The sequence below is a fragment of the Engystomops pustulosus genome, chromosome 5 (assembly GCF_040894005.1).
Source record: "Engystomops pustulosus chromosome 5, aEngPut4.maternal, whole genome shotgun sequence".
Lineage (NCBI taxonomy): Eukaryota > Metazoa > Chordata > Amphibia > Anura > Leptodactylidae > Engystomops > Engystomops pustulosus.
The window spans coordinates 104378447-104450535 of NC_092415.1; the positions used below are offsets into that span (position 1 = coordinate 104378447).

The following is a 72089-nucleotide window of genomic DNA, read 5'->3' on the forward strand; positions in this document are numbered from 1 at the left end:
ACATCAAACACTAAGATACATTTGAGCAGCTGAAAGGCAGGGGAAAAAAGCAGGCATACAATCCCAGAATAGTAATACCTGTGTCCCAATGAGTGATGTATGCACAGTGTGGTTATACAATGGCACAAGTAAATGCCATATGTCAGATATATACCTTAGTACATCCTCCAAAAGAATGCAGTACCTTTATTATTCACTAACATGTGCATTTTGGGGACAACAAGCAATGGGCAATGTGTTGTTGCTTGTGGCGAGTCTGACATCGGCAGGTTAGCCATAGTAAAGGACTACCATCTTTATTTCAACCATCTTGGCTGTAATCGTCATTCCCCAAGATGTCATGTGGGAGCAATGATCCTTCACGATGACACCCAAAAGTCCTTATGAGACTCCTTATGAGAACCCCTAGAGTTGAACTACTGAAGGGGATCTAAAAATCAATGAAAAAAAAATTATAAAAAAGTAAAAAATTGTAAATCTTAAAGCTATAGCTATTCCCCTGGCATCAATATTTACAACAAATGGATGACTTGTGGAAGACAATGAATGTTTTATATCATCTTTCACTGCAAAACTTGTGAGGGGGAGAACAATTTGAACAGTTGGAGTCTGCTGCATATCCTACAGCTGTTATGTAGAATTTTCTCAGAGATTAAAAGCGATTTTTTTGAGCTGCAGTATAAAATCGTGCTAAGAATATAGATATTCCAAAGAAGATGCTTCATAAGGGTACTGTGTACTGTGTATGTATCAGGGTATATAGGCTCCTGTGCACCTTTTTGCTTAAAATGATTTGAATGATCTCTCAATGATGGTTATGTTGTCTGTGCAGACAAAAGAAAAAGAGCATAACATTATATGTACTAAGAAAGATTTCAGTGTTGCAGCCTTTATTTTGTACTAACTAGTTTACACATGTACTCGCTTATAATAGGAGGCAGGGGTGTATTAGTGCATTAGACCACTTCTTACCAAATATGGTCTGATACTATTGCCTGATCTAAAACGCGTCTCTACCTATTGAATTGCTACAGCATCACTTCCTTAGCAACATTGGTTGTTTCCATAGTAACTCCAAAGAAGAAAAAAAGCATAGAAATCAACCTTTTACCCTCAAACTGCTGAATTAGCTGAGAGAATTTACACTTGTCTATAATAGGCAATTTCAAAACAAATACATGATAATATATTAATGAATATAATGTCTACGTTCACTCTCAGACATATATTCATTAGCGCAATACATGTGTTACTACATAAATATCAATAATAAAAATACCAGTATAGCCCCAGAGGGTTTGGGTTCTTGTATATTGCTAAGAATTGGGCCTAAAATTTGCAGTATCCATCATAACTCTTTAGATTAAAGTGTTTGGGAGTCTCATTCAGCTTGAAGTCACCTGTCAGCATAAAGGAGATTAATACTATATGCATTTTCCTTTCAATTTAATAAGGCTGCACACAGCTTTTCTGGTATGATTCCTGAAGAAATCTATATGCATTAAATATGTCTTTCAAGGAATAACAATGTTGTGCCCATCAAAGACAACAAACCTGAACTGTGGTGTGATATGAGCCTCGGAATTAGATGATAATCTGTATCAGCAAAATCATGTTACCAAATAAACATTTTATTGTAGAAAAGGTCACTAAACTGTCTTCTCATATTTTGGCATCTAGTATATAGCGACAATTTAGAAACGGATCAGACATGAAAATCTGGAAGAAACTGACCCATACAAAACATGCAAATTTGTACTATGCTGTCTCTTGTAAATGATCCACCATGGCTGTCAAAACAGTGAAGTGCCTGAGCTCCATTATGGGTAAAAAGGGTAAAACAGTGCCATCTAGTGGCTTTAAGTGAATGTTTTTCTTGATTTGTTTACATGAAGACGAATATTAACCCATTTATAATTAGTCTTGAAAATGATTGAGAATTTTTGACCTTGTTGCAGACCTAGTGGTTTAAAGGGGTTGTCCAACTATTAGAAAAAATTAACAGAAGCTGGGTAGGGCTTTAAAAAAAAATAAAGCTTAACTCAATTCCTTCGGTGCTCCCCGTGTCCTGCACTGCTGTACGTGGGAGAATGGCCTTTTTTGTGTAGAGGGGCACAGCAGCTCCGCTCTGGCAACTTCTGAGCGCCTGGCATGCTCACCCATCCCTATGTCCCAGCACTGTATCAGGCCCTTGTAGACAAATATGAGAACGACTTCGATGGACCATGGCACCAAAGGAAGTGAGTAAAAATGTAGTTTTTTTTTAAGAAGTCATCCAAGCACTTATTGCTATATTTTTCTAATAATCAGACCACTTCCTTTAAGGCTCACTCCTTTTTTCTTTTTTAGTAGACTACCGTACAACAATTTTTGTAGTTATATTTGGTATGTGAAAAGCATTTTTTAATGTCTAAAATGTGTTTTGTTATTATGCCAATACTCTGGCCCACATTTATCAACACTAGTGCAGTCTGTACTATGTGCAGATTGCCTGTGGAGTGTGGAGAGTGACCCAGATTCATTAAAACTGGAAACAGTCTTCATGAATCTGGTGCTCCTGCATTGCTTGGGAAGTGTGCACCATTTTTTTTAATTGCACTTTGTTTATGATGCAGAATTGTGGCGCTGATAGAATTGTGGTTCAAGTCAGTAATAAATGTGGCGCAAAATCTGACTAAGCAATAACACGCCCCATTATATGCACATTGGGGCAGATTTACTTACCCGGTCCATTTGCGATCCAGCGGCGCTTTCTCTGCGCTGGAATCGGGTCCGGCCGGGATTTATTGAGGTAGTTCCTGCGCTGAAGTTCCCTGGAACGCACTGGAATACACCGAGCCGTGCTGAGTGAAGGTAAGTGCAAGCTCCGCGACACATTTTCTTTTTTAAATGCGGCGGTTTTCCTGAATCCATCGGGTTTTCGTTCGGCCACGCCCCCTGATTTCTATCTGCCAGCGCCGATGCGCCACAATCCAATCGCGTGCACTAAAATCCCGGGCAATTCAGGGGAAATCGGCGCAAATCGGAAATATTCGGGTAGCGCGTCGGGAAAACGCAAAACGGGCCCTTAGTAAATGACCCCCATTGTTTCTGTCTGTGTTGGACACAGTGCAGTCGCGACACAATACTAGTGCAGACACTTTATAAGTACATGTACAAGCAGTTTGCATGTTCTTTTCGTTGCAAAATCAGAAAAAAAACTGGCGCAAACACTTTAACCCCTTAAGGACGCAGGGTTTTTTCGCTCGTTTCTTGCTCTCCACCTTCAAAAATCCATAAGTTTTTCATTTTTACGTGTACAGAGCTGTGTGAGGGCTTATTTTGTGCATAACAAATTTTACTTTCCCGAGATGTTATTTATTATTCCGTATCGTGTACTGGGAAGCAGGAAAAAAATTCCAAATGTGGAAAAATTGAAAAAAAAAAACGCATGTGCGTCACGTTCTTGTGGGCTCAGTTACACCTCTACTTTATTCTTTGGTTCGGTATGATCACGGTGATACCAAATTTATACAGGTTTTATTGCATTTTCATACATTTTCAAAATTTAAACGAATTTCCATCTTCTGACGCTAATAACTTTTTCATACTTCGGTGTACGGAGCTGTGTGATATTTTTGCAAATGAGCCAATGTTTTCATTGCTACCATTTTGAGGACTGTGCGACATTTTGATCACTTTTTATTACATTTTTTATGTCATGTAAAAAGGTTTAAAAGTCGCATTCCGGCCATTTGGGCGCCATTTTCCGTTTTGGAGGTCACCGCCGGTTATAACCGTTTTTTATATTTTGATAGATCGGGCATTTTGGGATGCGGCGATACCTAATGTGTCTGTGATTTTTACTGTTTATAATGTTTTAGATCAGTTCTAGGGAAATTAGAATTTTTAATATTTTATTAATTTTTTAAATTTTTTAAACTTTTTTTTTCTTTTTTCACAATTTCTTAGACCATCTAGGGTACATTAACCCTAGATAGTCAGATCGTTCCTACCATATACTGCAATACTACTGTATTGCAGTTTATGGAGTTTTTGCTCATGATTCATTACAATTAGCCACTGGCTCATTGTAACGAATCTCCTGAAACCATGAAACCTCGGGTCAAATGAAAGAAATGGTTACGACACTTCAAGGTAGCTTTAAACTTCTTTTTATTGTACAATTTGTCATAAAGTATAGCATCCATTTAATATGCAGGACGCGTTTTGGCTCTTCTGAGCTCAGGATAGTAAATGGATGCTATACTTTATGACAAATTGTACCTACAATAAAAAGAAGTTAAAAGCTACCTTGAAGTGCCAGGACCATTTCTTTCATTTGGATACACTTCTACTATCCACAAGCACGAGGTAAGAAGCAGTTTGGGTGCCGTCCATATTTGGAACAATAACTTATAAGTCATTGAAGTCTGCTTATGCCTATTAAATAAGAGATCCACACTGCTTACATGGTCTTAATAACCACGACAGCAGTGTAATCAGAGACATACTCTTATATATCAATAAACACCCAACTATATATACATCATGCAATTACAGTTTACACAAACATACACACACACACCTATCTATATACACTCACCGGCCACTTTATTAGGTACACCTGTCCAACTGCTCGTTAACACTTAATTTCTAATCAGCCAATCACATGGCGGCAACTCAGTGCATTTAGGCATGTAGACATGGTCAAGACAATGTCCTGCAGTTCAAACCAAGCATCAGTATGGGGAAGAAAGGTGATTTGAGTGCCTTTGAACGTGGCATGGTTGTTGGTGCCAGAAGGGCTGGTTTGAGTATTTCAGAAACTGCTGATCTACTGGGATTTTCACGCACAACCATCTCTAGGGTTTACAGAGAATGGTCCGAAAAAGAAAAAACATCCAGTGAGCGGCAGTTCTGTGGGCGGAAATGCCTTGTTGATGCCAGAGGTCAGAGGAGAATGGGCAGACTGGTTCGAGATGATAGAAAGGCAACAGTGACTCAAATCGCCACCCGTTACAACCAAGGTAGGCAGAAGAGCATCTCTGAACGCACAGTACGTTGAACGTTGAGGCAGATGGGCTACAGCAGCAGAAGACCACACCAGGTGCCACTCCTTTCAGCTAAGAACAGGAAACTGAGGCTACAATTTGCACAAGCTCATCGAAATTGGACAGTAGAAGATTGGAAAAACGTTGCCTGGTCTGATGAGTCTCGATTTCTGCTGCGACATTCAGATGGTAGGGTCAGAATTTGGCGTCAACAACATGAAAGCATGGATCCATCCTGCCTTGTATCAACGGTTCAGGCTGGTGGTGGTGGTGTCATGATGTGGAGAATATTTTCCTGGCACACTTTGGGCCCCTTCGTACCAATTGAGCATTGTTGCAACGCCACAGCCTACCTGAGTATTGTTGCTGACCATGTCCATCCCTTTACGACCACAATGTACCCAACTTCTGATGGCTACTTTCAGCAGGATAATGCGCCATGTCATAAAGCTGGAATCATCTCAGACTGGTTTCTTGAACATGACAATGAGTTCACTGTACTCAAATGGCCTCCACAGTCAACAGATCTCAATCCAATAGAGCATCTTTGGGATGTGGTGGAACAGGAGATTCGCATCATGGATGTGCAGCCGACAAATCTGCGGCAACTGTGTGAAGCCATCATATCAATATGGACCAAAATCTCTGAGGAATGCTTCCAGCACCTCGTTGAATCTATGCCACGAAGAATTGAGGCAGTTCTGAAGGCAAAAGGGGGTCCAACCCGTTACTAGCATGGTGTAATTAATAAAGTGGCCGGTGAGTGTATGTGCAACATCTCTCACCAGGGGCTAGCCTTTCTTCAGTGGTTGTAGACAGCCGGGGCCCAGAATACCGGAGTGGCTGGCTAGTGCAGCCTTGGACATGCTATGGTCATGGTGCTTGGTATTGGGACTGGAGGACGGGCTTACAGCCTGGCAGGTCTCCAGCAGGTGGTATGTGCAAGAATAATGGAGGGAGAGGCTGATGAAGGAAGTGGACCTCTGCTCTGGGGCTTAGTCTCCTGACTGGCTTTAGGTGTCAGACAGCAGGCCTAAGACACTTCTGCTTCCCAATACTGTAGTGTAACACTGGCTTCTGCAGCACAGGCAGGTGCTGCACTCTCCTTTGCCTCTGCTTAGACTGACACACAACAGGTTTTTATACGACACAAGTGAGGTGGCAGCACTCTCAGATCAGCTTCCAACTTGCTTTACAATATGTAAATGTCACCAGTTATAGAGAGTAGATAAGTTAACTGTTGCCCTCCCAGACAGTGGTCTCAGCTGCAATTAAAAAGTTCCCCACTTTTGGAGACCTCCTAGCAAGGTGATCAGTCTCCCTAGGCAGCTCTTAACATGGGCGATATTTGCAACAATTATGCATCGGCAGGGTTGTTGCATATACACGTAAATTCACATATGATAAGACATACAAATACTCAATAATAAACTAACATGCACATATAATACCACATGCATATACGTAAATAAATATATGCTTATATTACCACATACACACATTGGGGAAAATTTATCATACGCCAGTGCTCCTGCGAGGCCGACAGGCAAAAGTCATTCAGGTCTGTAGTTTTGCGTAAAACCCAACTAATAAAAGTTTGCAGATATCTCATAATTAAGCAGACATGGGACAGGAACGCCCCCTGCCCACCTACTCCGTGGGCCTTCACTCCCCTCTACTCCTCCTCCAGTCCCATATGGTGTGGAGTTGGCATAGTCATCCCCTTAATCACAAATTCTCAAACTGCACACGAATTTGGGAATTCTTTCACTGTTTCTATGCCACAAAACTGGCTTAAAGAATGATACATCTCCCCCATCATGCACATACACATACACATGAACTACCACCATACATAAAAATATGCACATGCTAACTCACCCAATCACACATCAAACACTTACAGATTGCAATATACAATTTACTAACACACCAAACACATATCATGCACAAGGAGATCATAAGCAGCACATATTAAAGGGATTGTCCGAGATTTTGAAAAAATCTCAAGACGGGCCGGGGGAGGCTGAACAAAAAAAGGTACCCTCTACTTATCTTTTCTATCGCTCCTGCTGTGTCAGGCAGGGGGGCAACACCTGTGCTGTGATTCCTACAGCCCCTCCAGAGTAACCCTTTGGCTCTTGGGTGCTTTTCCTTGTCTGGGCTTTCAGTTTTGTTGAACAGCCATGTCTTGATAGTTTGCCAGTCGTGCCACAATCATTAACAGATGTTGATTCATTTACAGATGATTAATAGAACAATTTTCTGCATGATGTTTGGAAATTGGGCCATTTTTTTTAAACCTAACCAAAATCTAATACACTTTGCCATGTCTCATGTTTTCCTTGGCTTTCATGATGCTGTTTGCTCACAAATGTTAGGTTCCAATTGGCTCACAGGTAGACCATTGATTCCATTTGTAAGACTGTAAGCCGTGTAACGGGATGGACTCCACAGGATACAGTGCAGTCACAAACAAGGAAAGAAACTCAAATGAACATAATCAATATTTTACTTAATTTTCATAATGCCTTTTTGAAAAAAGGAATACCCAATATATTTGCACACACTCAGCCAGGAAGCTGAGGCCCTTCTGGTGTGTGCTTTCAGTATATCTGCAGGCTGCACTAAACCAGCATCTTGTACCCTTTAATACCCTAATTCACAGAAACAAATCTGTGAGTGTAATATGGGCGCATTGTTGGTATAATACAAAAGCTTACAAACTTAACAAACTAACTCTATTCACCCAAAACAGAGTATAGCTGATAATTTGATATAATAAACTGGCTACCCTATTAGAGTTGCAACTCTATAGGATTCTATGGGTACCAGTCCTTAGATCAAGTAAGGGAACACTTTTGCATTAAAGGGGTTGTCAGAGGCTGTAAAAAATAATAATGGTGGCCGGGAGGGGGCTTAAAAAATTAAATATTTACTTACCTCCAGGTGCCCTTCTGGCGATACCATCTCTCTGGTCCGTGTCCTATGTAAACAAACAGAGCCACCTGTCCCATATATAACCCTGAGAATAGGGAGAATAGGAACAGCTCGGTGTGGGCAGCCACCTCGGACGGCCAGAAGCTGAGCGCAGTCTGTGCTGGTCAGATTGCACAGACTAAGTACAGTGCACTGGACAAAAGTCCTAACATTATAGTGATATACAACTAGCTGAACAGCAGCGCAGGTGATGTAAAAACCATGTGTTACTGTTTTCCAGCATGCAAAGACTCCTTGCATCATATTTCACTGTGATGCAAGGACTCCCATCCACTGCAATATTTGTATACTTAAACATTTATACACTTATGCACACACATTTATCCACTGATATATACATGTATACGCTTACACAGATCTGTGACCACATTAGGGAAGTACATGGCAGCAATGAGAGATTTTTTCTGCTGTCCCCTCTCTTTTCCCCGACGAATTATGCTGTGTACTGTGGAAGAAGTGCACTCTACAACGTGCAGCATAATATGTATATAATGGTGCGCATCTTCCATTCTTTAGTGTGTCAGGTCGGATGCCATGGCCCCCTGGCACTGCAGACCCCATAGCAGCTGCTATGGCTGCTACCACTGTACTTAAACCCCTATTGATAATTATTTTCACAACTGTAAAAAAAACTGATAGTTTGATACCAAAACACTTGGTTCCCCAGCAGCCACTGAGAAAAAAAGGAATGCATGTTAGTGTTTCTTTTTGCAGTGTTTCTTTGGGCGTTTTGGTGCTCAGTCCGACAGAAATGTGTTGCACGTAGAGATGAGCGAGCACTAAAATGCTCGGGTACTCGTTATTCGAGACAAACTTTTCCCGATGCTCGAGTGCTCGTCTCGAATAACGAGCCCCATTGAAGTCAATGGGAGACTCGAGCATTTTTCAAGGGGACCAAGGCTCTGCACAGGGAAGCTTGGCAAAACACCTGGGAACCTCAGAAAAGGATGGAAACACCACGGAAATGGACAGGAAACAGCAGGGGCAGCATGCATGGATGCCTCTGAGGCTGCTTAATCGCACCATTATGCCAAAATTATGGGCAACAGCATGGCCATGACAGAGTGACAGAATGAAGCTAGATAGCATCTAAAACATCCAATAATTGACCCTGACACTATAGGGGACGGCATGCAGAGGCAGCGGCAGCAGCGGCAGGCTAGAGAGTGGCATGGCGACATACCCTAAGTGGACTCAGGCTTCAAACCAATGGGTGGCAGAGAGGAACCAAAGGAGGTGAGCAAGAAGCGCTCAAATAATATCGGTACATGATAAAAGTTTGCCAGTATATTTTGTGGATTACACAGCAGGGTGGCGACAAAGTTAACATGGAAGCCATGAAAACAACCCAAAATTCTGCCTGACACAGCTCGTTTGATAAGGGGACCATGTATGGAGGCAGTGAACTAGTAGTAGATTAAAGGTGCTGCAGTTAAAACTATGTTAGTTGGATCTTGGCATGGAGCTGGCGCTCCGCTGCCAGGCGAGCTTTCGCCAATCCAAGCCCCTGTCTCTAGGCTACTCCCCAAACAGCACTTCTAAGAACCTTTTGTATAAGATCAAGTGTAGTAGCGTTCTTATAAGTTTAGGATATGGCGGGTGAGGGGAATGTAAACAGATGCGCAAGAAGCGCTGAAATAATATTGGTAAATGATAAAAGTTTGCCAGTATATTTTGTGGATTACACAGCAGGGTGGCGACAAAGTTAACAAGTTTGTTGTGGAAGCCATGAAAACAACCCAAAATTCTGCCTGACACAGCTCGTTTGATAAGGGGACCATGTATGGAGGCAGTGAACTAGTAGTAGATTAAAGGTGCTGCAGTTAAAACTATGTTAGTTGGATCTTGGCATGGAGCTGGCGCTCCGCTTCCAGGCGAGCTTTCGCCAATCCAAGCCCCTGTCTCTAGGCTACTCCCCAAACAGCACTTCTAAGAACCTTTTGTATAAGATCAAGTGTAGTAGCGTTCTTATAAGTTTGGGATATGGCGGGTGAGGGGAATGTAAACAGATGCGCAAGAAGCGCTGAAATAATATCGGTAAATGATAAAAGTTTGCCAGTATATTTTGTGGATTACACAGCAGGGTGGCGACAAAGTTAACAAGTTTGATGAGGAATGGCCTGTAATAGCTCTTGGGCGGTGTGCCTTTTATCGCCTAGGCTCAGCAGTTTGAGCACCGCCTGCTGTCGCTTAGCGACGGCACTGCTGCTGTGCCTAGAGCTACCGACTGATGGCGCCATGGCCACGGATGGTAATTCGGAGGAGGAGGAGGTGGAGGAGGGGTGGGAGGAGGAGGAGGTATAGTAGGCCTTTGAGACCTGGACCGAGGTAGGCCCCGCAATCCTCTGCGTCGGCAGTATATGACCAGCCCCAGGGTCAGACTCGGTCCCAGCCTGCACCAAGTTAAGTGTAGTAGCGTTCTTATAAGTTTGGGATATGGCGGGTGAGGGGAATGTAAACAGATGCGCAAGAAGCGCTGAAATAATATCCGTAAATGGTAAAAGTTTGCCAGTATATTTTGTGGATTACACAGCAGGGTGGCGACAAAGTTAACATGGAAGCCATGAAAACAACCCAAAATTCTGCCTGACACAGCTCGTTTGATAAGGGGACCATGTATGGAGGCAGTGAACTAGTAGTAGATTAAAGGTGCTGCAGTTAAAACTATGTTAGTTGGATCTTGGCATGGAGCTGGCGCTCCGCTGCCAGGCGAGCTTTCGCCAATCCAAGCCCCTGTCTCTAGGCTACTCCCCAAACAGCACTTCTAAGAACCTTTTGTATAAGATCAAGTGTAGTAGCGTTCTTATAAGTTTAGGATATGGCGGGTGAGGGGAATGTAAACAGATGCGCAAGAAGCGCTGAAATAATATTGGTAAATGATAAAAGTTTGCCAGTATATTTTGTGGATTACACAGCAGGGTGGCGACAAAGTTAACAAGTTTGTTGTGGAAGCCATGAAAACAACCCAAAATTCTGCCTGACACAGCTCGTTTGATAAGGGGACCATGTATGGAGGCAGTGAACTAGTAGTAGATTAAAGGTGCTGCAGTTAAAACTATGTTAGTTGGATCTTGGCATGGAGCTGGCGCTCCGCTTCCAGGCGAGCTTTCGCCAATCCAAGCCCCTGTCTCTAGGCTACTCCCCAAACAGCACTTCTAAGAACCTTTTGTATAAGATCAAGTGTAGTAGCGTTCTTATAAGTTTGGGATATGGCGGGTGAGGGGAATGTAAACAGATGCGCAAGAAGCGCTGAAATAATATCGGTAAATGATAAAAGTTTGCCAGTATATTTTGTGGATTACACAGCAGGGTGGCGACAAAGTTAACAAGTTTGATGTGGAATGGCCTGTAATAGCTCTTGGGCGGTGTGCCTTTTATCGCCTAGGCTCAGCAGTTTGAGCACCGCCTGCTGTCGCTTAGCGACGGCACTGCTGCTGTGCCTAGAGCTACCGACTGATGGTGCCATGGCCACGGATGGTAATTCGGAGGAGGTGGAGGAGGGGTGGGAGGAGGAGGAGGTATAGTAGGCCTTTGAGACCTGGACCGAGGTAGGCCCCGCAATCCTCTGCGTCGGCAGTATATGACCAGCCCCAGGGTCAGACTCGGTCCCAGCCTGCACCAAGTTAAGTGTAGTAGCGTTCTTATAAGTTTGGGATATGGCGGGTGAGGGGAATGTAAACAGATGCGCAAGAAGCGCTGAAATAATATCCGTAAATGGTAAAAGTTTGCCAGTATATTTTGTGGATTACACAGCAGGGTGGCGACAAAGTTAACATGGAAGCCATGAAAACAACCCAAAATTCTGCCTGACACAGCTCGTTTGATAAGGGGACCATGTATGGAGGCAGTGAACTAGTAGTAGATTAAAGGTGCTGCAGTTAAAACTATGTTAGTTGGATCTTGGCATGGAGCTGGCGCTCCGCTGCCAGGCGAGCTTTCGCCAATCCAAGCCCCTGTCTCTAGGCTACTCCCCAAACAGCACTTCTAAGAACCTTTTGTATAAGATCAAGTGTAGTAGCGTTCTTATAAGTTTAGGATATGGCGGGTGAGGGGAATGTAAACAAATGCGCAAGAAGCGCTGAAATAATATTGATAAATGATAAAAGTTTGCCAGTATATTTTGTGGATTACACAGCAGGGTGGCGACAAAGTTAACAAGTTTGTTGTGGAAGCCATGAAAACAACCCAAAATTCTGCCTGACACAGCTCGTTTGATAAGGGGACCATGTATGGAGGCAGTGAACTAGTAGTAGATTAAAGGTGCTGCAGTTAAAACTATGTTAGTTGGATCTTGGCATGGAGCTGGCGCTCCGCTTCCAGGCGAGCTTTCGCCAATCCAAGCCCCTGTCTCTAGGCTACTCCCCAAACAGCACTTCTAAGAACCTTTTGTATAAGATCAAGTGTAGTAGCGTTCTTATAAGTTTGGGATATGGCGGGTGAGGGGAATGTAAACAGATGCGCAAGAAGCGCTGAAATAATATCGGTAAATGATAAAAGTTTGCCAGTATATTTTGTGGATTACACAGCAGGGTGGCGACAAAGTTAACAAGTTTGATGTGGAATGGCCTGTAATAGCTCTTGGGCGGTTTGCCTTTTATCGCCTAGGCTCAGCAGTTTGAGCACTGCCTGCTGTCGCTTAGCGACGGCACTGCTGCTGTGCCTAGAGCTACCGACTGATGGCGCCATGGCCACGGATGGTAATTCGGAGGAGGAGGAGGTGGAGGAGGGGTGGGAGGAGGAGGAGGTATAGTAGGCCTTTGAGACCTGGACCGAGGTAGGCCCCGCAATCCTCTGCGTCGGCAGTATATGACCAGCCCCAGGGTCAGACTCGGTCCCAGCCTGCACCAAGTTAAGTGTAGTAGCGTTCTTATAAGTTTGGGATATGGCGGGTGAGGGGAATGTAAACAGATGCGCAAGAAGCGCTGAAATAATATCCGTGAATGGTAAAAGTTTGCCAGTATATTTTGTGGATAACACAGCAGGGTGGCGACAAAGTTAACAACTATGATGTGGAATCCATGAAAACAACCCAAATTTCTGCCTGACACACCTCGTTTGATAAGGGGACGATGTATGGAGGCAGCTATATGGACGACTTTTGGAGGTAGCAATGGAGACAACGTGTGGAGGCTGCTATGGAGACAATTTAATTTGAATAGTGCCTGTATGTGGCAGTCCAAAAAAGTTTTCAAACCAGAGGAGCAGGTAGGTGGCCCTCCAGAAAAATGAAATAGATTGAGTGCCTGTATGTGGCAGTCCAAAAAAGTTTTCAAACCAGAGGAGCAGGTAAGTGGCCCTCCAGAAAAATGAAATAGATTGAGTGCCTGTATGTGGCAGTCCAAAAAAGTTTTCAAACCAGAGGAGCAGGTAGGTGGCCCTCCAGAAAAATTGAATAGATTGAGTGCCTGTATGTGGCACTCCCAAAAATTGTTTAAAACAGAGGACCGGGTAGGTGGCCCTCCAGAAAAATTAAATGCATAAAGTACTACAGCTAGAGCCAGTGGGCCCTGTCAAAAAATAGCCAGTTTCCTCTGCTTTAGTGTACAAATCCAGGCTTTATTCATCTTAATAAGCGTCAGCCTGTCAGCGCTGTCAGTCGACAGGCGTGTACGCTTATCGGTGATGATGCCACCAGCTGCACTGAAAACCCGCTCGGACAACACGCTAGCGGCAGGGCAGGCAAGAACCTCCAAGGCGTACAGCGCCAGTTCGTGCCACATGTCCATCTTTGAAACCCAGTAGTTGTAGGGAGCTGTGTGATCATTTAGGACGATGGTATGGTCAGCTACGTACTCCCTCACCATCTTTCTGTAAAGATCAGCCCTACTCTGCCGAGACTGGGGACAGGTGACAGTGTCTTGCTGGGGTGACATAAAGCTGGCAAAAGCCTTGTAAAGCGTACCCTTGCCAGTGCTGGACAAGCTGCCTGCTCGCCTACTCTCCCTCGCTACTTGTCCCGCAGAACTACGCACTCTGCCGCTAGCGCTGTCAGAAGGGAAATACTGTTTCAGCTTGTGCACCAGGGCCTGCTGGTATTCATGCATTCTCACACTCCTTTCCTCTCCAGGGATGAGAGTGGAAAGATTTTGCTTGTACCGTGGGTCCAGGAGAGTGAATACCCAGTAATCGGTGCTGGAATAAATTCTTTGAACGCGAGGGTCACGGGATAGGCAGCCTAGCATGAAATCTGCCATATGCGCCAGAGTACCAACGCGTAAGAATTCACTCCCCTCACTGGCCTGACTGTCCATTTCCTCCTCCTCCAACTCCTCTTCTTCTGCCCATACACGCTCAACAGTGAAGGACTCAACAATGGTCCCCTCTTGTGTCTCGCCAACATTCTCCTCCTCTTCCTCCTCATCCTCCTCCACCTCCACCTCCTCCGATATGCGTTGAGAAACAGACCTAAGGGTGCTTTGGCTATCAACAAGGGAATCTTCTTCCCCCGTCTCTTGTGACGAGCGCAAAGCTTCCGACTTCATGCTGATCAGAGAGTTTTTCAACAGGCCAAGCAGCGGGATGGTGAGGCTGATGATGGCGGCATCGCCACTGACCATCTGTGTTGACTCCTCAAAGTTACTCAGCACCTGACAGATATCAGACATCCACGTCCACTCCTCATTGTAGACTTGAGGAAGCTGACTGACCTGACTACCAGTTCTGGTGGAAGTTGACATCTGGCAGTCTACAATCGCTCTGCGCTGCTGGTAAACTCTGGATAACATGGTTAATGTTGAATTCCACCTCGTGGGCACGTCACACAACAGTCGGTGAGCGGGCAGTTGGAGGCGGCGCTGCGCTGCCCTGAGAGTGGCAGCATCTGTGCTGGACTTCCTGAAATGCGCACAGATGCGGCGCACCTTCGTGAGCAAATCAGACAGATTGGGGTATGTCTTGAGGAAACGCTGAACTATCAGATTTAACACATGGGCCAGGCATGGCACATGTGTCAGTCTGCCGAGTTGCAGAGCCGCCACCAGGTTACGGCCGTTGTCACACACAACCATGCCTGGCTTCAGGTTCAGCGGTGCCAGCCACAGATCAGTCTGCGCCGTGGTGCCTTTTATCGCCTAGGCTCAGCAGTTTGAGCACCGCCTGCTGTCGCTTAGCGACGGCACTGCTGCTGTGCCTAGAGCTAACGACTGATGGCGCCATGCCCACGGATGGTAGTTCGGAGGAGGAGGTGGAGGAGGGGTGGGAGGAGGAGGAGGCATAGTAGGCCTGAAAGACCTGGACCGAGGTAGGCCCCGCAATCCTCGGTGTCGGCAGTATATGACCAGCTGCAGGGTCAGACTCGGTCCCAGCCTCCACCAAGTTAACCCAATGTGCCGTCAGCGATATATAGTGGCCCTGCCCGGCAGCGCTCGTCCACGTGTCCGTGGTCAGGTGGACCTTGTCAGAAACGGCGTTGGTCAGGGCACGGATGATGTTGTCTGACACGTGCTGGTGCAGGGCTGGGACGACACATCGGGAAAAGTAGTGGCGGCTGGGGACCGAATACCGAGGGGCGGCCGCCGCCATGAGGTTGCGAAAGGCCTCGGTCTCTACTAGCCTATAGGGCAGCATCTCCAGTCTAAGCAATCTGGAGATGTGGACATTAAGGGCTTGGGCGTGCGGGTGGGTTGCACTATATTTCCGTTTCCGCTCCAGCGTCTGGGGTATGGAGAGCTGAACGCTGGTGGATGCTGTGGAGGATCGTGGAGGCGACGATGGGATTTTTGTGCCAGGGTCCTGGGCAGGGGGCTGACTATCAGCTGACACAGGGGAAGGAGCAGTGGTGTGCACGGCCGGAGGTGAACGGGCTTGGTGCCACTGAGTGGGGTGTTTAGCATTCATATGCCTGCGCATACTGGTGGTAGTTAAGTTAGGAGTGGTGGAACCCCTGCTGATCCTGGTTTGGCAAAGGTTGCACACCACAGTCCGTCGGTCATCCGGTGTTTCCTTAAAGAACCTCCAGACTTCTGAAAATCTAGCCCTCGCCGCGGGAGCCCTCGCCACGGGAGCTTCACTACGTGACACATTTGGCGCTGATGCACCTGCTCTGGCCCTGCCTCTCCGTCTGGCCCCACCACTGCCTCTTCCGACCTGTTCTGGTCGAGGACTCTCCTCCGTCTCAGAAGCACTGTGTTCACCCGGCCTCTCAACCCAGCTTGGGTCTGTCACCTCATCATCCTCCGATCCCTCAGTCTGCTCCCCCCTCGGACTTCCTGCCCTGACAACAACTTCACCACTGTCTGACAACCGTGTCTCCTCATCGTCGGACACCTCTTTACACACTTCTTCCACTACGTCAAGAAGGTCATCATCACCCACAGACTGCGACTGGTGGAAAACCTGGGCATCGGAAAATTGCTCAGCAGCAACCGGACAAGTGGTTTGTGACTGTGGGAAGGGTCCAGAAAAAAAGTTCCTCAGAGTATGCCGGTTCAAATGCCAAATTTTCATGGGAGGGGGCAGACTGGGGGGGAGAAGGCTGAGGTGCAGGAGCTGGAGGAGTGCCGATTTCTGTGACATGGGTGGACTGCGTGGAAGACTGACTGGTGGACAAATTGCTCGAAGCATTGTCGGCAATCCACGACATCACCTGTTCGCACTGTTCTGGCCTCAACAGTGCTCTACCACGAGTCCCAGTAACTTCAGACATGAACCTAGGGAGTGTAGCTCTGCGGCGTTCCCCTGCTCCCTCATCAGCAGGTGGTGTCTCACCCCACCCAGGACCACGGCCTCTGACCCCTGCAGTAGTTGGACGCCCACGTCCCCGTCCTCGCCCTCTACCCCTAGCCCTCGGGTTAAACATTTTGAAAATGAAAGTTATAACTTTAATTTTTTTTTTAACTTTTTTTTGTGTTTTTTTGTGTTTTTTAGGTTTTTTTTGTGTTTTTTAGTTTTTAAAACCAAACAATGCTATCCTATTGCTATGGCTATTTTCTAGCCAAGTATGAAAGCACACTGCTATGCCAGATGAGATGACGCTGAGTTATGAAAAAATAAACGTAAAATAAAAAGGAAATGGCAGACTGTGCCTAATTGAAATCCAACCCCTAATAAATTTTCCCACTTCGGTCTTTGCGATGGATATGTGCATCACTAAGCGCTAAACACAGCGGTCGCAAGTCTCACTCCAAATTCCTCACAATTGGCTAGTATATGCACTGCAGCAAGGACAGCCACCAGCAGATCAACCAGAAATAAAATATATATAACGCTATTGTAGGCGTAAGTAAGCCGTTTGGATTCTCCTTTGGCTATTTTCTAGCCAAGTATGAAAGCACACTGATGAGATGACGCTGAGTTATGAAAAAATAAATGTAAAATAAAAAGAAACTGCCAGACTGTGCCTAATTGAAATCCAACCCCTAATAAATTTTCCCACTTCGGTCTTTGCGATGGATATGTGCGTCACTAAGCGCTAAACACAGCGGTCGCAAGTCTCACTCCAAATTCCTCACAATTGGCTAGTATATGCACTGCAGCAAGGACAGCCACCAGCAGATCAACCAGAAATAAAATATATATAACGCTATTGTAGGCGTAAGTAAGCCGTTTGGATTCTCCTTTGGCTATTTTCTAGCCAAGTATGAAAGCACACTGATAAGATGATGCTGAGTTATGAAAAAATAAACGTAATATAAAAAGAAACTGCCAGACTGTGCCTAATTGAAATCCAACCCCTAATAAATTTTCCCACTTCGGTCTTTGCGATGGATATGTGCGTCACTAAGCGCTAAACACAGCGGTCGCAAGTCTCACTCCAAATTCCTCACAATTGGCTAGTATATGCACTGCAGCAAGGACAGCCACCAGCAGATCAACCAGAAATAAAATATATATAACGCTATTGTAGGCGTAAGTAAGCCGTTTGGATTCTCCTTTGGCTATTTTCTAGCCAAGTATGAAAGCACACTGATGAGATGACGCTGAGTTATGAAAAAATAAACGTAAAATAAAAAGAAACTGCCAGACTGTGCCTAATTGAAATCAAACCCCTAATAAATTTTCCCACTTTGGTGTTTGAGGTGGATATGTGTGTCACTAAGAGCTAAACACAACGGTAGCAAGTCCCCCTGCAAATTCCTCACAATATGGTACTAGCTGCACTACTAGTGCCAGCAAGCCCAGCCACAAGCAAACAAAAAAAAAAAAAGTATAACGTTATTGTAGCCCTAAGAAGGGCTGTTGGGTTCTTGTTGAATCACTCCTGCCTAACACTATTCTAAAAGAACACCCTAACGCTTTCCCTGACCAGCAGCAGCTCTCTCCCTAGCGGCATCCAGACACAGAATGATCCGAGCAGCGCGGGCAGCGGCTAGTCTATCCCAGGGTCACCTGATCTGGCCAGCCAACTACTGCTATCGACGTGTAAGGGTACCACGTCATGCTGGGTGGAGTGCAGAGTCTCCTGGCTTGTGATTGGCTCTGTTTCTGGCCGCCAAAAAGCAAAACGGCGGGAGCTGCCATTTTCTCGAGCGGGCAAAGTATTCGTCCGAGCAACGAGCAGTTTCGAGTACGCTAATGCTCGAACGAGCATCAAGCTCGGACGAGTATGTTCGCTCATCTCTAGTTGCACGCCCTTTGTTAACCCCTTAAAGACGCAGTCAATTTATAGCTTAAGGCTCAGCCCCATTTTTTTTATTCTGACATGAGTCGCTTTATATGGTTGTGACTTTTGAACACTGTTACTTATGAAAGCAATTCTGAGAATGTTTTTTTCCCCACATGTTGTCTTTCATTTTAGTGGTAAATTTTGGCTTATATGTTTTGCATTTATTTACAAAAAAAAAGAAAAAAAGGATGAATTTTTGGAAAAATTTTCCAAATTCGAAATCATCGCATTTTCAGGCAGATAGATTTACCACTTAAATAAGTTGCTAAATAACATTTCCTATATGTGTACTTAACATTTTCATAATTTTGGAAATGTCTGGATAATTTATTTTGATGTCACATGGCTTACAAATCGAATATCGCTTTTATATATTTTCAGAATTGACTATTTTGGGATAAATACTGTTTTGAATGAAATTTTAAATATTTAGCTTTAAAACCACCTACATAATCCACCTATTTTCAAATCTGCACCCCTAAAACTATCAGAAACAGCTTTTAGGAAGATTGTTAACCCCTTGAGATCTTCATAGTAATTGAATCAAAATGGAGGTGAAATTTAGAATTGTCAAATTTTGTCAGTTATACGTTCATTTAGCCCTAAAATTTACACATTTCCAAAAGATAAAAAGAGAAAACCCCAACATGTGGCCGTTACTTATTTTATGGGCACACAGTGAGGCGCAGGAGGGAAGGAGCACCCTGCAGCTGCCAGGATTTTAGTTTTCTCATTGGCTCCTTTTGTAGGCTATAAAATTTTAGCTTTTTCGTTATTGGGGCCATTGGTATCCCCTATTGTTGGAAATGTGTGAACTTTTTTTTGAGGTCAGGAGTAGAAAAGCATCAATTCTGTACTGGATTTTTTTAAACTTTTTTTTGTGTTCCCCGTATAATAATTATGTTATGTTTATTCTGTGGGTCAATATGATTATGGGGATGCCATACTTGAATATTTTTTCTTATGTTTCTAAATTTGCAAATCCTAATATGGGAAAAAAAATCTATCATTATTGCATTGCTGTCTTCCAAATAGCACCCCAGGGCTGCCAAAGTAATGATTGGCATCCTCATAGATGACACCGGGGCAGAGACTCCTGGAAGGTCAGTTTAATTCCACGGCATTTAACAGGTTAAACACCCGCGATCGGAGCCCACCCCGGGAGATTACCGCTGACACCCTGCGACTCCCGATGCCGCATCGATTCAGCGCCGTACTAGTACAGCGCTGAGCGCTAATAGCATAAGCCAAGGAAGTACTAATAGAGATCTGAGCGCTAAGGGATTAAAGGTGCACAAAAATCAAAGAGGTGCACTCTTTTGGAACAGTGCCAGATTCATGCAAAACGTTTGCCAAAAATCCTGAATCTGGCGCACTCTCCACTATGCACAGGCAAACGGAACATAACACAGTTTGCACTGTTTATAGTAAATGTGGGCCACTGTCTTCTAAGGAAACTGATCTGAAACTGAGTACCTGTGGTCAGAAAATGAGCGAAAAATACTGCACACTGTGGGTCCATGAAAAAACTCACATGTGAATAGCCTCATTAGAAACAAATCTACGATGTTATGACTGAGGTTAAGGATGGTTGGAGAAGCATTTTCCCCATTTATGCTCATCTATTCCATGTCAATCCATTGCTGCCATCTACTGATCAAAGAGTGTTTACACAAGTTGTTGTGCTTTTATTAACCCCTTAGCGCTCTGTGCCGCAGCTGTACTGCGCTGAGTCCAGCGAATAGCGCTCAGCACAGTACAGCTACCGCGCAGAGACGATGCCGGTTCAGCTCTGCACAGCAGCCGCACCGGCATCGGGGGTCGCGGGATTTCAGCGATAATCTACCTCTGACATCCCGGCTAACACCCGCGGTCGGAGTGGGCTCCGATCGCGGGTGTTTAACCCGTTAAATGCCGCGGTCAACGTGACCGCAGCATTTAACATGCCTTCCGGGGGTCTTTACCCCACGATTGGCGCCCCCGCGCCGTTTTTGGGGGCGCCGATCGCTGCTATGGCACCTCTGGGGTCCGATCGGGACCCCAGAGAAGCCTGAAGGCAGTGCCTTTAAGATGGCATCTGTGACGTCACATGAGTATTGCAGAGTATTATCATAAACAAGCAAGAAGATGATTTCTTGTTCATATCCCATGGTGGATCAAGTAAAAAATGTAAAAAAAAAATGTTTTTCAATAAAAAATAACTTTATAAATCGCTAAAAATGCCCATAAGCCCCAAAACATATAAAGAGACATATAACGCTCAAAAAAGTTTAAATCATAACACAAACCCCACATATATAGTATCACCGCGTCCGTAACAATCCATAGAATAAAACTAAATAGGCAAATTTAGTAAAACATAAGAAAAAATATTCATGTCTCATATCTCCGTAATCGTATCGCCCCATAGAATAAAGATGACATGATTATTAGGCGGTGAACACGAAAAAAAAAAAATCCAGTACAGAATTGATGCTTTTCTACTCATGACCTCAAAAAAAGTTCCTAAATTTTCAACAATAGGTGATACCAACCCCAAAATGGTAACACTGGAAATAGCATCTCATCCCGCTAAAAAAATGCCATCACATGGCCCAAATAACAGAAAAGCAAACATTTTATAGCCTTCAAAAGGGGGCAACGAGAAAACTAAAATCCTGCTGCGGGGTGCTCCTTCCCTTCTGCACCTCGCTGTGCCCCCATAACACAAGTAACGGCGTGGGGGGTCTCTGTACTCAGGAGAAATTGTAGAACAAATTTTATGGTGGGTTTTCTCTTTTTATCTTTTGGAAATGTGTAAATTTTAGGGCCAAATGAACGTATAACCGACAAAATTTGACCATTCTAAATTTCACCGCCATTTTGATTCAATTACTATGAAGATCTCAAGGGGTTAAAAATCTTCGTAAATGCTGTTTCTGATAGCTTGAGGGGTGTAGATTTGAAAATGGGTTGGTTATATAGGGTGGTTTTAATGCTAAATATGTAAAATTTAATTTCAAACAGTATTTATCCCCAAAATAGTCAATTCTGAAAATACGGAAAATCGCTATTCGATTTGTAAGCCGTGTAACGTCAAAATAAATTATCCAGACATTTCAAAAATTATAAAAAAGTAAAGTAGACATATGGGAAATGTTATTTGGCAAGTTATTTAGGTGGTAAATCGATCTGCCTGAAAACGCGGTGATTTCGATTTACGAAAATGGCAAATTTTTCTAAAAATTCATCATTTTTTTCTTTCTTTTTGTAAATAAACGCAAAACTTATCAGCCAAAATTTACCACTAAAATGAAGTACAACATGTGGGGAAAAAACAATTTCAGAATCGCTTTGTTAGGTAACAGTGTTCAAAAGTTATAACCATATAAAGAGACGCAGGTCAGAATCCAAAAAATGGGACTGAGCCTTAAGCTACAAAATGGCTGCATCCTTAAGGGGTTAAAGAGAACTTGTCATCAGCAATTGGCCTAATAAACCACTACCACTACATTGTCAAACAGTGCAACAGCTTCTAGTTTTTATCTTTTCTTTTTATAGCCCCCATGGTGGTGGCATCAACCAGAAAATCAACTTTGAAGTGAGATGTAAAATGATTGTATGAAGTCAAGAAGGTGGAAAGTTCAATACTGAAGTCAAGGTGGGGAGCTCTGAACAACTCCTCTTCTGTGATTGACATCATGCATTGGACTTTATAACATCTGGTTAGTTATGTCTTTGAATGCAGAACCATCACTTACAATGAAAAGAGTTTTCTGAGGGAGAGCTTGACTTCAGTGTTTAAACCTCCACCTTTGTGACTTTATACAAACTATTTACATCTCACTTCAAAGTTGATTTTATGCATGATGGCACCACAATAGGTGATAAAAGAAAGTGATCTGGAAGGTGTTTAACTGCTTTGCAACATACTTCTAGTAGATTATTGGGTCAATTTCTGCTGACAGGTTTCCTTTAAGGGTTAAATTATTTTGTTTACCTTTTGTCTGAAGTTAACTTTTCTGAGGTAGGCAAGGCGGTGATTGGTTTACAGGCTACAAATATTTCAGTATGAATTGTGTTCTAAGTTGCACAAAGTACAGAAAGAAAAAAAGATACCAAGAAACTGACAGAAAGTCATTACTAAATGCCCCCCTATGAAACAAGGCTCTAGGTGGTAGAACCTAGTACAGGCAGTCCCCGGGTTACATACAAGATAGGTTCTGTAGGTTTGTTCTTAAGTTGAGTTTGTATGTAAGTCGGAACTGTATACTTTATTATTGTAACCCCGGTCAAAATTTTTTTGGTCTCTGTGACAATTGGATTTTAAAAATGTTGGGTTGTCATAAGAACCAGGATTAACAATAAAGATTAATTACAGACAACTTTGATAACTGCTATAGCTGTTTATTGTAGCATAGGACTAAAGTACAGCAAATTACTAAAATCCAGAGGTCCGTTTGTAACTAGGGGTCATATGTAAGTCAGGTGTTCTTAAGTAGGGGACTGCCTGTATACTGGTTGTATTATAAATATAATCTATTATTTAACATGTTAAGTAAGTGCTGCAAACAAAAACTCCTCAACAAATTATATATAAATCTTGTGTTTTGTTACATAGTTTAACAAAATATGTTACAAAAAAGTCACTTAAAATTTATCTTTATATAAAAATGTAGCACAGTTGGTATGACCCTAAATATGATACCTACTATTAAAATGAGTGTTAAGGGACATGTGAAATGTAATCTCCATGTATATAGAGAAATATAGGGCAACGGAAAGGCTTTTTGCAGCCCTGTGTAATTTTTTGGAGTGTTTTTTTTTAGATGATTTTGCAAGATCAACCAAAAGCTGAAACTGGGAGCCAGACCAAGGTAAGTATGCTTCTTTTTTTGTAATATTCTCAATTTAGCACAAATCTGTCCACTTACTTTAGTTCTTCAGCTTTGTTTGTCTGACTTTATATGCTTGCACTAGGCCAAAAAATTTGGTTTTAAGGTATTTAAGAGTATTTTTTTGAAAAAAGGGAAAAACAACAATACATTTTGCATATGTTTCATATATTTTAAAAGAAAATAATTTCTATAGATGTCATATATATACAAGCTAGTTACAGATGGACATTTCTGCCCACTGTGAAATCTGGTGAAGCTCTCTGGATACATTACTTTAGTCCCTGGCTGCAATTATCAGCTGTAAGGTGTCTGTAATGAGGTTTTATATATACTCCTTGGTCCCATTACAGCATAACATTTTGAAAATCCAATTGTCACTGGGTAACAAAAGAATTTTGTCTGAAACAACAATTATAAATTATGCAAATTGAACTTAAGTACAACCCTAAAGAACCTATTGTGTATGTCTTCTACTGCTGTGTATCTGCAACAACATGAGCTTAAAGGGTTGTACCAAGTTTCATCATCTGTCCACAAGAAAGGGGCAATCTATCTGATTAGTGGATCCCATGTTTACTAATGGATGAAGTGACAGGTCAAACCTGCACCCTGCCACTCCACTACTATATGTATACCATTCAACATCTATCAATAGGAATAACATTCTTGTATATAAGAACGTCAATCATATTATATATAGTCTTGATGTTACCTCTAAAAAGTGAAAAAATAACAATAAAAAATTGCAGTTATGTTGCACAATTTTATTAAGCAGTGTTATTTTTTTACAGTGACTTCCTACTGAAAACATCCATTTTATTGGTGTACAATCTGCTGTTTCAGTACAGATTTAAAAAGAAGAGTTGCTTGTCTTGGAAGTGTTTCTATTAATTGGAGCCATGCTAGAATATCTTTCAATGATTTTCTTCATTATCCAGTTTGATGGATTCAGCTAAAAATGTTCTTTAGACTTTGGATGGAGGGACTTTAGACTTTTGAATTAGAGATTCTGTAAAGTACCTTCTTTACTTACATCAGCAAACTGAAATGTTGCATTAATTGGGTTGTTTTTTTCTAACATACATGTTAACCTTAATTATGTTTAACTTTTTTACCATATAATTTTGTATAAAATTATATATGTATTTGTAATAATTATATTTCACAAAAGTCCATAAATTTACACTGCTGTGTTATTGGAAGTCAAATCAGCATCTACGAAACAGTAGACAAGTTTTCACATTACAGAAAAAGATTTGTTCCTGACTAAATCAAAAGTTTGCTCCATCATCAACCTCCAGCATTACCATTTCAATGCCCTTGCTACATAATTCGGTAGAGTTCTATTGGCCTTACAGAATCCATGCTAATATTTAATCTTTTTTAAGTTAAACATGGGGGTTTAGGCATATATTAGGACATAGTTATAAAGTATCTATTTTGTTAGAAGTTTTCTTGTGCACATTGGTATTAAGCGGTTAAACATTGAAAATGTGCACAACAATGTTGGACATGCATCATTTCAATTACTACTGAATTTTAAAAAAAGCTCATCATTTTAATAGTAGAGTTTAATATTTGAATAGATTAGAAAATATTAAAATATTTTGCTGCCTGATTGTTTATAGCGATTTAGTCACATTAATGTTCAGCTTTTGAGTTCATTTGTTTTTGTCAATGTTTCTAATCTGGTGTTTGCACTCATTGTAGAAAAAGCCTTTTAAACATAAAGGGTACTAAAACACTACAATTTATTAAACTTTATAAACATAATTTGCACTAACTTAAAGTTTGTTTTTTTATACAAAGAAGCCCATCTTGGATCATAGATGTCATACTACAATTGAAGTGTTCTAGTAGAATATATAAAATTATGTAACTGTAAACTGTAACTGGTTTATTTCTCACAGGTTATATTGTCTTTCAAGTGGCAGTTGACTTGAAGGTGCGTTATTTCACAATGACTGGTATATTATAGTATCGATTGTCGTCTGTCATTAAAGTAATCTCATGCCATTCTCGTTTGTGATCCGCAGGATAAATCATTTCAAAGTTTCTTGTGTTATATTTAGTCAAGTGCAACACTTTTATCTTCAGTTCTAGAGCATAACCCACTAAACAGAGCTCACCCTAAAATAAAAGAGAGTATTGTTACATGGAACATAGTATATAATACAGTTAAGAAAAAGGGGGGATCTTTTATTTTTACAATGCTTTTGTAATAAAATGCTTATATTTTAGATAAGAAATTTAATAATTGAAATAAGTAAGGAATGAAAATATACATTTTTAATTATGTTTTTTTACTTTTAATTATTTGCTTGTCACTAATCAAAATTATACAGGACTTTCCACTTTACCTTCTCCAGACCTATGGTATCACCAACCATGTTCAAATGGTTCATCATGTAGCTTAGAGGATCAGCACATGTGTCTTGTGAAAAGAGCAAGTGGAAGAAGCTGGGAATTTGTTCTTCATCCTTCAGGTTCTCATGAGCTTCAATCACTAAGTACAACATGATGAATTTTAAAGCTTCATACACTTTATTCTGTCTGGTGTCATCAGAAAAAAATGATCTGCACATTTTGTTTCGTTCCATTTGCTCTTTGGATGCACAAAAATAAACCCACTAGAACAGAGAAAAATATGGTTCTCTTATTTACAGTAGAAATGACATTGTAGCAAACAAGACATAGAAAGCATTGGTGTATATCATATTTTTGACTCTGTCATATAAACTGGAAAGTTTGGCAATTGCCAATTTGTGTATAAACCTCCACTTTGATGTGGACTCTGCGCTATGTTCCTCTTCTACTTGCATCTGTGTCTTAAAGAGACAGTAATATATATATAAAAGATACCGTATATACTCGAGTATAAGCCGACCAGAGTATAAGCCGAGACCCCTAATTTTACCAACAAAAACTGAGAAAAACTACTGACTCGAGTATAAGCCGAGGGTGGAAAATGCATTGGTCAACCCCCCCCCCAATAGTATGCAGCCTGCCAGTCCCCAGTAGTATACAGCCTGCCAGTCCCCAGTAGTATACAGCCTGCCAGTCCCCAGTAGTATACAGCCTGCCAGTCCCCAGTAGTATACAGCCTGCAAGTCCCCAGTAGTATACAGCCTGCCAGTCCCCAGTAGTATACAGCCTGCAAGTCCCCAGTAGTATACAGCAGCCCCTAGTAGTATACAGCAGCCCCTAGTAGTATACAGCAAGCCCCTAGTAGTATACAGCAAGCCCCTAGTATTATACATCAGCCACCAGTAGTATACAGCAGCCCCTAGTCGTATACAGCAAGCCCCTAGTAGTATACAGCAAGCCCCTAGTAGTATACAGCAAGTCCCTAGTAGTATACAGCAAGCCCCTAGTAGTATACAGCAGCCCCTAGTAGTATACAGCAGCCCCTAGTAGTATACAGCAAGCCCCTAGTAGTATACAGCAAGCCCCTAGTAGTATACAGCCTGCCCCTAGTAGTATACAACCTGCCCCTAGTAGTATACAGCAGCCCCTAGTAGTATACAGCAGCCCCTAGTAGTATACACCAGCCTGCCCCCACGAACCTTAAAAAAATAAACTTAAATACTCACCCTCCGATGTCAGCGCGGCTCCCCGATGTCAGCGAGGCTTACCGATGTCCCCGATGTCAGCGCGCCGTCTTCTCTCTTCTTTCTTCCGGCATGGGCGCGGCCATGTTTTCTTCTAGCATGCGCATACTATGACGCGGCCGCTGCTGGCGTCATAGTATGCGCGGCCGCGTCCATGCCGGAAGAAAGAAGAGAGAAGAGGAGCCGCGGAGAAGAAAGAAGACAGGACGCGCTTACATTGGGGACATCGGTAAGCCGCGCCGACATCGGAGAGCCGCGCTGACGTCGGAGGGTGTGTATTTAAGTTTATTTTTTTTTAACTGGGTAATTTTTTTTTATAATAGACTCGTGTATAAGCCGAGGGGACGTTTTTCAGCACATTTTTTGTGCTGAAAAACTCGGCTTATACACGAGTATATACGGTAAGTAATATTGCACGAAAAGTATGGATTTCCCAGCAGCAGGTTCGTATTTCCAGTGGATAATTTGGGAAGCTGCCCTAATCACCCACTTAATCAAATTTGAGGTTAGATGTAAGTTAGATAAAGTCAGGAAGGTGAAGAGTTTAACATTGAAGTCAACCCCTCCCTGCCTCTTAACACTTCCTATGATGTGATTCTGCTGGACTTCAGGAGATCTGATCAATGATGTCCCTGGACACAGCACCATCAATTACAGTGAAGGAGGCATTTTATGGCTGGGAAAGCTTGACTTCAGTGTTAAAGTCTTCATCTTCTTGACTTCATAAAACCAATTTACATCACACCTCAAAGTTGATTTTCTGGATGATGACACGACACCAGGCCATGAAAGAAACATCATTAGGAAGCTGCTCAGCTGCTTGACAACATACTGTTAGTGGTTTATTAGGCCAATTTCTGATGACAGGTTCCCTTTAAGCATATTCATGTGCCAACATATAATAAATCTCTCTATAAAGATCTCTCTCTATAATAGCATTATGGAGGATTTTCTAGACTTTAAATCCCTTGTATTAAAATATAAAGGAAGCCATGTGAAAAAGAGAAGAGGACAGATTCTGTTTGTCAAAAACAAATATATGACAAACCATTTTTGCTGTCTTATATTATGATTTCCTTTTTTCTTTGTATAAAAAGGAACTAAAAATACACAGTAAATCAGCCACAAGGCTCAGTTTAACACTGGAAAAAGCCCAAAACTCATCTCTTTATGGCTACCTTAGAGAATGGAGAGATATGTTTAGAATTCATAAATAGAAGGATGTCAGTTTTTATATTTTGCAGATAATATCAATTCCCGTATGGAAATTAGGATTATTTCCAAACCACATGCTAAGAAATCTACTATATTCCAAAGCAGTTTTTCTGTTTACAAATCTCTGGTGAGATTATAAAATCACATTGCAACCGAGCCACAGTGACCACGTGCAGACCACTGCCACTAACATCTGTACTTGCCACGTTTAATTGCCAAGTGGGATTCATGGCAAAAAGTGGATAACCAAGGCCTCTTTCACACTTGCGCTGCAGATCACAAAAAACTTTGCTTCCGTTTTGGGTCAGTTTTTGTTAGGAGCATTTTGCGTTTTTCAAGCATGTTTTTTGTGTTTTAAATTCATTTTCAATGTGTTTTTTCACGTGCATAAGGTGTTTTTCACAAGCATAAAGTGTTTTTCACAAGCATAAAATCGAGATCACTTCAGAGTCACTGACGTCTTGGCTGCAATTCTCATCAGTTTTTGATGAGATTTATTAACATTTTAATGCATTTTTTCACATACAGACAACCTTAATAAAACACATGTAAAAAAGACTCAGGCATAAAACTGGTGCAAACACACAAATGTGGGCCAATGTATATAATGGCCTACATTCATCAAAAACAGTGCAAATTGCAATATGTGAGGTTTGTCTGTGGAGTTTGTACAAGGCGCCAGATTCATGAATTGTGGCTCATGAATCTGGCACCCCCTGCACAAACTTTTTTTGGTGCACCTTTAACGTTGGACACTGCATGATAAACGGTCTGACCCTTTCAGTGCAGAATTTTGTGTCTCATCGGGAATAGTGCAGCCGCGACACATATGTGGACTAAAAATAATGTACAAAGTCTTGAGGAAAACTGGTACAAGGGCTTTAATAAATCTTGGCCAATGCATCAGAGTACAATGCAAAAACACGTGCAGTACTCACACGTGAAAAACACAAGCGCAAAAGGGTCCTTAATCCTATACACTTCTAAATTAATTTGCCTTGCTAGCTGGATAATACCATAAAAGAGAAGTTGTGCAACATATCAATATTTAAAAAAAGTAACTTTGTTAAAGTCTTTCAATTTAGCACTTAACATATTTTGATTATCATCACATGCTTTATACTGTAAATTGTCCAATAGCACAAATATTTCAATATTTAGGAATACTGTATTTATAATTATGTAGGCAATATCCTGTCACCCGAAATAGCCCCAAGTGGGCTTATATACTGTATCTGTCATGATGGCCATAAAATTGCTTGTCTATGTGTTGATGTCTTCTCTTAAAGGGTCTTCTTGATGTCTTCTCTGACTCTTTTCAAAATCCTGTAGGCGGGCTGGGCTAGTAATTTTAAAAAAACAAAGCAGTACTCACCTTCTCTGTCACTCATGATGTCCCACGCTGGACCATCTCACTGGACCGTGCCCCTGTTTGTTTACAGGGACACAGAAACTCCCCTGAGCTATCCAGCCATGCTCAACTGTCCCCATATATCAGCGCATAATACAGCGCTGGGAACAGGGATGGGTGGGCATGGCTGGCCACCTCGGCCGGCCAGAAGAAGAACTCAGCGGAGCTTCCGTGCCCCTATAAACAAACAGCGAGGTGGCCGTGTGACACCAGTAGCAACGGAGGTGAGTACAGCTTTTTTTTTTTTAAATACTTCTACAGCCAGCCTGCAAGATTTTGAAAAGAGTTGGACAACCCCTTTAAGTAACTTATATCTGTTTCTAATAAGCTATGATATTTTCTCCTATATTATTACCTCATTTTTAAAGAGCTCTAGGCAGCTACGTAATTTTTGATAGACTTTTGAACCTGCATATTTTTCTGGGCCAAAGCTGAATTGCTGTATCCAGTTACATCCTTGAGAATATAGAAGCTTTTCAGGAAGCTGTAAGAACAAAAGAGACATAAAGGGTACATACACCATGTATAAGCACTATAACAGGTGTGGAATTTCACTGTAAAAATATAGCATGGCCATAGGCATTAACAGAGGTGCCCTATTTGCAGATGATTTTTCAAGCTATATATGCTAATTTAGGAAGCCCAATTTAGCCCAACTTCTGGATAGAAAAGGGGGTTATAAAGTCATATAGTGAGAAATGAGCCATATGAGCTGCAAGACACCGGTAAGTTTCTCCTCAGGAAGAAACTATTGCAATCTGACACCAAGTGAAGCACAGCTCTCATTATAAGGCCCTCCTGTCCCATCACTAGTCACATGACTGCAAGGGTCCAGGAAGTGGTCCAGTGATACTGCAACACATAACTTGGACTAAAGTGACAATGTTTCATAAACACATGATAATAATATTTTTGTCAAAGATGAAAAGTAACCAATCTAGTTAACAAGAAAATAAACTGCAGCTGTAAGAAATTCTGACAGAGAGGACCCTTTATCAGATGCAGATCTTACTTCATCTACAGCATATGCAATAAATACATGCATGGCACCTTTAGGATATCTTTCTCTTTCATCCATCCAGGGAAAGGAATTGCTTGATTAAAAACCTGAAACATGACAGCCCTGAGCATGCAATAGTTATCTTCTTTTACAGCTTGTAAAGTCTTGATATTGTGTTTCCAGTACACATCTTCATAGGCCTGCCAAAATATGTACGGATGTATTGTTAGCTTTTGATGTAGCATTGATCTAATTAACCTACATCGCAAAGCACACATATAAGTTATTCACATACTCAGATATGTTCTTCCTTGTTGGAAGGTTTTTTTACACAGCGAGAACATCTTATATGTTGTTTTAAGGTTTTTTCTTAGTATGTTATAATAGTCTATTACATTTTTTAATGAGAAATTTCCTTAACCAAGTATACTGTATATTAAAACCCTAATGTCCCAGCTGGACATTCACATTTAATTTAATTCATCTGAAAAATATATATATATATATAAATTTCTTCAATTTGATATTATTAAAAAATTTACTTTTGTGAAGATAATTTCCCATAAATATGGTCATATTGTCCCTTAGAAATGGAGGACAGCTGTCCTTGGATACAACCACCACTGCTTTAGTGATTGCACAAAGAGACACATTTTTTGCATATGAAATGGTTGGAAGTTACTCCATGTCCCAGAGTCATCCTGTGATAATGACACTGATTCCAGGTGGTTGTGCTGGGCTCAATAGCTCATGGGTGGTCATAGCGTGGTGGTGGTCATTTCCATGGACAACTTGTCCCTACTGGAAAAACATAGCAACATTTATGAGAGATTATGTTCATACAGGGACATTTTAAATACAATCCAATTAAAGAAATGTATGTATATGACCATTGAATTCAATTAAATGTGTACATGTGCAGATGAGAATAGTGCTTATATTTAATGGTGTTTTCTGGGCTAAATATTAAATGTTAATGGGATATTTCAATGAGATTGATCTGCTCACTGCTACAATACCAGGCAGGGCAACTCAGAGTAGTTCAATCCAACCAAAATGTTTTTCATTTTGCAAATAATCTAGTTATACCTTGTATATCCTCTATGAGGCCACTAGTAGAAATGCTATTAAGAACAACCCAACCCAGTGAAATCTATGACCCAATCTGAAGCTCTATGATTAGATCAGGTACGACATTGATCCAGGGATCTATTTGGAGTCATAGGGAATCTTTTTCCCACCACTAATTGACATCAACTTTATGGTATTCTCTGCTTTACTTTTGACACTTTAGAATTACAGGTTGGACCTGATAGACCTGCATACTTTTTAAACAGTGTCTACTATAATATGTTATCTATCTTAAATGTATTTATGCTTGGCAACACAGTCATTGTGGCACATCTATGGACATTTTTCATCTACGTACAATTATAATTTTTGAAGTGGCTCAGCAGAGCAATTATCTGTGATGTAACAACCCTCACCCTATACCGTTATCAATCCCTTATCACCTATCCCATAAAAATGTCGAAAAGTGGGAACATTTGTATAAAAAAAACACACATACTCCCCGCACCAAAAGACCCCCTTAGTGCAAGCAGCAGCTCTCAGGACTTCATGCAGTCAGACATGATATACAATGTGCAAGTTACACCTATTGCAGGTCCCAAGGAACACATACTGTTCATCTCCAACACTGAACCCACACACCAATAAGAAAAAAAAACATTTATTAAAGGGCCAAAATCACTTTAGTGAATCTGATGAACAGCAGAGATCCAAAAACAGACATAGAACTGTTGCAAGGAGCCTGATTAATGATAAATAACCCCCATAGTATGTAGTCTGTAGCACTGTGTTAAGTTTAATCTGCACATGGACTACATGAGACCCTAAATATAGGTGAAGCATCTTGTAGGAGACCTAACTGTATGGGCAGCTATGCTTTTCTCCTGGGGGTTCTCCTTGGGGGGTAGGGGGGTGAAATTCATTAAATAAAGTTATTTTCCTTTTTCATGTAGATTAAGGCATTGCTCATATTACATATGTGCCATTCATTTTGTTCCTAACTAAAAACTATTATACAGTACTTTAATGGAGCTATGATGATGAGCTCCAGTAGCCGCATTCTGAAAGAGGTTGACTTTGACCATTTAAGAAATGTTCAGTGTTCTAATAGCTGCATACCAGTTATAGACCCAGTCGTGCAACTTCTAGCATGACTATTCGTGCATGAGAGAAGGTAGTTTTTAAATTTTAACTCCTTCATTTGCTCCTATTATACAAGAACAATGCAAGAAATTAAGAGAGTATGATGTTTACCTTCCTCATCTGCTTAGCATTAAGGGCTTCCCCTTTCCATTTTTTAGAACAATAAGAGAGCATGTCCACTTCTGCATTCACACTCAGGTTTCCTGAACACAGATGTAAACAAGAACAATAAGATTTGCCCTAACACACATTTCACCTTCATTCTTCCCTTAAGAAAATGGATGCTTACTTTTATTCTTAAAATGTCCTTGGCATGAAATACTACACCTGGAATTAAGCAGACAAATTATTGGAATGGATTGAGAAAAAAGAACATGTGGAAATAGGCTTGCTACAGGAAATAATATCATACCACAATGAAATGAAAGCTTTGAAGTGTTGCCACATCATGAACAGTCCAGCCACTGCTAGAAGAAGAAATTTCCTTACTTTTCTCCATGTGTTATTTAGAATCAAAGATGCCCTTGAATAAGCGGTCTCTAAAAAAAAATAAAAAAAAAATAATCTAATTTAAACTCTTTTCTAGATTAAATCCATATTCACACCTGTTGGAGAATGGAACTACATTATAAACAACTAATCTGCTGTAATGAATAACAGATTTTCTGGCCATTTCTTGTATTTTGACGTTTTTATGTTGAATCAATTTTATTGAACATCGTATAACAAAAAAAACACATAGTACATTAAGCCGATCTTACAATAGTCAGTACATAACATACAATGTATGATAAACGTATATCCAGGTCATACATTATGCCTTTAGTAAGGCCCTAGATGAGTATACTAGCCTTTCGGGTGGGGAAGAGAGCAAGCTCCACCGCAAAACTCTAAAGAGTGTATACCATCTGATTTTCTTATCCCTTCCCCTAGCGGCATGTGGCCCTTTCCTTACGAGATAGGATGCGGCTTAGATCCACGAGTCGCAGTGAAGTGTGCGCCTGTCAAGAGCATGTTAATAAAACAAGGACAAAATACATGACAAAACTGATATTTAGACAGATACAGTAAGGGTAGAATACAGAAGGAGGAAGAAGGAAGGAAGGGTCTGATGAAGTGTATTCGGCTAGAGAAGGACAGGTGGTGGACCGCCAGTGGCGTGGTATTACCGCCCTAGCCGCAATTAGACAGAAACGTAGAATATGTTTCTTTTGAGCTCTGATTTGGCCAGGAACAACTGAGTGAAGAGCTATGTCTGGGCATGCAGTCACGGTTTTGCCCGAAATGCGCTGATATATGTTGAACACCTGACTCCAAAAGGGTTTAAGGGCTTCACAGCTCCACCAGACATGCAGCATGTCTCCTCTATCGGTTCCACAGCGCCAATAGACGTCCGAAACCGAAGGGAAGGCTAGATGTAGCACCGTCGGCACCCAGTACCCTTGTAGCCCTTTTCCTGTGCTGAACAAGCAGAGGACATCTTGTGTGTGAAAAGGAAATAATAAAACAGAATCATTATTAGATCCGCAAAGTGAATTCCGTAAAAAACAACCTCAAAAAACTCTCTCTGAAAAAAAGATGATTTTTTATTAATGCCCTTTAAAAATGCTCTAACAAGTGATTTTAAAAAGTTACGCAATCTAAAATAAGACCACTAAAAAGAACAATCATTCTCACAAAAAATAAGCCCTTAAACAGATTTGTGAGGTGAAAAATAAAAAAGTTATGCATATGAAAGACGGTGATGCTAAAATTAACAACAATTTTGCCAAATTACTTTTTATTCAGTAAAAATGGGAAAAAATAAAAAATATATATACATGAAGTATGTTCGTAATCGTAATCGACCTATAGAATAAAAATAATATACTATTTTTATGGTATGGTTAATGGCCAAAAAAAAAACACATAAAAATTTTCCTAAAAATTGATGATTTTCATTTCCTCAACCAACAAAGAGTTAATTAAATCTCACCAATTAGCTATAGATGCCCCAAAATTAAGTACCAGAAAAGTGCATCTCATGTGGCAAAAGAAATAAGCCCCTATAGGTCCTCAATAAAAAAAAGAAAAAAAATTATAGCCTGTACAATGTGACATTGCAAATCTGATTTGGATGGCGCCTCCTTCCCTTCTATGCCCGGCCGTGCGCCCATACAGCAGGTTACCAGCACATATGGGGTATCCGTGTACTCGGGAGAAATTGGGTATCAAACTTTAAGGAGCCTTTTTTCATTTAATCCATTGTAAATGTTTAATTTTCAACCCAAAATGAGTGTATTGTGAAAAAATATTACAATTTGCAGATTGCACCTCCATTTTGTTTTAACCCCTTTAAAACACTTAAAGGGTTTACAAACTTCTTAAAAGTGGTTTTTCATACTTTGAGGTGTGTAGTTTCCATACTGGGGTAATTTATGAGTCTAGCTATTATTTAGGCCTCTCAGTGTCAATTAGAAGTTGAGCAGGTCCATCTAAATACGGGTTTTAGTGATTTTACAAAAAATTAGGGGGGCCTTCCATCACTTAGTCGGCCCGTGCTCCAGATTTTACATGTAAAGTCGTAACACCTATGTTAAAGGTGCACCACAAAAAAGTTGGTGAACTCTGTCGGGCCAGTACAAGGAATCGACAGATTCATTATTTCTGGCACACAATCTTAATGAATATGGCGCAATGAGCAATATACACAGGCAGAGCACTTTTATTGCAGTTTCCCACATTCTTAGTAAATGTGCCCCAATGTATATTGAAAAAAACTGGAGATTCCATTTTCATATTTATCAGTAGCTCAAAATCATGGTGGATGATGCTAACAAAGCACTCTGTTAAAGGTGCTTTTCACCACAAAGTTAACAATGGGGGATATTTATCAGGACCTCTGCGCACCGCCAGACTGGACAGCCGGACGGGAGCGGGCCAGCGCGGAGCGTTACTGTCCCCGCGCCTGTGCCCTCGCTGCTGCCGGTGACTTTTCATACGTGAAAAGTCGCCGGCTGCGTTCTTTTCTACGCCAGGCCCTGCCTGGCATAGGATAAACGCTGCGCTGCTGGCAGCCCGATACATCAAGAGGCAGAAGCCTCTTCATGTATCGGGCTGCGAATTTGCAGCGGCGGGGCGATCATACGCTGGCGCACGAGCGCCAGCATATGATAAATATCCCCCAGTATCTCCAGATGAGGTATAATATATCTTTTTGAGCATTCCCTCATTTATGCAAAATGTCACTAGTTGGTGAAAAAGGGGGTTCCAGAATCATATGTATGTAAATAAGCTAAAAAAAAGTAATTTATTGAGTTTCTTTTATTAGACTGTTATTGGGCTTGAACCATGGTGTAATTGTAAGTGTAAGTGTATAGGCCCACTTCCTCGCCGTCTGCTAGTTACTGCCCGCCTCCTCCCTCGCCATGCCAGCTAGAGACCCAATGAAGTCATCATTCGCAAACGACAGAAGAGGTTTTTGTGATGTTGTCAGGAGCCCTAAGGCTCATTTGTTTAACTTTAAAATATGATTTTCTTTAAAATGAAGATATTAGAAGATAAAGAAAAAACGGATCCTGCTTAAATCGACAAACACCAGCCTGTAAGTGTGCTTAGTGTACAATACTGCATCAATGTGGTAGATTTCCTTTATGGACAAATACATTTTTATTTCCTACTGTACTTTTAAATTGACACACTCAGATGTTCTGAAAATGTCCAAGCAGCATTAGTGTCTAGGGCAGTGGTTCTCAACCTGTTGGTCGGGACCCCAGCGGGGGTCGAACGACCAAAACCGGGGGTCGCCTAAAGCCATCGGAGCCGCAATTTTACTGTGACTTGCATGGTTTGGGGTCACCACAGCATGAGGAACTGTATTGCGGGGTCACAGCATTAGAAAGGTTGAGAACCACTGGTCTAGGGAAACATCTGACAACCACTTTTAAATGTATCCATACATTTCTAGAAGGAATAACAGAGAAAACCATTAAAAAGATGATCGTTAAAATATACAGTGGGGGTGAATTTACTAATTGTGCATAAAATAATGCATAAAACTTGACTATGGCTAACTTTGAATAGAGCTTGTATTAGGTTCAAAAAGGATTGCAAAAATGCACATCCATCGCAAAAAAAAGAAAAAAAAAGAAAAAGGCAAGAGAAGACAAAACAAAGATTTGTGCAGTACAAGAGGAAATGTAAAATAAAGGACACATTTTTGGTGGAGAGATACTATAACTCTTTTTCCTAATTTTTTTTCATCAACACCTTCTATGAGGTATAACTTTTATATTTTTCTGTCACTATAGCTTTATGACGTTTCATTTTTTTGGGATGAAATGTAGATTTTAATAATGCAATATTTGCACTACAAAGAATGCCTTTCGAGTATGCACATGTTTTAATGAAGTGTTTGCGCCACTTTTGTATCACGGCTGCACTTTGACCAACACTTCAGAAAACTGTGCACTAAAGGGGAGGGGAAGTGCTTGGTTGGAGTTTGGACCACATTTATTAGGCCCCTTCACACTTGCGTTTTTCATGCACGTGCTCTGCGCACGATTAGGACATTGCATTGCACTCAGACCAATTGTAATCAACAGGGTTTTTCAGACTTTTTTTTTCACGCACACATGCACGTTTCTTTTAACGCACGTTTAAATCTCAGCATGCTCTACTTTTGCAAGTCAGGCGCATTAAAAACGCACCATACAAGTCTATGGAGATTCATCAAAAACGCATCACACTTTGAGACACATGCAAGTCCAATGCAAGTGCAATGCATTTTTCACGCATCAATTGCCATAGAAAAGATAGTCTTGAGTCCTTTTGCCTGCGCGTTATCTGCACGTGAAAAACGCCTTGAAATTTAATTGAATGCTCCCTAAATGAAAGATTAGGTATATGGCTCGACAAACTCCTACAGCCATTGGTTTTCCGTTTACCTGGCTTCCTACAAGATTCGAAATCTGTTTTAAATGTTATGCATGACATGCAATGGGACAACTCATCTGGCTGGCTTACATGTGACGTAACCGCACTGTATACTTCAATACCACATGACATGGATAATATTGCCCTGAAATAAGTACAGTAATTATGATTTAACCCTACAGGATTTTATATTAACAGTGCTCAATTTCTTACTATCTAACAACTTTTTTATGTTTAATTCTAAATTTTACATACAAAAATTAGGGTGCCCCATGGGAGCCAGTTTCTCGCCATCTCTGGCCAATTTATACATGGCCTTGTGGGAAGAAGAATACTTGTTCAATACTTCTAATCCATACATGCAACACATCTCTTGGTATGGCAGATATATAGATGACTGTCTACTGGTCTGGAATTCGGACCAGGAGACAGTCACCAAGTTCATTGAATTCATTAATGTGAATCCTTACAATCTGAAATTTACATATGAGTACCAAAAGAAAGAGATCTCCTTTTTGGACATCTCATTGAAGGGGGACCTCAATACAAAGAAAGTTTACACTTCCCTTTTTCGGAAAAAAACGTCGGGAAACACCTTGTTGCATGCTTCAAACTGCCACGCTCCACATACGATAAAAAATCTCCCTATCGGCGAGTATATTAGGGCTAAAAGAACCTGTACAACTGATACTGATTTTAAACATGAGTGTAACATCATCACCCAAAGATTGAAGTCTAGAGGTTATACAAAAAACTCCTGTAAAAGAGCAATTAATATCGCAAACAAAAAAACCCTGGGCTGCTTAACTACAACCTAAACACCGGGAAAATCAACATAAAGCCAGTATAACATTCACCACACAATTTAGTGCCCAATTTTATGCCATTGTCTCAATAATAAAAAAAAACACCTCCCTATTTTACATCATGAGCCTACTCTCAAAAAAATTCTATCGGAAGGCATTGTGGTAGTAGTATTGTATTAGTTATAAGGAAAGAAGGGCGGGTAGCGGGGTTCCAGCATCCAATAGTACATGCACGTGTTAGGTTAAAACTTCATCCAAATTTTAATCTTCATCATTTAAAAGGTTCACACACATGGGTGAAAAACATGGACATGGTGATTGGAAGAAGGCTCTTCTATCTAGAGAAGCCTTCTGGATCCTGAGCCTCGACACCCGATACCCCAAAGGTCTCAACTATAAACAAGATCTACTCTATTTTTACTAAGATTAAAACACTTTATCTGTGTTATCCTCTCCCGTCATTCTACTTGTGGGTTAAATGTCATGTGATGCACTGTCACACCCCCTCTGAGGGCGTGTTTTCCACATGCCGGAAACTCGCAATGGGCCAGTTTACTATTTAAATGCAGAAGCGAGGTCATGCAGATTAGGTATGATTAAGGACTAAGATGTAGTAGTCCGAAACACGTTACCCTGCTTTTTTTTCGTTTTGTCTCGTGTTTTTTTGTTAAATTTTTTGTGTTACATTTTGTGTTACATTTTTGTTACATTTTCTGCTGCAAGTATTGAGAACACTGGAAATCCGGACCAGCGTCTTTCAGGGGATTCCGTGCACCTGACTGCTTGGCACCCACACTCCCACGGTGAGCCGTTCCCCTTGTTTTGCTTTTGCTTTCTTTTTCACTTGATAATTGTAGTAGTTATGTTCTTGTACATAGGGGGCACTTTTGTAGTAATTATATTCCTGTACATAGGGGGCAGTATTATAGTAGTTATATTCTTGTAAATAGTGGGCAGTATTATAGTAGTTACATTCTTGTTTATCGGAGCAGGTATTGTAGTAGTTTTTTTGTGTATATATAAGGCAGTTTTAAGTTCTGTTCTTTTGAAAAAAGAAGCTTTATTCCTGTACAAGAGAGGCAGTATGAGTCTCTTTCTCTGCACTGTACATGTAGATTAAATCAACAGTTTGTGTGGAGTTTAGTAACTTCACCCACATCACATGGTCACGCCTACTTGTTTTGACTCTGCCAACAAATAGGGCCACTTTTAAAGTTTTTTCCAGGGCCACTTTAAATTCCCAGTCCACCCCGAAACATGACAATTGTTCTATAGGTTAGTACATTTAAGAAGATACCAAACATGTACAGGTTTTCTTATATTTTACAACTTTAGCAAATAAAAACTCCCTTTTAAGGAAACCGAATTTGCCCTAGTGTCGCCCTATTCTGAGAACTATAACTTTTTTATTCCTCAATCAAAAGAGGGTTATTAGGGCTTCTTTATTATGGGAAAAGGTAACAGTTAGATTGGTGCAATTAAAGGGTACATCTGACTTTCTGATCGCTTTCTATAACATATTTTTTGGAGGTAGGTAGAACTAAAATTGCAATTTTTTAATTATTATTTTATTTTATATAACCCTGACAATACTGATAATACGGGTATAATAATGTAATAGTTTCTTGGCCAAGGTCACTACGGACAATTTTGTGTTATTTTATTTTATATATAAGTATATTTTGTGGTGGTTTATGTGGGTTTATTAAAATGTATTTATTTATTTTTTTACTTTATTTAGCTTTTTTTTTACCGTCCCACTAGGGAAGTTACACTGGAGATATCTTGATCCTATATACAATACATTGCAGTACTGCAATCTATTGTATCTCTCAGTGATTTACTGACATTTTGCTTATGAGACCCAGTCTTGGACTGGGCTTTATAGGCCACCATACATGGCAGACACTGAGGTCTTTATCAGAGCTCCGGCTGACATGGCAACCCCCTGGCAACCTGGGATTGCACTGCAGGGGGTTGAGGGAGTGACAGGGGGAACCCTGTTTGCACTCAATCTCGGCAGTTAAGGATTCTAACTACCAGACAAAGAGCGATGTCCTTGCTTGGCAGATGCAGGAGGGACCAGGCAGTATGAAACAGCCGGTCTTCTGCTGTAGATGGCAAGCACAATCCTAAAGATGATATAAATCGTCCTTATGTGGCAAAGTCCTGCTAATGAGGATGATCTATATCATCTTGTGGTGGCAACCAATTAAAGTTATCATTCCTTTGTAGGCATTGAGTTTACATTTCAGCTACAGCGACCAAGTTCTTACTACCCATTAAAAAGGAGAGCCCCAAACTAGAATGAGCTCTTTGTCTCAAGGTATTAAAGAATCCTTCAAGGCCTTTATGCCTTCAAGCTTCAGAGAACCCTTTAGCCAAGGTTACTTGATATTCCATCATCACTTTTTACAACACTTCTGACAAGTGTAAAACACAATAACACAAGAAAATTCACATGCATTAACACAATAACAGAAGAAAGTAAGCAGGACAGAAATAAGAAGTCAACTGAACATTGTATCATAATGTTTTAGTGTGACTATTCTACCATGCAAATTTATGGGCAGACAAGAATAACATGCAAACCTGCAAAAATATAACATGCAAATATCAGTATGTTTATAATAACTTTTATTCAAATGCACACCTTATATGACCTAATTCAGAAAATATTCTGGAAAACTGACCATAGGTATAAAGTATCACATCTTATCATTTGAAAACAAAAACATAATTTGGTAATGAAAATAGGGAACCACATTTCCCTATTTAATGGAAAGCAGCAGACAGAGAATAGCTTGGTAATATGATAAGCATCTTTTTTTAAATGAATGATATGCCTAAATATTCATTCAGATTGTTTTGACACAAATTATTACTATAATGTATCATGGTAAATAATTTAATCAAGAATGCATTGTCACGTTATTTATAATATTCACTTTGATCTTCTCCTATGAAAATAACCAGTGCCAAATGTATTTCTTTGTCTGGGATTTAAAAAAAGTTGATATATGGCTATGGGGTGTATTTAAACAATAAAAATCTTTTACACAACTCTTCCCATGCTCCTGTTTACCTGCAGTGCCACCCGTTTTGGGCCTTGAGGTATCAACAGCACATACACTGTTGATTTGACGTTACTGCTGGATCCTACCTGGCATAGAATTGTGTTGTAGACTCTGCTAGGGACGGCGGACGGCCCACTACACTCCTGCGGTGTAACAGGGGAAATGGTCACAATGTGCTGGAAATTATTACTTTATCAAGGCTTTTATGCCAGAAACAGCAACTATAAAAGCAATATAAAAATAGAGCATAATAAAACACATACAAAGGGTACAGAAAATATTCAGTATTTTTCACTATTTATTTAATTGCAGCCAATTGGTAAGATCAAAAAAGTCCTTTTTTTTGTTCATTAATGTACACTCAGCAACCCATCTTGGCTGATAAAAACAGAAATGTAGATATTTTTGCTAATTTATTAAACACTTGTCCATTTCCTTCTGATCCTTCTTCAGATGGTTTGACTCCTTCATTGGAGTCCAGCTGTGTTTAATTAAACTGATTGGACTTGATTAGGAAAGGCACACACCTATCTATATAAGACCTCACGGCTCACAGTGCATGTCAGAGCACATGAAAGTCATGAGGTTTAAGGAACAGCCCAAGGAGCTCAGAGACAGAATTGTGGCACAGAATATCTGAAGTACTCAATGTTCCTAAGAACACAGTATCCTCCATAATCCTTAAATGGAAGGCTTTTGGGATGATCACACCTCTTCCTCAACCTGGCTGTCTAGCCAAACCAAGCAATCATGAGAGGAGAGCCTAGGTGAGGGAGATAAAGAAGAACCCCAAGATCACTGTGGCTGAGCTCTAGAGATGCAATCGGGAGATGAAAGTTCCCCAAGCCAACTATCACTGCACCGCCCCCCCACCAGTCTCAGCTTTATGGCAAAATCCACCGACAGATGCCTCTCCTCGGTGCAAGACATATGAAAACCTGCAAACAGTTTGCAAAGAAACACATGAAGGACTACCAAACTATTAAGAAAAAGGTTCTTTGGTCTGATGAGTCAAAGATTGAACTTAATTTGTTAATTCTAAGTGGAATACGTGGAGAAAACTATGCACTGCTCATCATCTGCCATATCTCAACAGCGAAACATGGCGGTGGCAGCATCATGCTGTGGAGGTGTTTTTCAGTTGCCAGGACAGGATGACTGCTTTCAATTGTAGGAAAGATGAATGCTGCCAAGTTCAGAGGTTGGATGAAAACCATTTCCAGAGTGTTCTGGATCTCAGACTGGGCCAAAGGTTCCCCTTCCAACAAGACAAGGACCCTAAGCACACAGCTAAAATAACAAAACAGTGGCATCAGAACAACTCTGTGACTATTCTTAACTTGCCCAGCCAGAGCCCTAACCTTAACCCAATTGAGCATCTCTGGAGAGACTTGAAAATGGCTGTTGCAGACTTGTTGCATCATTCCCTAGATGGCTGTACTAGCTCAAAAGGTGCTTTTACTCAGTACTGAGCAAAGGGCTGAATTGAAAGAAAAAGTGAAAAATTTATAGGGCTCCGAATACTTTCTGTACCCACTGTGGATATGAAGCTAGATTAATCTCCCAGCTACATAGCAACCAGGAAAAAAATATCTCTAATCCGCCTTCACCCCACTAGAAATAAATTGACTAGTCAGCAGATGGTACTGCACCCTACTTGTTCTTCACCACTACAGCCCAAACATTTCTGAACCTCTGCTGGCATTGCTCTGACGCATTGCTCTGGCATTGCTCGACTGGTCTGCTGCCCCCCCTTCCCAGTTCCTACACACTCTCTCCCTTTGCTACTTATATCCCCTTAACCCTCCAGCTGTTATATAATTCTAATACATTCAAAGTATGGGTTGCTTATATTACTGTGTAATATTTCTCTAATGTTAATCCTTACCTGTGAACTTCGAAGAGAGGCACAGAATGAGCATTTGTACTTGATATATTACTTGATGGTTAATGCTAAAACTTTTTAAAAATTTTATATTATTTTATAATATATTAAAAAAAAAATTAAACTAGTTAGGATAGCTAATAGAATGCAATTTTTGATCAAACTGTAATTGGAAACAGTAACTAAAAGTTTTCTTTATTTACAGAGACTCACATCCTATCATATCTCTTATTGGCTAGTTAACCTTTGCTCTTGAAAAAAACATGAAACCAAATAGATCTTTATGAATTCTTTGTAAAAAAAATGTCTGACTGCGTTAAGTTGGTTTTATTCTTCCAGATGTTTGGAATCAGACATTTCTCATATCAGCTACTTTCACATGCAGAAAGTAAATCAAATCAATATATACATAAGAGTGCATTCCACACAATGAAAATCATATTTAGTATTGCAACTTTTAAATAGTGTAGCTGGCTTAACTAAATATTTGATCTATTATAAATGTAATTATCAGCTAAGTTCTTACTAGCTCTGCACTCATGTTGAAATAGTAATAGTAAATATTTTCTATCAAAGCCCTTTTGCGTTTGTACTCACTAGCTCCTAAAATAATAATAACTCTATAGGAATGGGGTTGAGGTGCCCCTATAGAAGAAATGTAGGATTGACAGTACCAGATGCAGAGAAGCATCAGACAGAATTGCTTTTCTTAGACTTCATGTAGAAAGATATGACTCACCAATGTGTGTTTTCCACTTTCAAAATACTGGCAGTAGTCAGTTTTATAAACTATGACAGAATATTACAAATATAACAGCTTAATGTGCTTACATACAAATTGTTGACATGTACTTATTTACCCACTGATGGTTGGAAGATTTGCAAGAAAAAAAGGGCTGCAAGTAAAGGTGACACAAATTAAATTGTATTACCAAAAGCAAGGGAATGGCACAGCAATAAATATGTAAGGTATATACCTAGGCCAAATGCACCAAAAAAGTACTATAAATACACAAAAGAGAAAGCGATGCAAATATGTGGCCAGTACAAAATATCTTTATTAGAAATAATTGATAAAAAAAAATACAAGAGATACATAGAAGATAAAATCAATAAAAATGTGTTGCAATCCAGCACAACATCCCCCAGTGGGACAAGGAACCAAGTCCCATGCCCAGGGACACCCCACAACCTTTACTCACCCTCCCTACAAAGACACAAAATAGAGGAAAAAGTCAGCTCACCTTCCTTATTCAGATTTTAAGACTATTAAGACTATGTTGAAATGCGCAGGCTTTATCTGTTGATTCAACATGTGTCATACAAGTTCTCTTTTTTGCCTGGCTGGATGTTTTAGAAATTTATAAATTTGAATAAGGTGAAGAAGATATTTTAATGGAGTCAGTCTGCAGCAGGATCTTTTTCTGTTTTCTGTTTGAACATAATTCTCCCTACAAAGAACCCCAGTCACTGCCAAAATACAAAAACATGCTTGTTAGGTATAAGAAAATTAATGTATACAATACCTCAGTAAGAAACGTATGAAAGGCAAGTAAACCTATAAGAGATCAATGGCAATAAGGCAGATCAGGTGTGGGAGGGAAGGTGAGTCAGATGTGGGTGAGGAACCCCACACGTTGCGTCACGTCATCGTGACTTCATCAGGGGTAATGATAGCCTTAAGTTCTGTCCAGCTTATATGGAAAAAATCCCCAGTTTACCTCAATTGCAGGTTTGAAAGGCGCGGTGTCCGGCCAATCATGTGAGAAGTACACGCATGGGCTGTAGGAGGTATGTCGAGCGTGATACCCCAGATGACATGATGCCGCATGCGCCAAGTAGAAACGATCCACTTAACAGGTATATTGTGCACAATCTGTCGAGTGGCATTATGGCGCGTGTGCCAAGTGGAGACGATCCACTGATGATTGAAGTTAGCTGGAATACGCGAGTGAACGATAATATGCGCACGCGCCAAAATTGCCATGGTGATCTGGAAGCATAAATCTGCACCTATGAGATACACCCAGTTAAATAAAAAAAAAAGGTGTGTCAATAGGTAAAAAGTGAAACCTCTACGAAACATTATTTAGCGATAAAAAAGTGTACAACCGAATAATAGAAATATGTATGGAAGAAGGTTATTTTTGGCATTCATGTGACATAGGTATTGTATACATTGGTTTTCTTATACGTAACAAGCACGTTTTTGTATTTTGGCAGTGACTGGGGTTCTCTGTAGGGAGGGTAAGTAAAGGTTGTAGGGTGTCCCTGGGCATGGGACTTGGTCCCTTGTCCCACTAGGGCAGGGGTCAGGAACCTTTTTGGCTGAGAGAGCCATAAGCGCCACATATTTTAAAATATAATTCTGCGAGAGCCGTACAATGGGGCTTATTTACTGAGGGTCCCGAGGCCACATTTTTGTCGGGGATCACGCCACCCCCCGCAGAACATTATAATACACACGCCACCCCCGCATAACATTATAATACACACGCCACCCCCCGCAGAACATTATAATACACACGCCACCCCCCGCAGAACATTATAACACACACGCCACCCCCCGCAGAACATTATAATACACACGCCATCCCCCGCAGAACATTATAATACACACGCCACCCCCCGCAGAACATTATAATACACACGCCACCCCCCGCAGAACATTATTATACACACGCCACCCCCCGCAGAACATTATTATACACACGCCACCCCCCGCAGAACATTATAATACACACGCCACCCCCCGCAGAACATTATAATACACACGCCATCCCCCGCAGAACATTATAATACACACGCCATCCCCCGCAGAACATTATAATACACACGCCACCCCCCGCAGAACATTATTATACACACGCCACCCCCCGCAGAACATTATTATACACACGCCACCCCCCGCAGAACATTATAATACACACGCCACCCCCCGCAGAACATTATAATACACACGCCACCCCCCGCAGAACATTATAATACACACGCCACCCCCCGCAGAACATTATTATACACACGCCACCCCCCGCAGAACATTATTATACACACGCCACCCCCCGCAGAACATTATAATACACACGCCATCCCCCGCAGAACATTATAATACACACGCCACTCGCCGTAGAACATTATTATACACACGCCACCCCCCGCAGAACATCCCAATACACATTTGTTAAAGTGTCTGCGCCAGTTTTATGTGGCGGCTGCTCTGTGTCCCACAACACTGCTAGACTGTTGTTACTGCTAAGCCAGACCATGTGCCACATTTATTACTGACGTGCACCACAATTTTGTCTTAGGTCCTAGCTATTTTGTATCTCAGTTGCTGCAGAACCTCACATTAATGTAGAAATGCAGTGGTGGGGGAAGATATGAGGGGATGATGCAGAGGGGTCTGTAAGGGACACTCAGGAGCTTCTTAGCTGCTCCTGCACACAGGACACTAAGGGGTTAGTGCAGAGTGTGACAGGACACTAAGGGGTTAGTGCAGAGTGTGACAGGACACTAAGGGGTTAGTGCAGAGTGTGACAGGACACTAAGGGGTTAGTGCAGAGTGTGAGGAGACACTGGGGGGAGGGAGGACTTATCTGTGGCTGATCCCCGGCTGCTGACTCCTTCTCCTCAGGTGCTGCATATCTCCCGAGTATGCAGCCCTGGTCTCCTCTGTCTGAATCTCCCGCGCTGCTACATCCAGCGCTGGGATTGGCTGCAGGCAGACAGTCTCCTCCCCTCCCTCTCTCACACACGGAGGAGACTGCTGCAGGGAGGGAGACGGAGGTGCCGCCCCAGAAGTAACCCCGCGGACCCCTGCGCTGCTCTGCCAAATACATCCAGGGGCATTACTACAGCCAGGGGCCAGATAAGGGCCCCTGGTCTTGACAGGCAGCGCAGCAGATGCCACGGCTGTAGTAATGCCCCTGGATAGGAACCCTGGCTGCGAGCCAGATGCGGCCATCAAAAGAGCCATATCTGGCTCGCGAGCCATAGGTTCCCGACCCCTGCACTAGGGGATGTTGTGCTGGATTGCAGCACATTTTTAATTGATTTTATCTTGTATGTGTCTCTTTTTTGTTATCAATTATTTCTAATAAAGATATTTTGTACTGGACACATATTTGCATTGCTTTCTCTTTTGTGTACAAATGAAATTGTGTTATTGTGGTATGTTTATAGTCTATTGTTTGCTAGTAAACAGCTGGCAGCAATCATAAACTATAAGGCCCCTTCAATTCTCGCGAGTGTGATGCGATGAACTTGCATCACACTTGTAACGCATGCTGCATGTCAGTTCAGTTCCGGTTTGCAGTGTTCGGGATGTGCGATCCGGACAGAACGCGTTGCGATTGTGATGCAAGTTCATCGAATAGAAGGGGCCTTAATTTGCTGATGAAGACCCTGTGGAGTTTTTTCAAGCTGTCTGCACCAGGGGGAAATAAGATAATTGACCACCATGGTCTAACTATGAACTATTTTCTGTGTAAACATTGCACCATATTTACTAAAAGCCCCTGCGCCAGTTTTCTGTCAGACTTTGCACATTCTTTTATGTGCAAAATGCTTGCAAGTGTATTTAAGAAGTGTCTGCGCCACATATATGTGGCACACGATTCTTTTGTGTCGCGGCTGCACTTTTCATGATGCAACATAAAGTTCTGCACTGAAAGGGGTGTTCTGGTGCTCAGACTGTCTGTGCACCACATTTATCATGCACAGCCTGAGAGAAGTGTGTTGCACATCCTATGTTAAGGGTGCACCAAAAAAAAAGTTGGTGCACATTGTCGGAGCAGTGCAGGGGGCGCCAGATTCATGAATAAAGTGGACCCTGCACAATTCACAGGCAAACGGTACATGTTGCAGTTTGCACTGTTTTTTAAAAATGTGGCCCATTGTGTTGACACTGTTGCTACTAATTGTGTGTTAAATAGTGTGGCACTGCCATCTGCAACAGTTTAGAGAAATATAGCCCTTTTTTCATGGGCAGAAGCTTCATACAAAAAAGAATAAATGCAAACATCCAAGTTAAAGGAAATCTACCATCCAAAAAAGCATGATAAACCAGAGACATTTACACAGAAATCCAGAGCCTGTGCTAATCTTCTTATATTTGTAATCTATGGTTTTATTTCTTCTAAAATTAACTTTTAATATGGATAATATAGAAATCTTCTTGACTTTGCCCATAAGTTATCTCAGTGTTCTTTCTTATGCTGATCATACACATTTGATGTTGATTCCTTGGTTCATAAGGGCCCAATAGCAATATATAGATGTGCTTCTCAGTCTCCTAGATAAGTTTGGTTAAAGATTACAACGTATTGTAAAAAGCAACATTCCCCAAATCAATTGACAAGGTGACACTCCTAAAACAACACTGGGAGACCACACATAGAGAAATGGGGGCATCAGGGACCAGCATATGATAAAAACCCTGCCCCACCGCTGGATAAATAAGCAGGATCCAGCCTGTTGCTATATCCAGCGGATGTTTGCACTGCCCTACCTGCCGTAGAATTGAGCTATAACTTTAAACAGAACAGGCACATGTTATAGCTGGTCCACAGACATGGGGAAGGAATTCCCAGTGCGCACAACTCACCATGTAGTATACAGTAGATTATGAATACGGCACATCACTGGTCTGATTCTGATATTGGACCCCTACCAATCTGCAACATCCCCCACCGGGGCCTAGCCCTTGAGGTGAGGCCTAGAGACAGTCGGGGGCCCGCGGTACCGGAGTGGCTGGCGGTTGCGGCCTAAGCACGCTATTGTCACGGTGCTTGGTACGGGGGAACCGGAGGGCTGTCCTACAGCCTGGCAGGTCTCCAGCAGGGTGGTGTTGGCAAGAAAAGATGAGGGAGAGGCTGCTATAGCGGATCTCCCTGGGGCAACCCCTTAATGTCCCGAGTGTGAGTCTCTGGGTGATGGACAGGGTGCCGGTGATGAAGGCAGCCGTATTAGCAGGGACCAGACGGAGACAGAAGTTGAAGAAAACAACTTACAGTTCTTTATTTGAACCGCAGGAACCGCAGCAAACGTGCCTTTAACAGGTAGGTAGGGTGCTGAGATGTGAGTTGGAGGGAGCCTCAGGAGATAGTTCACCAGCCTGGATAAAAAGGGCAGGCTGGGAGGCAGCTGTGTCCTTAAGGATGCTTCAGCTCGGTCCTGGATCTCTGCTTCAGGTATCACCCTTGAAGGTAGGATGATACCCCTTTCCTCACTACACTAGCTCTAGTCTTATCTTCCACTTCAGGCAGGGGCTAGGCTCTTCCTGCACTGGTCTGGTGTGCTAGAGACTCTGAGCTGCTGCTCAGCTAACTGCTCTCTGCTTGCGTCCTGCAGACCCAGAGGGCCTGACTAGGACCGGTCTCTCTCCTGAGAGAGATTTCTCTCTAAGAACCCTAGAACATTCCTGGCCAGGGGGTTTTATTACCTCCCTTTGGTCAGGTGGTGGCTGCTCCTCCAATTACCTCTCAGCTCACAGAGACAGGATGTAACACAGACATTGGTTGACATAATTACATCACAAATTAACATCTGCCTTGCCAGGCAGGATTAACCACTGCAATTTCCCCTTGATCCTATAAGGACCATGTAGTGTAATGTGGTGTTACCTACAAGTGGGACGTATTCGCAAGCACTACCTCGCCATTGCATCGGCGAGGGTGTTGCAAATCTAATACTGATCACTTATCTTTAGGTCATAAATAAGTAATCCTGAAATGCCCCTTAAAACTTTTTTTAGTACATGTGCTAATATTTTAAAGCCCGTAGAGAATACACATGTAATCTAGGGACATTGCAGGCATGTCACGCACTTTGTACAGTGGAAAAGTGAAACAAGTAGAAGGCATTTTGTGAGAAATGTAGATACAACATAATATCTAATCCATTATCGCTGTGTACAGGGCAAAGAGAAGGAGTCTAGAGTCACTGAGATGCTGACTAATATTACAGCAAGTACAACATAATTTATAGAGATTTTCCAAACATAGTTAGATGAGGTATGTGCACAAACTTAGATTAACAAATGTGGAATAAAGCTTAAAAACAATTATATTTCATTGGTGTATATTAAGGTTTTTTTTTTCTTTTACAACTAGTATCATAGGTATTTCTGTCTAGGTGGGTGTGGTTGTGATCTGAAATCCAGCCAAGTCTACTGGTTTCTTCCTGCACGATATCATTTATGCAGAAAGTGTTTACATTTTTGGAGTCTTTCTCATCATCAAGATTCCATACATACAGTGATAAAAGTATCACCTACAATTGGCGAGGAACATGTTATCACTACCAAAAGAAAAATGTGTTGTTTAGATAAATAAAAATATATGGCTGAATTTATTTCCATGTTTCAATGTGCAAAATTATACATTTGTGAACACTCAGCATTTTAATTCCTACCGGCAGTTGACCTCTGATACATATACTGTATCTGGTGAAACCTGTCTTAGATTTTAACACTTCCTACACATGTTGCTACTCTTCCTCTTATTTTCACTCCACTGCTGTGGACACACCATGTGCATATGGTGAATATATTTTTATAGAGCATAATTTGCTATAAAGGATTAGTAGCTGCTCACCTGCTGATGTGCTTGTCTGATGGGTGTGGAGGTTGTGCTGTTCTTGTGTACACTGGTGCTGGGCTGGAGAGCTTGGTACGGTCTGATAGTGACGATCTTCTCTGATCACTCTTCTATGATCATTCTCTACTTCTCTAGACGTTGCCATTTACTGGTGAGAATGATTGCTGTATAGGTAAAGATATAAAGGTATAAATACTTATTTTAGTTTCCTAGATAAGTAATTTTATTCTCAGCCCTCTCACTCTGTTCATGCAGCAAAGAAAGGGGCAGGGAACTTCCTACATGTAATTTCTCTTCACTCATTACCTCCTTTTGTTTTGCTTTAAAAGCCAATAGCAGGACTAGGGGTTGGCTCTGTATACGAAACACCCCTCACTTATGTCCATTTTTTACTTGTGATATTGTAAAGAACAAGTTATCTGGCAGGAAGCTGCAGCTCTGCTGATTAGCAACTGCACATTCATTTTCCTGGCAAGGAACACAAGGCTTGTTAAGTCATGAGCATTACTGGTTATTTACTCTGAACATGCTGAGATGCTTTGTAGCAGAATATTATTAAGTGTAAGAGAAGCACATTGTCATTGTCATAGTACAGAACAAAGAGTTTTACTGTAAGTGAAGAACTGGACATGACATGCTAATGCTTAAAGGAAACCTACCATCAGGAATGTACCTATTAAGATAGATCCGATGCTAAGTTCCTCCTAACATCCTAAGCCCTAAACTATTTTTCTCTAACCCTTTTAAATCATCTAACCTGATCTAGACTTTATCTTGCTAATATGCACATTTTTTGGAAAGGCCACTGGGGTGTGAAATAGCCTTTGCTTCCACAGCCTGGGGAGGCTACTTTATGATACAGTAGCTGCTGCTGACATTTTTCATGTTAGTAAGATAAAGTTTAGATCAGATTATGCTACATAAAGCGAAAAATAGTCTTTGACTCAGGACTCAGGAGTAATCTACCATTGGTTCTACCTTAATAGTTAGATTACTGATGGTAGGTTTCTTTTCATATTACAGCATGTTGTCATTGTTATGTTACTTGTGTCTGTGCACAGGAGCCAATACACAAACATATGCTCTTCAGATGACTTTCTCAGTTAACTTATCTAGTCTATATTCAGCTCAGTATAGAGGAACGGATACATTTTGAGCAGCTCTTTGAGACACACACTGGAGATCAAAATTAGAGAACAACCCATAGTTTACTAAATGTAAACTTGTGTAGTCTTATGCGAATATATCTTTACATGAGTAAAATAGCAGTATATAACAGCATATCAAAGTGAACCTATCACCAGAAATGTAATTTGTAGCTTGTGACAGGTCCCAATAGCCTATGCTATTCTGTTTTTAAAAATCCCTTTGTCAGTATTCTGAATCATTTTGATACACTATAATAGTTTAATTCACAGAAGCTGACTCCCTGCCAGAAGCATGTGGAGAGTCTCCTCTGTTTGCAGTCTCCTCTCCTCCTCACTCCAAACTCCCTCCCCACTTACAGTATATCATGTGCATTGAGGAGAGGAAGAATGCATGAGGAGACATAGACTGCTGTAGCTGAAAGTCCCCTTCCCTACTGGGACTTACCACATGCTGTTGGCAGGGAGACAGAAAATAAATTATTATAAACTAGTGAACTATTGGAACCGGTCACCAGTTAAAAATGACATTCGGTCATTTAAGCTTAAAAGCTTAAAATAAAAATGTCAATAAAATTTTTATTAAAGAATACTTATAAAAATTAGAGAACACTTTCAGATACCTGCAATTATTGGTGATAATTTGTCCCCTGGTGATAATATCTTTAATTAAATGACAAACCTTATTTAACTGACCTAACTTTACAGTTTGCACTGACTTTGCAAATATGGTGTGCTGTTACAAAGTGACTGAACCTTCCAGCATCAGGTTGTCCAGATAAAGGCCAAGGTGGTGACCATAGTCTTCCATAACAATAGAAGATGGTCTTCCAAAGTCTGTGATTTCTAGAGTATTGCATATTTACAAATTCATTCAAGTCCCACAAGAACACTCGTTGCCCTTAAAATAAAAATACAACAGAGGACAGGATAATGCAGAGAGTCTACATGCGTAATTATTTCAACACTGCAGGGGGATTTATGCTCGCATATTCAGCACTGAACAGGGTAAGAATTTGTCTCATCAAACAATGTCTAAATGTCGGCGCACATTCACTTCCTATGTAGCCGCGCGCACGGTAAGCGCCGAGCGCGTACCTGCCTGCGCCGGCTATAAAGTTTAAAAAGTGTTTTAAACCGCGATACCACGGTTTAAAACACTAACGAAAATAAGCTCCGACACCAGCTCACCCTGAGCTGGTGCCCGGTATTTCCATCAGAAACCTGCCACTACAAGTGGTAGGTTTCCTTTAAGAGCATTTGGACTTAAAGCTTTCATTTATTTAGATCTGATTGAAAACATTGGGGCTCATTTACTAAGGGTCCGCGGACCGCACTATCGTCGAATATCCACCGATTTCTGATGTGTGCCACATTTAGAAGGGCTTTTTGTTGCACGAGATTGGATTTTGGTGCATCGACGCCGGCTTTCACGTGACACAAATCGGGGGGGCGGTCCGTCGGACGATCCGACGGATTCGGACAGCGCACAGGATTTAACATTCAAAATTGTATCTCAAGCCATGGACTTACACGCACCAGGAAGAAGAAGGTGAACTCCGGCGGACCTCCGAATCCTCATCAGACAACGCACCTCGGGGATCGCAACTGGACGGGTAAGTAAATGTGCCCCATTATGTTCATCAACAAACTGGGGAAAGACTGTACCCAAAGTCTGTAAAGAAGTCAGTGAAAAGTGGTAGAGGAAGTGTCATAGTTTGAGAAATGTTTTCTGCAGCAGGAGTTGAATCTTTCATACAGCTGCATGAGCAAGTATGATCGGAACCTTTTACAACAATAAATGTTTCCTTCCTTTGGTTCTACACTCAGCCTTCAATTTTCATGCAGGGCAATGCCCCGTCACGTTTCTTAACCCCTTCCCAACATTTGAACTTTCTTAACCCCTTTCTTAAACGTTTCTTAACCCCTTCCCAACATTTGAACTAATTGTACTGCATGGTGGGAGGAGCGTTCCTGCATTTTGCAGTACTATTACGTCAAGCGCCAGAAGCTGCGGGTGTAGGCTGTATATTATAGCCGACACCCACCTCTAACACCCGTGATCAGAGGAATCCCTTACAGACCGCAGTCACGCTTGACCACGGAGTGTAAGGGGCATCTCAACTGAATCATCGCTTACTGCGGGGTCCACTGCTCCAATTGAGCCCCGGGGTCTGCCAGTGCCCCAGGGCTGTGCGATCATCTCCCGGGAGCCAGGTTCTGCCTCATTGAAGGACTCGGCTTTAACACATCTGTATTACACCGTGTTATATGAAAATCTCATCAATAAGCTACTGACCTATTAAAATGAAGTATTTGTAAAGTGCATCTCATGTCACAAAAAATAAGCCGTTATATGTCCAAATTGCCAAAAAATAAAGATTGTATAGCCAATAAAAAGAGAATGCATAATCTGCTCTGAATGGCGCAGCTTCCCTTTGATTCCCTGGCGTGTACCCATACAGCAGGTTACTACCACATTGGGGTATTGCTATACTGGGGAGAGATTGGGTATCAAACTTTGTGGAGCGTTTTGGTATTTTATCCACTGGAATTTGTACATTTTTTTTATTAGAATTTTTATTAACATTTCACTTTAAAAATTCATACAAATTATTTCACTTGGTTTACATTAATACAAGATGTTCTATTAAGTTTACATTAATAAGTAGGCATGCTCCAGAACGACATATAATTAGCATACAGTATGTACATATTCGTTGTTAATTTTACTGTGCATATAACAAATTGAGCTCTTGGGGAGTTTTCCCATTCTCATTTCTTATCTCTTTTTAATATTATTAGTTAGTAATATTATGCTCAACTGTACGTTATTAACCTGTACTCATATCTCTTGGGCATGCCATATATTCTCAACCCAAGTGAAGAGAGAGAAAAGGCAAAACGAAGAAACAAGAACCCTAATCTGCCAAGGGGGTGAGGGGGTTAGGGGAGAAAAAAAAATTGGATAATAATAATAATAGTGTTATTGATATCCATCCTCCAAACTACAGCGTTGCACCATTGTTCTCCATATTTTTCCCCATCTCGCCACAGATCCCATTTTCTCGGAGTGTATTCTCTCATAGTTCCTTATTTTTTCCATCAGAGCCCTCCAGTTACCAAAAGAAGGCACTTTCAAAAATTTTTATTTCAAAATTGCATCCCATTTTGTTTTAACCCCTGTAAAACAAATAAAGGGTTAACAAACTTAAAAGTTTGTTTTACGTATGATGAGGGGTGTAGTTTCTATAATGGGGTAATTTATGGGGTTTTACTTTTATTTAGGCCTCTCAAAGGTACTTGAAAATGTGAAAAATCGCACCTAACGTTCAAAGCCCCATAACATCCTACAAAAGAGGATGGATTAAAAACCATGTCCACATAAAGTAGAAATTTGGTGAATGTTAGTTATTAAGATTTTTTGCTGTTATGACTATGTGTGGAAAAAGTAAGACATTTTGAATTTCGAAAATTGAGAATTTTTCCAAATTTTCACCAAATATCTGATTTTCTCATACATAAATGCAAAAAATACCACCAAAATTTTTCAACTAACATGAAGTACAAAGTGTCACGAGAAAACAATTTCAAAATCACTTGGATATGTTAAAGCGTTCCGAAGTTATAAGCACTTATAGTCACACGTCTGTTTTGAAAAAATGTGCCCTGTCAGACAGGTGAAAAGTGGCTTTGGCGTCAAGGGGTTAAAACAGAAAACATTGTAACAATGAAATGGACAGCCCACAGTCCTGATCTATACCCAATAGAAAATCTCTGGAAATTCTTGGAGACATAGTCATGTTATGTTTAAGTAACCCAAAGCAGTGAAAGTACTTTGGAAGAGACTAGAAGAAGAGTGGACCAAAACCTCAACAGTGATGTCCTGTGGCTGAAGATGTAGCAGTGCCAAAGTGGCTGTTAGGTTAGCAGATGCAAAATCCTTGCATTATATTGATGTTTAATACATGGACCACTGGTTCTCTGCACTGTGGCTGCACATGTTTGTGTAAAGGCAACCTAACTTTGTAACCTTGAAAATATATATTTAACCCCACAATTACATTTTTATAGCAAACTATATATATATATATATATATATATATATATATATATATATTTCTCTTTAAATAACACATAATTTCATATAGTACATAAGTACAATATAGAATATCTTAAACATCAGACTCTAAGTACCTATTTTGGCATATACAGCCATAATATACAGGCCCATGTACTAAGAATGTAGTACTGTCTGTGTATATTGGTTGGTGCGCCAGATTCATTACGAAGCTGCGCCGGAAATCAGGAATCTGGCGTTTCTCTGCACTGGCCCGACAGTTCATGAACATTTTTGTGGTGCACCTTTAACATAGGGCATGCAACAGACTTTACCTGTTAAATCTGGAGCATGGTCCAACTGAGCACCAGAATGCCCCCTAATTTATGTTGCATGGTGCGTAATGCAGCTGCGCCACAAAACGGTCGCGTGCAACACATTTGTGCTGCAGACACTTCTTAAATACCTGTGCAAGCAGTTTCCACTAGAAAGAATGTGCTAAGTCCGACAGAAAACTGGCTCAGTGAATGTGACCCATTATCCTTTCAACATTCCCGTCGTTGGTAATTCTAGTATCAATTTTTAATAGATTATTCTCCTAACACAAGGCTATGGATACACTCTACACGCTGAATCAAAATAGCAGAGAAAGCACTTGCATGGTATGTGATGTTTCAGGGGATACGCCCCCTTTATCATGAGGACATTTCTGAGAAAGGGGGCATGTCCTCTGATATTCACATACCGTGCAAGCGTTGACTCAAAAAAATATCTAAAGTTTGCTATAAACAATTGAATTGTGTGGTTATATATATTTTCTGGGTTGCATCGTGGGACCAAGGAGGAGGTTCTATTATAACCACACAGCTGCATATAAACTAAAATATTCTCGATTGGGTTCAGGTCTGGTGACTGTGGAAACCAGGTCATCTGGCATAGCATCCCATCACTCACCTTCTTGGTCAAATAGCTCTTACACCCTGGAGATGTGTTTGGGGTCATTGTCCTGTTGAAAAATAAATAATGTTTTAACTAAAGCAAACCGGACAGAATAGCAAGGCAATGCAAGATGCTGTGCTAACCATGCTGGTTCAGTATACAGGCAGTCCCCGGGTTACATACAAGATAGGGTCTGGAGGTTTGTTCTTAAGTTGAATTTGTATGTAAGTCGAAACTGTATATTTTATAATGGAAGTTCTAGACAATTTTTTTTCTTTTGCCCCAGTGACAATTGGAGTTTCAAAATTTTTGGTGTAATTGGACCAAGGATTATCAATAAAGCTTCATTACAGACATCTTACAGCTGATCATTGCAGTCTGGGACTATAGTAAAGCATCCAGAGAGCTTCACCAGAGGTCACAGTGGGCAGAGGGGTCCGTCTGTAACTATGGGTTGTCTGTAAGTCGGGTGTCCTTAAGTAGGGGACCGCCTGTACCTTCAATTTTGAATAAATCCCCAACAGTGTCACCAGCAAGGCACCCCCACACCATTACACCTCCTCCTCCATGCTTCACAGTGGGCATCGCACAAAGACATGGTGAAATCATCTCAAATTTTGACTCATCATACCAAAGCACAGATTTCCACTGGTCTTAAGTCCATTCCTTGCATTATTTAGCCCAAACAAGTCTCTCCAGCTTGTTGCTTGTCTTAGCAGTGGTTCCTAGCAGATATTTTACTATGAAGGCTGCTGCACACAGTCTCCTCTTAACAGTTGCTGTTAACCTGTGATTTCTGAGGCTGGTGATAAACATGTGCAAAATCCCCCACCCAGAATACCGGAGTGGCTGGCAGTTGGGACCTAAACTTGCTGATGTCATGGTGCTTGGTATGGGGACCAGAGGGCCAATGGCCAAAACGACCTCAGTACAGATTCCGGATTACTGGACATTCCGGATTACTGGCATGGTCATGGAGAGTGGACCTCAGGAATTGGTTCACCAGCCTGGTAGTAGTTGCAGGCTGGGATGGAGCTGTGTCAATTTGTGGATGCTGCAGCTCTTGTCCTGGGTGGGTTTAGCTGAGTGTCAGCGCTATCCCTCTCTTCACTCTGTGGCAGGATGTGCTCTTTGATGAGAGCTAGGGCCTAAGAGGCCTGTGGTAAGAGCATGCGCTCTAAGCAGTTTCTGGAACTCAAGAGACCGAGCCCCTCCCTGTCCAGGGGTTTTGTTATCCTGGTCAGGTGGTGGCTAACTCTCCAATCACACTCCAGTGTACATGGTGGAATACAGTTGGATGAAAACTTGCACCCTATTAACCATTGCCTGTACAGGCAGGATCTACCGCTGCTAATTACCTCTGAATTGCTGTTTTACCCCTAAGGCCAGTTGTTCAGGCTCACCTGCTGGGGAGAGACAGATAGAGGGCCTTATTCGCAAACGCTTGTATACATACATACATACATATACATATCACACACATATAATACATACATTTTACCTGCCGTTTGATGGTCTTACCCTGGTAATTGGCGTCTAGGGGCTACTATGGGAACAACCCTGGTCCACTAACGACCCGAAGTTTACAGAGGACATACCGATATGAAGCTTCGGTTTGAGATGTAAGCCTGCGGTCAGGATTTAACAAAGGACGGTCCGACACAGCCTTAGCTACTTCCTGCAAAGCCTAAGAAAAGGTTAATTGCAAATTTACTGATAGCATTACCACTACAGTTGTGCAAAACATAAGAAAACTCACATTGGCTTTATCAGGCCAATGGGTAAATGACTTAAATGGAGATGAGCGAGTATACTCGTCCGAGCTTGATGCTCGTTTGAGTATTACGGTACTCAAAATGGCTCGTTGCTCGGACGAGTATTTCCCTTGCTCGAGATCGAGCATTTATTTAAAAAAAACACAGTGAAGAACAATGAAGAATGGAATAAAAACAGTGAACACAGGATCATTTGAGTGAAAAACACAGTGAAAAACACAGTGAAGAATAGATTACAGATGTTCAGCACATCTTCTTACTTGTCGGAAGATACATGCGAAACAGTGTGCGAACAAAATAGTATGTGAAGAACAATATATATGTGTGAAGAACACATTGAAGAACACAAGGCATCGGGGAGCAGCGCAGAGGCAACGGGGAGCAGCGCAGAGGCAATGCCGAGCAGCACAGAGGCATCGGGGAGCAGCGCAGAGGCATCGGGAAGCAGCGCACAGGCATCGGGGAGCAGCGCAGAGGCATCGGGGAGCAGTGCAGAGGCATCGGGGAGCAGCGCAGAGGCATCGAGGAGCAGCGCAGAGGCATCGAGGAGCAGCGCAGAGGCATCGGGGAGCAGCGCAGAGAGATCGGGGAGACTTCAGTGGAAGAAGAGGAGCGGATCCCGTGACAGTGTATCTCCTGACAAGTAAGCAGATGTGTCAAACATCTACAATCTATTGTTCACTGTGTTTTTCACTGCGTTTTTCACTTAAATGATCCTGTGTTCACTGTTTTTATTCTATTCTTCACTGTTCTACACATCTGCTAATTTGTCGGGAGATAATATACGGGCGGAACAGTGAAGAATAGATTGCAGATGTTTGCATACATCTGCTAACTTATTAGAAGACATTCTTTTTCAATTAAATAACCCATTTTATTCCCGAACCATGGTCCCTTTGAAAAATGCTTGAGTCTCCCATTGACTCAATGGGGCTCGTTATTCGAGACTAGCACTCGAGCATGAGGAAAAGTTTGTCTCGAATAACGAGCACTCAAGCATTTTAGTGCTCGCTCATCTCTAGACTTAAACATTGCATAACGTTACATGCGGAATAGCTACTCAAGGTAGCATAGAGAGTTATGTCCATTTCCTGAAAATGAAAAAATAAATACTACAAACAAATGTCCGTTTCTGGAAAGGAAAGGCATTAAGTGCAAAAACAGTAGGTCGAACACTTTTTCCTTTTAATATCCAGTTAAAAGTCTCTCAGGTGGCTCTGGTAAGGAAATCCATTTCCTGGGCACAGCACTTATCGTGGGAAAGAGTGCAGTAGCAAAGGGTCTCCTCTTCAGAGGAGGGAGGAGGTGGTGACTCTGCTTCAGCAGAGGTGGGTGCTAGCATAGCACATCTAGGAGGAAGTTCAAAGATAGTCTTGACTTATAATAAATAGGGGAAAGGAGTCTCAGGAAAGTCTCTGGCTCTGTAGGGTATATGGGTGCAGCCCAACTGGGAGTAATAGCAGCAAAGAGACTATTCACAATATATACACAGTACCTGTTAGGGGCTACAGCCCATCAGGGATTATTCACTATCACATCAAAAAAAGGGGTGAGGAACTCAGGGTCTGAGAAGCGTACACTCTTCATCTTAAAACCTTTGTGCTGGGACAGCTGGTACTCCTGCAGGTATGCAGGAGCCTTCCCTCTTGTCTCCCGTTGAGACCTCCAGAGTTCCTGTTGAGAAAAAAATGACAGTCTCCTCATCATCATCTCCTAAATCAGGCACTGCAGCTGGAGTCGCAGGTGCCTCACATGCGATAGGAGCAAAAGGTTCTGGAACTGGGTCATCCTCCAAGGGCAGCAGTTTCGGGGACTGTGGCGGGGATGGTGACCTCTCCGGAGTAGCTCTCACTGGGGTGGAAACAATCGCACAAAACTGAGGCACAGTCACAAGTTCAAGAAAACTGGGGGTGGATGAACACAGAGGGTCTCTTGGACTGGGAGTTGGTGTCAGGGGACTTTACACAGGGGCAAAGGATCGTAGACATCTCTTTAGCTGGTTCCTGTGTACCAGGAGTGGTGGACGGTCTCCTCTTAAAATCTCATAGATTTCAGGGGAGAGACTGTTCCTAACTAGGCATGGCTCATGCTCCCAACACCCATCCAATTTACTGGTGGGATGGCTGTTTCACAGCCACACTTGTTCCTCGGGGGCAAGAGCCTCTGCACGTCTCGGGCCTCCCCCAATCGAAGATCCACAATCTCCCTGACATCCGCAAGGCGCCTCTGGTGTTCCTGAATCCAATCGGTCTGGGGGAGCAGAGATTGGCAGTCGAAGGCTTCCATGTCCAATGCCATATCGGCGGGGAGATGGCCATGTCTCCCTAACATAAGGTAGTAGGGGGTGTATCCGGTAGGTAGTGTTGTTGTACAGATACACTAGCTCCAGTAAAAGCTTTGGCCAATCAGCCCTTTTTCCAGTGGTCAAGGTCCTCAGCAGGTTGATGAGGGTCTGGTTCATTTTCTCACATTACCCTGCGGGTGGTAGGCTGTGGTTCTCAACTTTTTACAGCCATAGAGTGTACACAGCTCTTGGAACACTTGAGAATCGACCACTGTCCCCTGGTCCGTGAGGATTTTATACAGACAGTCATAGGGGAGGATGAAGCTCTTCCACAGGGCTGCTGCGATGGCGGACAAGTCTTGACTGGTACTGCGAACACAAACTTTGTGTAGTGGTCGATAAAAGTCATTGCATAGGTATGACTGGACCTGCTGGGCTCCAACTTCACATTGTCCAGGGCCAAAATCTCCAGAGGATGTTGTCTCACAATGGGATGCAGTGGGGACTTCTGATTGTGTCCCTCTCCCCGAGCAATGGCGCAGGCTGGGCACTGCCGACACCAGGCCTTGATGTCCGGCTTCATGTTCACCCTGTAAAAGCGCTTCTGGAGGGTAGCTTCAGTCTTCTGAGCGCCAAAGTGTCCGACTGTTCGTGATGCATATCCAGCACTATTTTGGCAACCCTCCTGGGGATCTCAATCTGGTAAAGTCGGTCATAGTTGATGGGATCTAGAGTTCTCCTTTTAAGCAGGCCCTGATGCATACTCAGAGTCTTCCTCTGTCAGCACAATTGGGACAATTCTCCGTCAGCTCTTCGCTGGATTCTTTCAGGCACTCGCCCACTAGAGAGATAGTCCATCACTTCTCCTATGCGCGGCTATCAGCCTGGAGACTCATCCAGAGTTTTTTCTCTGTAGGTGGCACAGACCCTTCTTGTTGGGTAGCTGGAACTGCTTCCAATGGCAAGGAGTAAACTTTTTTGGGCATCTTGATGAACAAAACAGGCATAGAACACCGCCATCTCGACGTCTTCCCACTGAGCATACGTGGAGGCTCCCTCCCACTGGTCAGGGAGACGGGACAGAGCATCGGCTTTGTCATTGGTATTGGCGATCCGGTACTTGATGGTAAAGTTAAAGTTGGCTAATCTAGAGGCCCACCGTTGCTCCAGTGCTCCAAGCTGGGCGGTATTAAGATGTGCCAAGGGGTTGTTGTCTGAATACGGTGAAGAAGGAAGCAGCCAGATAGTATTTGAACTTTATAGTCACAGCCCAGACTAACGCCAGGAACTCTAACTTGAATGAGCTGTAATTCTGCTCTGGTTCTCGGAGGGAACGGCTGGCGTAGGCTATGACCCTTTCAGTTCCATTCTGGAGCCTGGATAGTACAGCCACTAGGCCCTGTTTGCTAGCATCACTGTAGAGTATAAAGAGCAGATTATAATCTGGATATCCTAGCACCGGAGGCTCTGTCAGCATTTGTTTCAAAACCTGGGAAAACTTTGGGATAAACCGCCTGTAATAGCTGGCAAATCCCAGGAAGCTTTTGATGTCCCAGATGGTAGACAAGATAGGCCAGTCGTGGACAACTGCCACCTTCTCTAGGTCAGGCTCAATTCCATCAGCGCTCACTACATGTCCTAGGTACTTTACGTTAGGCTGTAACAGATGGCACTTGGATGGCTTAACCTTCAACCCATGCTGGGTCAGGATTTGGAAGACTTCAGCCAGATGTTGGAGTTGATCCTCATAGGTCTAGAGTAGGAGTAGATGATGATGTTGTCCAAGTATAGTAGATTGGCCTCGATGTTGCGATGACCCAAACATCTCTCCAATAACCGATGGAATGTGCCTGGGGCATTGTGTAGGACATAAGGCATGTTGTTGAACGCGAGGCCCAGTAGCCACTGGTCACATCCAGTGTGGAGAAATAGGCAACCGACCCCAAGGGTACGAAGGATTCCTGGATTCAAGGCAGCGGATAGGCATCCTTGTGGGTGATATTGTTGATCTTCCTATAGTCAACACAGAAGTGAAGGGTTCCCTCCTTCTTCACAAGGTCTAGTGGGGTAGCCCATGTGCTGTGACTCTCCCGGATAACATTGGCAGTCTTCATCTCTTGCACCAGCTTCTTCACCTCTGGGTAATGGGCTGGACGAATCGGTCGATATCTCTCCTTGATAGGAGCCCGAAGTTCGGCGGGTGTTTGCTGAAAGCCTGGTGGTGCTTCATGACAACTTCCAGGACACCTTGTACTTGGTCTGCAGGATTCATATTGTCATCTCCAATATTGAGCTCAAGCCACCAGGATTGCTTGGCAGGATCACCTTCAGCACTTTGATGCACCTCCAACTGTTGGGAGGTTTCCACTAGGTTTTCAGGTGAGGTTCCTGGCTGGCAGAATGGGCAGGTCTTCATCAGCTGGTAGGGGTTCTACCATAGCCTGGTAGTCTTGACCTTGAATGTCCATGCAGGCTTGGCACCATACTAATGTTGCAGTCCCAGGTTGAAGGTGGACAGGTTGTTGATCTTTGATTCAGACTCTGCAAATTGCTCTGTTGGGGCCAGCAAACTTCTGTGGTGCTGCTAGGACTTGCATGGTCTCTTGAATCACCTTACAAGAATCCCTGGGCACTGTTGGTAGGGAGTTCGGGAGAGCCTTCAGCACTTCAGGATAGCAGTTGCGGAAGACATTGGTATCCAATACCAGGGAGAAGTTACCGTCTTCAGGCACTACTACGCCCTGTCTGGTTAACTCGGTGTCTCCGTTGGTTAGCGTGGGCTCCCAGTAGCAGTTTTCACATTAGTAGCAATAATGTTCAAATAAGCCTTTGGAGGCTGCATCAGGAATGCTCCTCTTCGACATTTCTCAAAGGTAGCACTGTGGATGGTGGTCACTTGAGAGCCGGTATCAATTAAGGCCGGTAGGGTTACTCCATTTATGGTCACATGGTCATTGGCATCCAATTCGAATCTCAGGGGCCTTATAGGTTCTTCCCTTGGGGGTCGTCCCGTAGCTCCAAGGGTTTGTCGTTTAACCGACAACATCCATTCTCTTCATGCCCGTATTTACAACAGTAGCTGCATCGCAGTCTTGGTTCTCTCTGACTCCAGGTGTTCAGGGATATTGCCGTACTTGGACTCTGTTTGGTCCAGGAGTCATGGGGAGCGGCTGGCTGTAAGGAGCTATCAGGCGTTTTTTTCCTCCTGGATGGGGCAGCTACTTCCAGCTGCATCAGTCGCTTGAGCATTTTGCTCATGGTGTCTGCCAGGGTGGTGACTTGCTCTGCTAGTACAGCGACTTCTGCAGACACTAAAGGTGGTGTTGCTGATTGCGCTGGAGGAAAGACTAGAGCAGCATCCTCCAGATCCACAGGCTCAGACCCTCCTGTGGTTCAGCAGGCAGATGTTCAGTAGGCAGATGTTCTCCCAAGATATCAAAGGCAATCTCAATGAATTCAAGAAAAGAAGCCTGGGCATTTTGAATAGACAGCATTTTTAACTGGCATTTATGATTCTTATACAGAAGCCTATTAATAAATTGTTCCCTCAGGGTTTGGTTGGAATTTTAAGCCTCTTTAGGGTCAAGGCGGAGGATAGCCTTCCATGTCTCCTGTAGGGAAAGGGCAAAGTCTCTAAGCGAATCATGGGGCTTCTGTCTTTTCCCAAAGAGCTTCTGCTTCAACTCAGAGGCAGTGCATTTTTCAAAGGTGGTGTGCAGCCTATTAAGGATTTGGACCACACTCTGGCGTTCCTCTAGGGGCCAAGACTTGACTTCCCTGAGAAGGATGCCCACTTTCTGTTCTTCTTTGAGCGGATACAAAGTGAAGGTAGATAGCATCTTGGCTCTAATTTCAGAGAGAGTATGCAACTTTCCTTCATAGTGGGGTAACCAGGGGGCCCCAAGATAGTAGGCCATAGTCAGGTGCATAACTGTGGTGTCACCAGCTGGGCTCTCTGGGGTGTTTGGCATGCTCTGAAACTCTGTGGAGGGCCTGAGTGACAGGATTCGCTCCAGCTCAGAGTCCTCTTCTCGGGCTAACATGATTGGGCTGAGTCTGAGAGGTTAAACAATGTCCGTTGGTATGGACGGTGCCTGGAAATGGGGATCCCTTTAAGACAGTCACTATTCGTGGTTGTGACTCCACTTGCATAATCCACCATCGGGGCTTAGCCTTTTCTCTGGGGCCTGGAGGCAGCCGGGGCCCAGAATACCGGAGTAGCTGGCGGTTGCGGCCTAGGCACACTGATGTCACAGTGCTTTGTATGGGTATCGGAGTGCTGTTCTACAGCCTGGCAGGTCTCCAGCAGGTGGTGTGTGCAAAAAATATGGAGAGAGAGGCTGATGTACTGGTTTTCCCTTTCTGTAATATATGTCCCATTGATAATGGGTGGGGAGCTCGTGGTGGTACAGCCTTATCCAGGGAACAGAAGGAGGCAACGTATTGCAAAATAACTCATGGTTCCTCATTAGAACAACTGCAGGCAAACGGGCAAAACGATCTTGATACAAATTCCAGATTACTGGAGTGGTCATGGAGAGTGGTCTTCAGGAATTGGTTCACCAGCCTGGTAGTAGGTGCAGGCTGGGATCGAGCTGTGTCCAATTGTGGATGCTGCAGCTCTTGTCCTGTATTTAGCTGAGTGTCAATGCTGATGTTGCACAGACACTATCCCTCTCTTCACTCTGTGGCAGGATGTGCTCTCTGGTGAGAGCTAGGGCCTTAAAGGCCTGTGGTAAGAGCATGTGCTCTAAGCAGGTTCTGGAACACAAGAGACCGAGCCCCTCCCTGTCCAGGGGTTTTGTTATCCTGGTCAGGTGGTGCCAACCTCTCCAATCACACTCCAGTGTACATGGTGGAATACAATTGGATGAAAACTTGCACCCTATTAACCATTAGGGTCTACCAGGATCTACCATTGCTAATTACCTCTGAATTGCTGTTTTACCCCTGAGGTGAGTAGTGCAGGCTCACCTGCTGGGTAGAAACAGATAGAGGGACTTATTCGCAAACACTCCTCTGCCCACACATCGGCAGGGTTGTTGCACATGTATGAACCTACCCTCAGCAGAGGTGACTCTTGGTCTTCCTTTCCTGGGACAGTCCTCGTGTGAGTCAATTTCTTTGTAGCGCTTGGGGACACATTCTAACAGTCTATTCAGTAGGTCTATCAGCTGTGTATCAACCCGGATTTTGCACAACACAACTTTGAAGGACCTAGAATATAAAACATACCATATTTTTCATACTATAAGAGGCTTCTTACTTTGTGGCATGGGCAATTGACATAGCCGCTGGGATGCGCCTGCAATTGACATAGCCCCTGGGATGCACCTGCGTATGGGGACTACTTTCTTTTCCTCCCATTACGCATGCTCCCAAATACCTCAATAATCATGTGATACGGCGGCGGGAATGCGCCTGCGTGTGGAGGTTTTGTTTTACTCTCTCCACTGCGCACACTCGCAATTCCCCACGTAACCATTACGTACAGGTACCACGTGCCATAGCGCTGCTAATTGATTGGCCCACCATTTGTTTATAGGGGTGCCTTGACATGGATGACGCCACCCCCAGACGAAGGCTCATTTGAGCCGAAACGTGCGTCGGGCCTGGAGTCACCCTGGACCTGGGAACCTGCAATCTGATCATGGGTAAGAAAACCTGTTTACTTTAAAACACTCGGGACAAGTGCAATAGGACTATATACACTCACCGGCCACTTTATTAGGTACACCTGTCCAACTGCTCGTTAACACTTAATTTCTAATCAGCCAATCACATGGCGGCAACTCAGTGCATTTAGGCATGTAGACATGGTCAAGACAATCTCCTACAGTTCAAACCGAGCATCAGTATGGGGAAGAAAGGTGATTTGAGTGCCTTTGAACGTGGCATGGTTGTTGGTGTCAGAAGGGCTGGTCTGAGTATTTCAGAAACTGCTGATCTCCTGGGATTTTCACGCACAACCATCTCTAGGGTTTACAGAGAATGGTCCAAAAAAGAAAAAATATCCAGTGAGCGGCAGTTCTGTGGGCGGAAATGCCTTGTTGATGCCAGAGGTCAGAGGAGAATGGGCAGACTGGTTTGAGCTGATAGAAAGGCAACTGTGACTCAAATTGCCACCCGTTACAACCAAGGTAGGCAGTAGAGCATCTCTGAACGCACAGTACGTCGAACTTTAAGGCAGATGGGCTACAGCAGCAGAAGACCACACCGGGTGCCACTCCTTTCAGTTAAGAACAGGAAACTGAGGCTACAATTTGCACAAGCTCATCGAAATTGGACAGTAGAATATTGGAAAAACGTTGCCTGGTCTGATGAGTCTCGATTTCTGCTCGACATTCGGATGGTAGGGTCAGAATTTGGCGTCAACAACATGAAAGCATGGATCCATCCTGCCTTGTATCAACGGTTCAGGCTGGTGGTGGTGGTGTCATGGTGTGGGGAATATTTTCTTGGCACTCTTTGGGCCCCTTGGTACCAATTGAGCATCGTTGTTCCACCACAGCCAGTATTGTTGCTGACCACGTCCATCCCTTTATGACCACAATGTACCCAACATCTCATGGCTACTTTCAGCAGGATAATGTGCCATGCCATAAAGCTGGAATCATCTCAGACTGGTTTCTTGAACATGACAATTAGTTCACTGTACTCAAATGGCCTCCACAGTCACCAGATCTCAATCCAATAGAGCATCTTTTTGGTGGAACGGGAGATTCGCATCATGGATGTGCAGCCGACAAATCTGCGGCAACTGTGTGAAGCCATCATGTCAATATGGACCAAAATCTCTGAGGAATGCTTCCAGCACCTTGTTGAATCTATGCCACAAAGAAGTGAGGCAGTTCTGAAAGCAAAAGGGGGTCCAACCCGTGTACCTAATAAAGTGGCCGGTGAGTGTATATGCATTAACACTACAATATGTCTATATCGGCACATCTCTCAAATTTACCCGAGTCTTAGATAATATATACCGCATGTTTTTTTCCCTTTGTGTCTAAGTGGTGTTACTCCCTTGTCTGCGTACCACCATCTGTGGCTGTATATTTTTAATCAGTATCAATTTTTTATGTTTTTTGTATGTTGAATTTAATAAAGTACTACTTTACCATATCAGAATTATGTGTTTTATGTCCTGGGCCCGTCCCCGCTTTGGGTGGACAAAATAGGCTTATATGTATTATTCTTAGCCCTAGGCTTTGGTGGTGTACATGACTCTAGAGGTTATCATGTTGTATTAACTAAGTTATACATTTTGCAACCGGCTCCACCTCTATCCAGTGGTCAACTATAGGTGCATGATCCAATTAGACCCCAAAAAGGAAAAAGATGAAAATTTTCCCAAAAAAGTCACTTTTACCCCAAATTATTCTAAGCCACAAGTGTCAAAAGATGAAACAACCCCACAAAATGTGTAAAACTATTTCTTCCAGACGTAGAATTGCCCCACATGTGCAGATAAAATGTATTGGTACGAAGTAGAGGGAAAGAGGGATGTTTGTCTTTTAGAACCCAGAAATCTTTTACATGGGCCAGGGTGCATTTGGAGAGCCCTAGTGTTACCAGTGAGCATTTTGAACACACTGGTGGTTTTCCAAATATAATGTGCTATGGATGCCCAAGATGGAAATTGCAATTAATTTTCGAATTTTTATAAAATTTTATTACTCAAAAGTTGTATGGTATATCCTGAAACACCCCTTCGTGCTGAGGCCAGGTTTCTCAGCGCCGGTGTCACAATGGTATAAAGTGTCCTTCCTAACCCCTCTTTTGGAACAGACTCTGCATCTTTTCTGAGTCCTTCCTTTAGATGCAGTCTGGGGCACTTCACCGGGAAAATGTTGCCCTGGCAAAACGTGGGGGACATCTAATCCAGAAGTACTGGGGCCCTGTCCTTCCTGTCCAAATATTAATGCCTTAATGGCCTGCACATTGGAACAGCACGTAAGAGTTGTACAGTGCCATCTGTACAATGTACACGGCCAGCTTATTGTACCAGATCTTTGTTTTCCGTAGAGCACTGTACGGCTTCAGCACTCGATCTGACAGATCAACCCCACCCATGTATTTATTGTTATCCAGGATGTAGTCTGGCCTGGGCGCAGCAGTGGTGGTACCTCCTACAGGGGTGAGGGTGCTGGAGTCCCCATGAATAGTGGTCAGAACAAGGACATCCCTTTTGTCCTTATGCTTGACCAACATCATGTTCTGATTATGTCCCCCTTTCTAAGTGTCTGACTAACAAGGGATTCCGGGAGGTTTTTGCGTATCAGTCTTAAAATGAATTCCTGAGATGCCCAGGAACTCAGGAATTTGGGGCACATAATTTTCAGGGGGTGGGTTCCATGAAGAATCACTTGCAGGCTGGGGAACATGCTTGGCAGTGGTCCTGGGGCGCCTTCTTGAGGGCCCCTCATCACCTGAGGAAGAGGAGGGGCAGAAAGAGGAGGAAAAATAAAGAAATGGGGCCTCCTCCCCTTCTGAATCAGTCTCAGCAAGGAAGGGGTGGGGACATGTATAAATGTTGTGTGTCACGGGTGCTCCCGCGATCCCTGTCTTGGATCACGGGCGCATCCGTGCTCCTCCGTGTGCCCCGGCTGCAGCCCAGTCACGTCACTCACCTCTCCTGGCTCCTGATCTAACCCGGACCAAGGAGGCAGGGACGCGCGCGCACGGCTCCTGCCGAAAATTTAAAGGGCCAGCGCACTGCTAATTGGTGCACTGGCTGAACACCTCACGTTTAAGAATCCTGCCTCTTCCTGTGTCCCCTGTCGGATCTTTGTGCCTCACAGGCTAAGAGAAAGCTTCCTGGTGATTATTCCTGCGTTTCGGTGTATTCCTGCATTTCTGTGTATTTCTGCGTTCCTGTGTATTCCTGCGTTCCTGTGTATTCCTGCGTTCCTGTGTGTCTCCGCTCCTGAGTCCTGTGTAGCCGTGTTACTCGAGTTCCTCCGTGTTGCTGTGTTCCGTGTGCCTGTGTTTCCGTTCCCACCTGCCTGGACCTCCCATTGCTGACCCCGGATTTGGACCTTGCATCTCTGCCGCCTGCCCTGACGCTGAGAATTGACCTGACTACGAGATTGTCTTCTGCTAAGGTACCTCGACCTCGGCTGCCACCGCGGGCTAGTCGCACCTGGGAACGACCTGGTGGTATCCTGCCGCAGCAAGTCCAACCCGCTTTGCGGTGGGCTCTGGTGAAAACCAGGTGCCACTTAGACTCCGGTCCCAGGTGTCGGCTAGTTCCAGCTCCCGCGGTGATCCAGAGGATCCACTGATCCTGACATTGTGCTTTAACACGTGTAAACTTTATTCAAGGGGATGTGTAAAAAAAAGCGACAAAAAAGGAACAATTACTGACCAGTAAGATGCTACTAATCAGTGCTCAGTTGTCGCACCGCACACACAAGATGGATTGTGTGTGTGCGCAAAAACTATCAAAAAAACCCTCTTTTTTACAAAAAAAAGCAATAAAAAAGGAGCAAGTGCTGAACAGTAACATGCTACTGATCAGCGCTCAGTTGTCGCAGCGCACACACAAGATGGATTGTGTGTGTGTGCAGAAAAAAGAAAAGAAAAAGCTGCAGTATAAAAAGTTACTGCAGCAAAAAATGGGCACTGTGCGACCACAAGTGACAACCAGTGATGTGTGTCACCGATCTGCACTTCGCGGTCACAGGACACAAAAAATTGAGCAAAAAGCAGTTGTGGGATGCAGGTAACAAGATGAAAAAAGAAAAAAAACTGTGCGTCGCAGGATGCACACAGGGAAGGGGGGAAGGGATCTGGAACAAGGATTGGGATAGGAAGATTAGGGATCACAAAAAAAAAAATAAGATCACACAGAAGTGAGATCTTACTATAGCAGCCGCAGCAGCAATTGAGGATCACACTGGTGGTGCCCAGTTTTTTTGTGAGGCACAAGGCTTCAATGAATTTGTGAACCACCTTAATTACAATCACCTCCCCTTCCTCGATGTCCTATTAACTATTAACAAAGTCGCAAGATGGGGGCAGTACCTCCAGGTGCACCGGAACTGTAGTTCGGATGAGTATTTTCTGCAACAAGCCAAGACCTAAGCAAAGTTTTCTGGAATGTGGGTACCCTGATAAGATATTGAGGCAGGCATATCAGGGTTGCTTAAAGAAAAATCAGGTGGAACTTATTCATGTTCCCTCATGAAGGAGCAGTAATGTGGATGATGAAAAATTGAGGATTATATCCACCTATGATAATGGGGTCGAAGAAGCAAGATCAATCCTCGAAAAGTACTGGTCCATTTTGTTGATGGACAAAGATGTGAGGGATTTGGTCGGTACTCATGCTTTGATCAACTTTCTATCACACGATCTATCAGGGATCGTTTGGTAAATAGCCACTGTGTCGCCCCAAAACAGCAGGCACATGGCTAGACAGTAAAGTATAGGTTAGTTACAAGTGTGGTGGCTGCATTGCGAGTCCCTACATACAGACAGGCAAAACGTTTCCAAGTAATGTCAGTGGGAAATGCTATACCGTAACAGATAACAGAAATTGCAAGAGTGTCAGCGTCATTTACAAGGTCACCTGTAGATGTGGCCTTGAGTACGTGGGCAAAACATAGAGAACTGAGAAGAAGAATTGGGAATCATCTAGGTC

At 42.5% G+C, this 72089-nt stretch overlaps 1 protein-coding gene across 1 annotated transcript; it reads right to left on the reverse strand.

The window, feature by feature from the left end:
• Positions 1-24262: 24262 nt before the first annotated feature.
• Positions 24263-51538, reverse strand: OTULINL (OTU deubiquitinase with linear linkage specificity like). Its single transcript, XM_072152791.1, has 9 exons — positions 51487-51538; positions 51242-51408; positions 33377-33503; positions 33254-33291; positions 33076-33167; positions 30801-30950; positions 30106-30234; positions 25874-26143; positions 24263-25643 (listed from the first exon to the last, which is right to left on the reverse strand). The coding sequence occupies exons 2-9, from the start codon at positions 51387-51389 to the stop codon at positions 25464-25466; spliced, it is 1134 nt and encodes a 377-aa protein (XP_072008892.1). The 5' UTR covers positions 51390-51408; positions 51487-51538; the 3' UTR covers positions 24263-25463.
• Positions 51539-72089: the final 20551 nt, after the last annotated feature.

Coding starts and splice junctions, on each gene's coding strand:
- OTULINL (XM_072152791.1), bottom strand. CDS start 51,389: ATGGCAACGTCTAGAGAAGTAGAGAATGATCATAGAAGAGTGATCAGA. Junction 30,235..30,800: donor AAGAGAAAGATATCCTAAAG/GTGCCATGCATG, acceptor TTGTTCTTACAG/CTTCCTGAAAAGCTTCTATA. Junction 26,144..30,105: donor TAGAGCTCTTTAAAAATGAG/GTAATAATATAG, acceptor TCTCTGTTCTAG/TGGGTTTATTTTTGTGCATC.